We start from the raw sequence: 69,047 nt of genomic DNA on the forward strand, positions 1-69,047 counted from the left end.
TCAATTTTGTTTTTTGATAGTTCTTACTATGTAAATAAGCAATACGTAGCTAATAAGTTAAATGCAAGTTTTAAATGTGTTTGCCTTATAATGATAATACAAATTGTGTACAAAAATCATTTCAATAATTAAAAATACTTGTTATGAGTAAATTTAGCATTCGCTTAGTAGGACCATTTTTTTGTAAAAAATATGGATAATGTTAGATCCACAACATTTTATTAACTTAAGTCATGAGGAGGTGGGCTATGTGAAATTTTTTTAAGTAACTTTTTAAATCTTTAGCTAGCCTACAAATCAATTTTACTGATTTTCAAAATTCAAATTTAGATAAGGCCAGTCAAAGTAAGAATCTTATATTTGAGGGGGAAACTAAATAAAAAACTACAAAATTTATAAAGTTATCTCTTCTGTTAATATTTAAGCTAGTAACCTAAAAACTTTAGGAATTGTTCTTAGCTTGATTTAAAACAAATTTTTTTGACATAATTTGAAAATATTAATTTTAAAAATACGGCAAAAGTTATGAAAATATTTTTTTAACTAAAATATACTCTAAAACTAAAAAATGTATTTTTACAAAACTTTAGAAATCAAATAAATTTCAGAAAAAAGTTGTAAAAAATTACTAGAAAATCAAGGAAAAGATAGATTTTTTGTGAAATGGTCATTTTTTGCTGTTAAAAACCTAACATAAGTAACCTGCTGTTGCCTTAATTTTAATTCAAGTATTTTTTAAATTCTGATCAAAATACATACATTTATAAGAATTAGATACTGTTCATAGATGATTTGTTGGTTGACTTAAAATTTATACAGATATTAAAGCTTAACCTTACTTTGTAGACTTAAACTAAATTATAAGTTGTTTTAACTGCTCTTTGAAATTAAATTTTGACATACAGCTGGTTAAAGTTGGAGAGCTAAAAGTTTTCTTTATTAAAGAGAAATACTAAATTTTCCAAAAAAAATATTTTATTATTTACCTCCAATTTAATTTTTTAAGTAAATACATTCTATTTTAATTATGGTTTTAAAATTTCAATTATTTTTAAAATGATTGAAAAATAATTAAGGTGACAGAATGATAGATAAATCTTATACTTTAACTTATATCAACCTATATTTCAACTTATTAAAACTTAGTTTCATACACTTATTTTAAATGTAAAATTACTTAATATGAAGTTTATAGAAAGGTTGTTAAACTGTTATTGTTCTTGTTCTGTAGTATTACATCATAACTTTTTAGAAATTTGGTTTTACGTTTTAAAAAACAATCTACCATCTGCTTTTTAATGTTTTCATAACATTTGAGTTTTCACTCTAACAAGGTATCGTATATATTTATTTTTATAAAAATTTATTAAACTAAATATACCTTTGTCTCCTGAATGATTAGATATCAATTTTTATAGTTTATTTTACAATTTTTTTTTTGTTAGTTTGTTAATTTTGTATATTAGAAAAAAAGTTCATTTAACTTGATTTTTTATTTGAATAAAAAGTTAGTTGTTTTAGATTAATATTTTACGAGTGTAAACTTGGCTTGAATGACTTTTTTTGTTATTTTTTTTTAACCAAACTTTAAAACCAATTACTTTCAATTTCTTTAATGCTAACTTAGAATTTTTTTTTTATTCTAAAGAATGTTCTTTTGCTTTGCATTTCACAATAACTTCCATCGAATTGGGGTTTTTTACTTTTGTAGTGGGGCCCCTTTAAAAATTTAACGTTTTTTTGCATCGTTTTACTTAACACCTTTTTCACCACATTGACTTTGAATTCGCTAACAAAAATTTTCAACAAACATAATATGCGAATAAGTTATTTGTGTACGGTAAATTTAGAGAATATAATTAAGGCACACAACCAAAAAATTTTAAATCAAAACTCAGGAATTCAAAGTCAATGTGGCTGCGCTGGTAGCTGTAAATATGATTTGAAAGGGGGTAATTGCCGTTCAGAGAACATCGTCTATAAGGCCACAGTTAACTCTGGCGTTGAGACGAGGTTCTATGTCGGCTTGTGCTCGACTCAGTTTAGATTCAGGTATGCCAATCATAAAAAATATTTTAAAGGCGGCATACATGAAAATGACACTGAGCTTTCGAAGTATGTTTGTGGCTTAAAGTGCAGCGGTATTGACTTCGAAATATCCTGGGAAGTTATTAAAAGAGCACAGCCTATAGCCGACGGCAATAGCCCAATATGTAAGCTGTGTCTCAAAGAAGCATCAGCCGTTGTGTATGCACTGAAAGACAAGAGATGCCTAAACAAAAGAAGCGAATTTGTATTGTCTTGTAGACATATAAAAAAGTCGCTTTTAAAGTTTAACAAGTTTTAATTTCATCTTAAAATAACCTAAATTTCAATTTGCATCTTTATTTTATCTTTATCTCTTTCAATTATCTGTCCTAATATATAGTTACTCACTGAAGTTTTATGAACTTTTGCTAGTTTTTTGTCGATTGGTAAATTAATTTTTGCACAAACCGTTTTGCATGATTTTTGATAGTTTCAAAATAACGTCATAATCTATTTATGCAAAAAGTTTTTAACTTTCATTAGTGATTTTGTTTTGTGCTTTATTTTAAACTTGTTTTGAAGCTGATGAGTGTATAGTCACGAAACTCGAGTCCTTTGAGTTTTGCATCTTTAAATAAACCTTTTAAATAATAAAGCCCTCAAGGTGGGCTCAGTGTGAAAAATTTAATTTATTAAGTTAAATAACTTAATTCTATATATTTATATATATATATATACCACAGATGTTTTTGTTTCAAAACTTACTTCCGACTAACGGCGTTTCACTGCTCTCAAATAAGTTTAAGAACAGATCTACGGAGTCTCAAAAAAGCTCTAAGAATAGAAAGCTGTAATATATATATATATACTTATTCTTTTATATTTTACATAAGATTTACTTAAACAAATATGTTAAAATATTTTTACTTGAAAAATTATCTATTTCTTAATATTACCTAAACGATTTTGATCTAAATGTTTCAAACTAGGGGATTTTTTTGTTTGACAATGTCAATCTGCAGCACGCGACGCGGTTGGTAGTATTTTTTTTGGTCATCATCAACAAAGTTGAGATGTTTCGCGCTATCAATAATGAATAATGAACTTCATCCCACGATCAACAGCATCCAGGACAAACTACAAAACAACTATTGTGCAAACTTTGTTTTATTTTTTTAGAAGCTAGTTGATTAAAACACATTTTAATTACAAAAAGTAATTATTCAACAAAAAAAAGAAAAATAAAATAACAGTGAGCTATTTTTTTATTTTACATCTAATTAAAAGAGTGTAACTTTTAGTTAGAATACAAAATAGTTTGTAATGATTTGTTTTGCTTAAAATTAGAATTTTACAAGATTGTATGATAAGAATATACAAAACTTGTTACCTTGAAAAACTTAATAATTTTTATATAAAAATAATTTAAAGAAAAACACAGTTAATATTACATTAGTTAAGTACATAGCTGACGCAAATCATTTAAAAAAAAATTAGTATGTAGTTTTATAAAAAGTTTTTTTTTTCAATGTTGCTTTTAAGCACCTTATTTAAAATTAAAAACTAAAAATATTCTTTTTAAACAACATGTAAATAAAAACCACTGTATCATCAAGATCACATCAAGCAAAAACAAAAAAGTTTATAAATTTGAGACGATTTTATAATTGCTAACTTTTTTTCGTTTTAAAAGTTAATTAGTTCAAACAGCTTTTTTTATTAATTCTCAGTCAAGTTTCCGCGTGCATTTTGGTCAATTTCGATCGCTGTAAACAACGTTTTAAAGTTTCCTGCTCCGAAACCCTGTAAAAATGTAATTTTTATGTTTTAAATATGTTCTTGTTAAATTACGCCTAAAACTGCCATAGTTAAGGATAAAATTTAAGTTTTTAGTCTGCCCTTTTTAAGAGAAGAATGGTAAAGCTTATGAGAACTTAAACAATGAACTTTTAGCTAAAATACCATAAAAAAGCTGTCGCAATTCTAAAAACTAAACACACAGAATGAGATTTCGTTTATTAAAACCTTTTTAATTCTGCTGAAAACTACATACTTATATATATATATATATATATATATATATATATATATATAGTAATATATATCACTAAATTAGATAAATCTAACGAGGAGTAAAGTCAAAATTTAATTTCAGTTTAAATAGAAGAGTTATTTCAAAATGTTAATAAGTTTGAAAGCAGACTGTAATTCATAGCTTATTGAAAAACAAAAAAAAAATCGATGATTTCACCAAAAATATTATGTTAGGTATTATGGTTAATAGTTACTTTAATTGTTAACTGTCAATAACATAAAAGTTACCCTAACACAGAACTTAATAATATAAACTTGGTATGTCATTTTTAAGTTTTTTATTTGAATTATAATTTAATTTATTATATATTGTTTGAACACATGATATAAGTTTATTTTTTCTTTGGTTTTTATAATCCACTACTATCCTTAATAATCTTGTTAGAAATACTTATTTCTATATAATTCTTACTTGTCTTTCTAAAAGTTGTACTATTTTAGTTAGGTTATAAATTTCAGTTTTTAGAAAGACCAGTAAAAAACAGATTATACAGAACTTTAAAGAACAAAATAATTAAAACTATGTGTTCGAAAAATGTTCAACAAAATTAAACAATAGTTTAAAAAACAAATTGAAGAATGACATTTCAAACTTGTAAAATTAAGTTTTTTTTAAATGAATTTCTTAATTTGATTACAGTTATCATTTATAATTATTCTTAGATACATTACACTACAAAATACTGTTGGTGATCGTTTTTTAAGTTAAATTGTTAGTTTTTCATATACTAATAATACTACAATATTTTTAGAATTTAAGTTATTAAAATCTTAAAGTAACGTAAAAGGCTCACTTGCTTGCTGATAAAGGTTTTAAAAGAACTATGAGCAAAGACAATTAGTTTAAATATAATCTATGTATGTTTTTAAAGTAAAATTATAATGTAATCAACAGTATTTTTTATAAATAAATAAGTTTTTAGTTATTTATAGTCTGTTATCAAACTTGTTTACATATTGAAATATATACTTCTTAATCAAGATTATTTTTTAACTTTATTTCTTGTTAAACATATCTAAACAAATAATACAATACATATTCTCTAAAGTAGTTATTTTTGATCAGAATTACAAATGTTTTAATTAACAAAAGATCTCTTTTTAGTTTCATATTGCTTATTGAACGAAAAAAAAAGCGCTCAAAAAATTTGGTCCAAGGAATCCTGGTGTACGAAAAATCTTTTCAGTTATCGAGTCATGCACCAGGATACAGTTTAATGTCATGCCAAGGACATGTTAAGTGTTTTATCTTAAGAGCTGAGATAGCTTATTTTTAATAAATTGTTACTACTAAAAATTAACAATAACTTTAAAAGACAAAATCAAACAAAGTATAAACTTTTTAAATCAAATAAAAAACGGATTGCTAATCTGTTTTCATTTGTTAAGTACTAATGTTATCAGTATCAATTAGTATTTCTTGGAATACTATGAACTATATAACTTTTATTTGAAAATTAACTAAAATATTTCTTCAAAAGATAGAAAAACGTTTTACGCTCCTTTTTTTATATGTTTTAGTTTTTGTTTTAAAAATAGTTGTTTGAAACATTTGAAAACGAATATTCATATGTCTAGTTGTATGTACCAATATAAGTTTTGTTTAGTCAGATAAATTGTAACATTAAATACAACTTCATTTTAACAAACCTGTAGCTAAAAACGTAAAAGATGATATTTTGTACATATGAACTACTCTTTTGTTTATAAAGCTTTAGTTGTTAAATTAGCGCTTTTTTTAGTATATGGTATAACAATTACCTTTATATTTTTTTATTTCTATTCAATACTGTTTACCTGGTGGTTTTCACGCTGGATGCACTCAATAAAAAATGTTGGTCTATCTTGCATAGGTTTAGTAAATATTTGCAACAAGTAGCCCTTTTCATCAAAATCAACTAAAATCTTGTTTTTCTGAAACACAATTACGCTATGTTTAATGGTCAAAATAGACATAATGAGATTATATAATATAAAGTAAAAAAAAAATTAATAAACTACAAAGTCCCCGAAAATATTGCACAAATTTAGTAGAAAGTACAAAAACTTTTTCATGCAGTTAAAAAAAAGTATAAAACATGCAAAGCTTCTTTTTTGTTCTCTAAGAATGAAACTTTTAATTTATTAGAAATATTACATCCAAGCTGTTAAATTAAACTGAGTAACAAATTTATAATGTACTTTTATAATTTAAAATTATAAACTACTTTTCTAGCGCTTTACGTAATTCTGAATAGTCTAAATGCAGATGTAGTTGTAGTGTAAAGTGTAACAAAATTTCAAGTACTGTTTATAACAAATAATAGTGAAACATGAAATAAATTAAGAGTTATCAAAGTAGGGATAACGTAATTGCTGTAAAACATAAATATTTGTTGTTTAGAGATGTATTGAAAAATTATTGTTAGACGATTATTGTTATATTGAACTCATTTATTTAAATAAAACAAAAGTATAGCAACTTATTATAAAACTAATTAGTTCAAAATGCATTAATACAAGAACAACCGAATTGTACAGTGCTAAATAATTAGAACATTTTTTTATAAAATATAGTATTACATAATATATTTTTGATATTTTTAATAACTGTAATTTAATAACTGGATTTAAAGAAAGGAAAACCATTATATAAAATAGAAATAAATATTTCGACTAGTCATAAAACTTAACGGGAGAATAGCTTAGGCATACTAAAATAAGTACAACTTCGTGGCATGATGTTTTTATTTAATCATAAAAATACTATAATCAGTGTATTTTTACAAAGATTGAAACATAATTTGTTTTCAATCATAATTACTTAAAACCTGAAGTTGTATAAAATAACACTTTTGTAGTTTAGAAAATAATAAAAATATTTAAAGTTCAATTTCAAAATATATGCTGTAGTAACTTTAAGTTTATTGAAACATAGAAAACCTCTGAAGAATAGAATAGGAAATTTCTAAAAACGAAAGACAAATATGTTTGTTATATTTAATCGCTTGTTATAACTAATTAGCAAAGTCAAACTAGCACAATCTAAACGTCATGTTTTAATTGCGTAGTCATTAGTCTTAATGCATTTGTTTGGCAATAGTCATCAATGTTTTGAAATTTACAAATCGTGTGTTGCAACTTTAATAACTGTATAACTAATTTTATAACTAAATTTTGAAAGTTTTGAATAACCTTGAATTTTTTGACTTTTGAGAAGTAGTCAAATATCTCATCCATTATTGTAAAATCTTAAATGGACCGTACTTCTTGTTTACAAAAGGTAAAACAACTCAGTCACAGTATAAAACTAGATGATTTAATACTTTGAATCTAATTTCATCTTATTTATGTCATTTTTAAAGATTTCTCTATTAACTTTTTTAAAACAAACAAAGTTTTTACTTTTTTTTTCTTTAATACTGACTTCAGAGTTTAGACTATACGTATAAGTACAATGTTATACAAATCTCTTCTCTAGAGTTAAACAGTTCAAACGTACCTACTACTTAATTACTTTTTATAAATAGAAATTTAACACCTTTTATCGCCTTCTGAAAAAAAAGTGTCAATTTATTAGAAAATATAACTATCATAAATGAGTTATTCAAAACTATCTCCTTCTAGATTACTAAAATAATTAAAACCAGAGTTATTTACTAAAATACAATACAACACACAGTTTATGCCAAAAAGTAATGCATTATATTATAGACTTACATATAACCAATAATTTACTATTACCCCTTTCAACTCACAGATTTGTACGTCATGATATCTTAATTTTTGTATATAGACCAATTTTGCACCAAATTAAGCAGTAGTTTAGAGAAAATACTTATGCTTACGCATAAAGGCAAATCATGTGTAAACTAGTGTTTGTTTTGTACCATATAATATATATATGACTAACAATATATAATAAAAACTAAACAAATGTTTGAGTGCGCTTTAAAGTTAATTGTAAAGTAGATTATATATAACTTAAGACATGTTTAAACATTTATTTTTTAAACTATTTTAAAGCTTCTAGAACCTAACAACAGACATATTCAACTTGTATCAAAAACATTAAGTCTAAAAACACAAAAAAAATTATTGGATGTATTTTGATATATATTTGTTTGGTTTTTCAATTTAAGTGTTTATATTTAACAGATACATTTTATTTCAAGATTTATTAAACATTGAACACTTATTTTCTAACATGTTAAGACTATTACAACATTTTATTTTCAAAAAAGCTAACCTTTAAAAGTTCCATATCTTCTTTAACCACCGTTTTTGAGTTGGCTAGATTTTTTTTCAAGCAATCGTAGTATGTGTCTGGAATAGATAAAAATTCCATGCCACGCTCTCTGAGTTTAGTGACCTAGTAATTTTATTTTTCTGATATGAGTAATTTATTTGAACTGTTTGTACTTAAAAAGGACGTTTTACGACATATAACTTATAAAGAAAAACTTTTCGGATGCTTATTTTATGTTATTAAAAGTATAAACATATACAAGAAACCAGCTTTTTTTTTTGTAGCAAAAAGTTTTATTTACTAAAAATTTGATATTACACTGCATAAATTGTTTATTTAAAGGTTATAAACAGATGATATATTCAAATTAGTTTTCTAACTTATTCTCTTCATTAAAAAAAATATTAGATACTTTTAATTGGTAAAAGAAAGAAATATATAAGACAAAAAAAAACACTTCAAAAAAACTATTTTACGCTGTATAAAATCGTAAAAAATATTTTATGAATAAATCAAGTTTTTTAATACTGGTATAAAATTAAGCCTGTCAAAACAGACGTTTTCAAACATTAACTAAATTATATAAGTATGTACTTTTAGTAGCAAAGAATTACACTAATATTGTCAAGTAAACTAACAGTATCAATGACATTATTAGTTCGAAGTGCAATATGTTGTACTCCTGCGCCTCCGTTGTAGTCGCAATACTCCTGAATCTGGCTCTTCCTTTTTCCTGGAGCCGGCTCATTTATCGGCATTTTAATAGTTTCTTTGTGATTAGTAACGACAATTGAACGTAATGCACTGTAATCAGTGTGCATCAGTTTATCGTCAATGCTCCAGAAGCGATGGAAAAGTAAATTATTTTCGTACCTTTAAATAACATTTTTTTATTAAAAACTGTCCTAATGTAGTCAGTTTAAATTAGTTTTTTTCAAATATCTAGAGTAAACTAAAGTTATAATAACTAGTTGCATATTATGTTGTTTAAATTTTCCAAAACTATTTTTGCTATACTTGATAAGTTTTAAGAAAACAAGTTTTTAAAGTATTTTTTAGAGTTTCATAAATAATGTAAAAAAAAGTGTATAGTATTCTTCGTAAGACCTACTCCATTTTTAAAAGATTTCATTTATTTTGCAGGACTTTTAAACAGTATTTCTAAGTGAGTTGATTACTTGAATAATTTGTTTATTTACAGATTTTTTTCTTAAAACTCTAGCAGTATGTAACTAGATTACTATAAAAAGTTTTTTATAAATATTAAAACACGTTAAAACAATTTTGTGTGACCGAAACCAAGCAAAGAAACTTGTCTTTTACTTTTTGATCATAATGTTAAGGTACGACTACTAGTCAGTACAAAACTTATTCTCTATCTCTAACAAGAGTTAAAGTGTACATGTTGGTTTAAGAGTCTTAAAATATGTACAACTAAGTTGAAAACTTGTTTTGTAGCAAAATTATTCCGTATAAAACAATTACCAGTCAGATGCTTCATTCATCTTATTTTCTGGTTGATTTCCTACACAATGGTCGATAAAAAGGAGATTTGATTTGGGTCTGCAATTGTAAATACTTTTTATTTTGTTTTAATTCGAAACTTTTAAAACTTTTAAAAGCACGAAAGGTACTTCTATTATGCAATATAAATGCGTAAAGACAGGAAGGAACAGTTTTAAAACACAGAACAATCAAAGATGCAATAAACTCACAAGTCTTTATAAATTTTTGGCTCAAATAGTGGAGGTTTGTATCCAGGTAAGAATAATCCATTGTACGCACTACGTTCGACTAATGTGTGCGTGGTGTCACCATAAGTCTTCACGACAGCGTAAGTAACTTTGCCATATTCGTCCTCTTCCTCCCAACAATCTCTGACAATGTCCGCAACGTTTCGTTTTTTCATTTCCTAAATAACATTTTAGTCTTAAATTTACCCTACTCTAAAAACTAAACATTTTTGTTTAACTTTTATGTTCTTACACGTTATTGCAAGTAGACTACAGAAACAACTCAAAACAATTTGATTAAACTTATAATAAAGAAGAACTGTGTTAATAAACTAAAAGTAAACATACAATATTTAAAAAAATTAAATATATTTAAGCAGACTAAAAACTTGATTTACATCAATAAGTCCCCTGCAATCTTCTACAGAGAAAGCGATATCCTTAACAGCGTCTCCATGTTTTCCAAGGTGAGCTGTAAACTCTTCATTTCCAGGATTTAAAGCTGACTGGAACTCAAAAAGAATATCATTTTGTCTAAAATTTAAAAAAAATCATATTCTAACTTGTTTTAAAAACAAAAAATGATTACATTTACTTAAGATTCTAAAATTAATTTTAATTATTTAAAAAAAAACAGTTGTATCATTTATTTTACTTATTTAAATTAAAATTGTGTTAAGTTATATAAGTAATACACAGTATAAATTTTTTCTTTGTAATTCAAATGAGTTTTAATCAATTTTTTAGTGCTAAAAACTACAAAAATATATTACAAGAACTACAACTTAGCTTAAACAAGGGTGTTTTACTAGAATTAGCCAGTTTTAAAGTATTAAAACAACATTTAAAACTACAACTCTAGCTTAAAAGCAACATAACGAACAAGTATTTTCATATTAAAGTAATGTTTTTTGTGAGTTTTATATTTCTTGTCTTTAAAGTAGCCGTAAGCAACTACTATGATAGCAGTGTATTTCAAAGTCTAAAACTGTACACTGTAGTGTGCACATGAATAATTTTGCAAGGCACAAAAACTTAAATCGGTAGAAAATAGTTCTCGAATTTATTTTGTGATAAATCTTAATCTACTTGTCATAGCTATTGTAAATTGTCTAGTGTGTACAGACTGTATAATTCACTAATCTATGTTGCATATTTTTATAAACATCTTCAAAACAAATGTTTTCAGTGAATAATTAAAAATTTACAGTGTTGTTTAACTAATTTGTAATAACTTTTAATGTTTAAGTCAATATTTTAAAAATCCAACTAACTTTACAACGTGACAGACGACATTTCTTTCACCTGTCTCAAGACCTTTGTAAGCAAAAGGTTCAAATCCAAGGTGCGAACAATAAAATCCAGCTGACTATAACAGATAATTAATACAGTAATTATAGCAACGAAATTAGAAAAACTTACACAGTAATTCTGAAAAATAAAATAGAGAACTAATTTTAATTTTAAAATAATTATTTATTTAGGAATAAAAGATATAAATCCACCTGTTTAGCATTTCCTACCCAAAATGTTACATGATCAAAGCATTTGAATTCTCCTTTTTCATGCTAAAAGTTTAGTTATTTTAATTTTTGTTTATGTTTAAAAGTTATTTTAGAAATAAGCTTAAATTAGCTTTTTTATTACAAAAATTCTTATCAGTACTCTAAAATTTTAAATCAGTAAAAACAAACTTTAATGAATTGTATGTTTTTTAAGTTTTTATAAGTTAAAACTACACATTTATTTTTTTAACTTTATGGCATTTATATTAAAAAAAAAATATATACTTAATAGATCAATGAAAGGTAAGATGATTTATTTATTAAAAGTTGTTTTTACCTTTTGACCTTTGTCTTGATAGTATGTCTGAAAAACAATTTTAAGTTATAATATTAGTATATGAAAATATTCAAAACTAAAATAGGTTTTTGTTATTTTAATACTTAACACAGGTGTCTGAAAACTTTGTCACTCAAAGCAAACATTTTTGGCCCGCGACTTACTTTTTAAGTAAAAAAAAATAACGAAGAATAAACTAACTCAAGCTTTTTGCATTACAAACTTATTTATTTTCTTACTTATAATTAAACTGTGCTATCTTTTTTTTTATATAATTGCGCATATATAAATTTTTTACTTGAACGTAAAATTCTCAATAAATACTATGTCCCGCAAAGAACCTTTTTCTTTTAGTGTGGGGGTAAAAAAAACTTAGTTTAATAAGTCTGACCATTTTTAATAAGATTCTGCCGGTCTCTGACTTACAAACCTTATTCTAAAAAAAAAAACAGTTTTTTATATTTAGTTCAACCTAAACCCAGTTATTAAATTGAATATATTTTAATATCTATATAAATTAACTTTTTTGTTTTTAATTGTTTTGTATGCACTTTTCAACGTAATTCAATCTTGTAAACTTAGAAAAACATCATAAATTAATTTATCTAATTTGTTTTTTTATGTTTTAAACAGAAACCTTTCAACTAAATTACAGAAAAAAGCGGGTTGTTAAATAACTAACCATATTGAAGAAGTTTTTTAGATATTTCTGAAAATATTTGTTCTACTTTTGTAGGAATATTAATAACTTATATTGCTAAAACAAAGCTTTAAATTAAGCGTAGTTGCTTATAAATGTAGTTCTTAGTTAATGAAACTTAGTTGCTCATAAATCGATAGAAATGACGTAAAACAACGTGAAAGTTTAGAGCGTGTTTAGCACACTGCATTAGAGTTCAATAGAACGTTAGCTTGTTCTTATTGGTTGTTTTAAAATAGGCGTCAGTGCTTTAAGTAAGTCAGAGTTACAATGGAAAAGTTTATATACAATTTTGTTTTATAATATTATTACACTGGTTATATTTTGATTAAATATGGTCAGAATAATATTATTAAGCTACAACTATAAAAATTTATTTTGAAAACACTTTATTTGTTTATGACATACAACTACGCATTTTCTTAAAAAAACTCAGTTTTTAGTTGATTACTTTCATTATTTCATTAATGCTACTGTGTAATGACAAAAAGCTTTACAACGTTTTTATTTTTATGTATCAAGTTTAGATATTTATTATAAAATCATATTTTGTTTTTTATTATTTTAAAAACTAGAAACTTCATTTAAGTAGAACTTATATATATTAGAAAAAAAATATTTTATTAGTAAATACCATACACATAACTCTATTTAGAATGCTACTTAACATAATGAAGCAAAAATGTAACAAATGATAAATACTGATTAAAAACTAAAACTAAATTTAAATTGTTTTGATATCATTTTTTATACTTTATAGTTTACCTTAGAGTTTTATGGCTTACTATCATTTCTAACCCGATCATTTCTAACCCGATCATTTCTAACCTGATCATTTCTAACTTGATGGTATCTAACCTGGTCATTTCTAACCCGATCAGTAAAAATTTGTTGTTGTTTAGATATTTTTTAATCAGTGTTTAATTTAAAACTTAATTAATGTTAACAAAACTGTTCTTACATCAATATATAGTTTACTTTATCTTAACCAAAACTTTAAGTTTATATAGCTTTAATTAAAATAAATTGTAGTTTGACTTTGTAATTTCAATTTGTTTTCCTTATTATGAATCATTTCCTTTTATAAACCTGCTTAAATCGAACATTATTTTTTAATTTGATATGATTTACTAGATTTTTTTTTTAAGTTTTGCCTTATGAGTTCTTAAAGTAAGATGTTTTAGCTACATTTAAGTTTTATATTTTTGTCATTTATTACGTAACTAGAATATCATTTTAACACAATTATATTTTTTAAATTAAACTTTTACAAATATAATGATCAGAATTTTTTTTTATTATACAGTCCATAAGCTTTGTTGTAAGTCTAGCGCAAGCGGTGTATAATTGTTCATTTATATATACCATTTTATAGTCTGTAGTTTCCATTTAAGCTTAAAAACTTGCATAAGTGGTTCTACAACTTATAAAGAATTGTTTAGATAATTAAATTAAAACAAACAGCAAACAATTTAGAACACTTCTGTTTTATTTGGCGGAAAATTTTAATTTTTAAGTATAGTCACTTAAACAGATTTGTTTATTATTGTTAAAAGTTCGAGGGTTATCAAATCTCGTCTAATTAATCTTCTTAAAAACTTTCAATGAAGGTTATATAAAATCAAAAATACTTTAGTTATGACTTAAACTAGTACTTAAATTAACATATTTATTTTTTCACAATGAAAATTACTTTATAAATTACATTATATGATTATAAATTAAATTATAAATTACATTATATTGTTACATATTTTGCTCTTAATTGTAATTAGTTTAGCTGTAGATATTTTTAATTTTTATAAAGTACTTGGTTCCGTTGTTTTTTTATTTGTGCTTACGTTTTTTTAGCTCTTTTAAGTTGAGTAAATATAAAGTAATAAATATATTACCATAAGTTTTAATTTAGCTGTACTCAAAACAATTAAAGACGTTATCCAAATGGTGGACTCGATAACCGAAAGATTTTTTCGTACACCAGGTACTTGGACCAAGTTTTTTGAGCACTTTTGTGTTTTTGTCTTTATTTAAGGTCTTCTTGTCAAATAGAAAAAATAAGAAAACCTAAGTTCACTGATGAACAATGATATTTTTGCTAAAAACTAAAAAAACAGAAATGCTAAATAAAACATTTTTTAAGTTACTGAAACTAAAAAACAACATTTATAGACCCTTTTGTAGTTAATAGTTTGGGTAGCACATTAAAAATAATTTATTTAAAATTCAACATTTTAATGTTTAATAAAGATATTTTTTCCGTCAGTGAATTTAGATTAGTACAAAGAAGACCCTAATTTATCCTTTTTTAGAATGATCGTCGTGTAGTAAATCTTATACAAACAAAAAATAAAACTTTGATTTAAGCAGATTGATAAAATAGTCAAAATACACAAAATAAGTTGGAAGTGTAATAAATTGAATTGAAATAACTATCAAAAGTACATATTAGTAGAAAATTATTAACATTAAGTTTTGCTTAAGACAAAAAACTTAAATTGCAAAAAAATAACACTTTTTTAAAGTTTAGTTTGTTTCAAAAATAAATTCTTAATAAAGAAATCTAAAAATAAATAAAACATTTACTGATAGAGTTAGAAATGATTGAGTTAGAAATGATCTGGTTAAAAATGATTGTGTTTGAAGTGAGCGGGTAAGAAGTGATCATGTTAGAAATTATCGGGTAAGAAATGATTGAGTTAGAAGTGATCTGGTTAGAAATGATCGGGTTAAAAATGAACGTCGGTTAGAAATGATGGGCTCTCGAGTTTTATACAGTTTAAAAAAAATTGCTAAATTTTTTCAAATTGCAAGATTAATAAAATGTAAACGATTAAAAGTAAAATATTGGTTGAATACAGTAAAAAAAAAAGGATTATAGTTAGCATTTTGACTAAGTAGCTCAAAACTTTTAAGAAAATAGAGACTCAAATGAAACAGCTGTTAATAATGGTTATCACCAATATGCAGGATAATTTGCCTTATAAGACATCGTTTGTATAGTTTTCATATGATACTTTTATATGAAAACTATTTTGTAAAACCCGATCAAACTAAGTAAAATCTTAATTGAAGCACCATGCACCATTAAAGTAATTTTGAAACTTTCTCCGGAGATAACTCGCTTGTACATCATTATAGTACTTAATAAAAATTTAAGCTCTAATTTTACTAAAATTTTCTCTTAGTGTAGCAGCCGTATTATGACTGCTATGTAGGAATATTTTTAAAAACCACACAAGATGAAGTAAACATTGCTTTTTTTTATTAGGATGTTTTGTTAAAACGTTTATAATGAATATACAACATATATTATTTATTTAAATTCTCAAGTTGGCTCTGTAGCTTTAAATTTTTTTAATAATCTTAGACTATTTCATTGTTTGTAATATTTGTTTTGAAAAATAAACATATTCAGTTTTATTAACTTGTTTAAAAAATTGTTTACATCTCATAGAAAAGATTTAGCAGCATTAAACTAAAATTGATAAGCTGTTGAGATTTAAAGGTTTATTAAATTTAGTTTAACATTTAAATTTTCTGATTATCTGATCAAAACATTAGAAAATAAACTTAACTCTCTATAATACTTTAAAAATAAAAAAAAGTAATTTAATGTTTTACATATGAGCATTATTAGTTTATCGCAACTCTGCCGAGTAGTATAAGTAAGTCCAAAAGCTAAAGTTATAGTTGTTTCTCAAGCAAGTTTAATTTTTAGTGGTGATTAAAATATGTTTTATCACTGCTTATTTTATGTTTGTTTACGTATCAACAAGAGACATTAGTAAACTTTTTTTTTTGTAATAATATTTCTTAACTTTATTCTAAATGTATAGAACACTAATAACTTAAACTACTACATGGTAAAAGTTATTTTTTTGCGCTATGTAATAATGTTTATACTTTTTTGCGTAATAATTTTTTTTATAAATTTTGTTCTAAAACATGGCCATTTACAAAACTTAGGGGGGATAAGGCAGTAATTTGAAACTTACAAAAGATATTCTAGTGTTGATGATGAAAAGCAAAAAAAAAGTCTTAGACGTACTTTAGAGTAGTTTTTTTGAGAAATGTTATTTGAGGAGGCCAATGGTTCTTTTATTTCTTTATAGAACGCGTTATGTTATGAAAAAAAAATTAAGAAACAATTTTCTAAAACTAGCGTTTAAATGAGCTTTGTAACATTTGTTTTATTTACATTAAAATTATTACTATCCTAAAAACAAAAAAATTAATTTCAAGTTTTTTTAGTAAGAAAAAAGGTTTTTTTTTTTGAAAATTTGAAATTTTCATTTTAGTTATAAATATAATTTAAAAAATTCTAACAACTAAACAGTAATAATCATAGTATACATTAAAACTAAAAAGAAATCAACGCTTAAAGATTTTGTCAAACGAAGTGATTTACTGAAAGACCTTGTGCTTATACAAAAAAACTTAAGTTAACACATTTTTTAGTTTGCAGTACAAGGCATATTTTAAAACTTCTGTTTAGTTTTTGTTTTCAGAAGTTTAGCTATATAATGCAGCAGATACTTTATAGCTTCTTATATAGTTTTTCTCTCCTTACAGTCAAATTTTTATTAATAATGTTAATAAAAAATAATCTTATTCTAATTAACGGTAATGTTTAGAATTTTAGACTTATTATTAAAGAAAACTATGATTACACAATTTACAAATAAACTTAATAAATTTATTTTTCTGCATAAAAGTATTAAGCAATATTTTTAAAGTTAGAATAACTTTTTATCACTTTAACGTTATAGAAAAAGTCATTTAAGGTTCTGTTTAAAATACGAAGACTTGTGTGAGCTAGTGAATTTTTTACAACTGTTATTTTCAGATTTTTGTGTTTTTTATTCTTTTATGCTGTTTATTGTTCGCTTTATAATCTATACAACAGAAATTAGTCAAACTTTGGGTGTGCTAATACTGATAATCTTGTCTGAAACATTTATTAAACCATGCATATTTTAAGCAAAAAAGCATTAAAAAACGCTTACTTATTCTTTTGTAAGATTTTTTTAACACTTTAAAAGTATTAAGCTAATCATATGAAATTAGAAGTTTTAAAAGTGTATAATATATGTAAAGAATATATCAAATGTTTTTTAAGTCTTTTCATGGGTCTTTAAAGTTTTTTAAAACTAATTTAAATGTTTAGTATAAAAATATTGTTAATTTTAACAAGTTACGAAGAAAATCATAGCACAAAAAAAAATTAACTGACACTAAGTTGAAATTAGTATAACTATTTTTAAACTTTAGCAAGTATAATTTTTAAAAAAGACAAAGTTTTCATTTTTTATTTTAAATTACTGTACTAAAAAATTTTTTTGTATTCAATTTATTTATCTTTTAAGTTTGTTCTAGAGCGGCGATTCTTAAACCGGGGTATATTTAACCCTGGGAGTAAATTACCTTGTTTTAAGGGGTAAATTTTCTTAATTACAAGTTATGTAAACCAATACTTTTAATTAATATTTTAATTTATAAGTTAATATTTAACTGTTATTTTTTTAAAGTTAAATAAACTTTTTAAATTTTAGTATTTCTTAGATTTAATAAGCTTAAAGTTCAAAAACTCTATTATTTTTCCTCAAATTAAATACTATTTTGTATATTGGGGGTAAATTTGGTAATAATCTTCCAAAAATGAGTAAAAATTAAAAAAAAGATTGAGAACCGCTGTTCTAGAGTATCCAAGACACTAAAAAAAGTGTTAACAGCGTTTTTGAAACATATTTAAACAAACTCTATCACTTGTTTAGAATAACATATAAAAAAACATTTTTTTTCTAATCTAAAGGACGATTTTTTTCTTTTATATCCAGCATTATTAATAAAACTAGCTATATGTAATGTATATAAATTTTATTTTTCGTTTAAGTAAAAATTCGAAGCATCGTTTAAACAAATTTTGAATTTGTGTGAACTTACTTTGTTAGAAGTTTTATAGTCAACTTATCTTATCAATTTGAAAACAAATATACAATTAATTGATTAAACTTTAAGATATATTTCAAACTAAAATATAAATAGGTTGTTTAAATATGAAATCGTCTATAAATATATACTGGTAATGGGTAATAGAGATATTTTCTTTTTATTTTTCATTCCAAAACTAATGGCTTGGAAGTCAAAACTTTAGTGTATAGCTTCAAACCAAGTTTTGAAATTTTCGTTTACAACACAAGTTACGTCAGTTGTTGCAAAACCATTTGAAAGGTTTTTGCTGTAATCAAATTTTGGTAGATTTGAAAACTAAAATCATACATCAAATAGAAATTCCCTTGTTTTATGGGGTAATTTTTCCTTATTTTAAGTTATGTAATTTAACGTTTTTTAATTGTCTTTTCAATTTATATGTAAGTATTTTACTTATTTTTTTTAGATTAAATAAACTCTTTAAGTTTTACGGTTTTTCGTATTTAACAAGCTTAAAGTTCAAGAAATAAAATTTCTCAAAACTAAATACTATTTTTTATATTTGGGGTAGATTTCATAACTACCTTTCAAAAAGGGTTAATTTTGTTATAACCCTCCAAAAAGGGGCAAAACATGAATAAAAGGTTAAGAACCGCTGGTCTAGAGTATGTATTTTAGAATTTAGTTTTATAAGTTTAGTAATTAACTTTACTTTAAAAACTTGAGTTATTTTTTTACTTTCTTCTTCTAAATTTAGTCAGCATTTAACGACAAGTATATATGTATGCATTATTACAAGTTTTATGTGTATTATATTAAATATCTGGTAAAAATATTTAACACAGGAGTCAATGCAAACTCAAAATTTATATGATAAAAAAATAACTTATTACTAAATTTACAGTTACTCAGTTTCACCGCAAAACGGATTTTCAAACTGTGACTCTTTGTATATAGTGATAATAAAAATTATCTGCTTATAACATTTTGATAAATTTAAAAGCAATAGTCACATAATCTGGAATTATTATTTTGTTAACTATCCAGACCAGGATTTCCCAAACTTTTTTTCAACAGGCCCCCTTTAGAGGAATAGAAAAAGGTAGGCTCTCAACACAAAATTTCTCAAAAAACTACCATTGAAACCGCCTAAGACCTTTCTTTTTTCTTTCCATCATCAAGTCCAGAATATCTAGTGTAAGTTTTAAATTATGGCCTTGTGGCTACCCCTTTTACGGCTTGTGGTCTCTAAATTTCCAGAATTTACCATAATATCTAGTATAAGTTTCAAAACTACCATTAAAAACGCTTAAGACCTTTTTTTTTTTGCTGATAATTATCAACTCCAGAATATCTAGTGTAAGTTTAAAATATGACCTTATGGCCCCATTTTACCCCCTTTGCTGCTCATGGCCCCCTAAGTTTCTGTAACGATCCCCAAGAGGCTACTTGGCCCAATTTGGGAAACCCTGATTTAGACAGTTTTACTTTAAAAACATTCTATAAAAGATCATTTTTTATTTGTACTGAATAAATTCAGTACAATAAATTGTTTTTCAATCAAAAACTTTATATTTTATTTTTTATAAGCTTTTAAAAGCTCTAACAAAACAAAAAAAATATATAGTTTTACTTTCCTCAATTTATAGTTTATAATAAACCTAATTGTAAATATAAAAAAAAACATAAAGCAAAATGAAATTAGATAGCTAATACTTTAAGTCTGATTATTTTCGTTCTTAAGAGTTTTATCAATCTTTGACTATATTATAACCAAATTAATTAAAAGTAATTTAGTATCTTTGAAAAGTGATGATTTAAAAAGGATTTACAAGTATTAATTTTGTAAGTAATTTCACTACCGTGCATAAGTCATATTTTACTGAAATAAAACAATACGAAGCTTAAATACTTAACACAAATTTTTAAGATGTTTATATAAATCCATAATGAAGTTCGAAAGAACTATTAGTTTAAAAGATTATTTTTTAAGTTAAAGTTTTATTTGAGACTTTAATTACGTTTTACTTGTTTAGAATTTTTCTAAAAATTGACAATTAAAAAACTATAACTTTGCATTTTTTTGTTTACGTTATATTTTAAATAAGTAAAGAAAACAGCATAAAACAAAAAATTGAAAAAAGATTTTTTAAACATCCATTCAAAGTTCCTTTCAAAAGGAAAATTGTTAAACTATATACATTAAGATAGTTGTAGCAGTAATATAAATTCCTTTGACCCTTTTTGTTTAAATACTTGGTTTATACCAAAAATTTTAAATTTAAGATTCGCACTTTTATTTTTATTTTTTGAATCATTTTTAATTAGATAGTTTTATAATGTGCTTACTTAATAAAATAACATAATTTTTCGTTAATTGTTGTTTTTAAACATTGTCCATAATTCAACACTTAAAATTCTGAAATTTTTGAATTATTTTATTAGTTATGCAACTTATTGTTCGTTTAGTATGTACTAATTATTATTCGATGAAAAAAGGCGACAAAAGATATTCAAAATGATAATTATCTAAAACATCAAACTTAGTATTTACTACTAACTTTGTTTTGTACTCTATTACCTTTATTTTTAAACGTGTTTTCTGTTCCATTAAAGCTACTATCATTTAAAGTCAATCTCCCTTCATCATTGTTTATTTATTTTTTTTGCGTTTTAAAGTATTTCCAAATTATTTGTTAAAAAAAATTGTAATTGTTAAATATGTAGCATTCTTCGGTTTTTGTGTTATAGCTAAATATGATTTCAAAATATTTGCTTAAGCTTCTCAAATATTTGACAAAAGTTTCAATATCATTGTTTATAACGCTAAAATAAGCAACCATGTGAACTACTTTTTCATTCAAAGCAATTTTTGATCAACTATGTATATAAAATAGGAATTTTAAATAAGACTTGCAAAATTATCTTGATCAAACGTAATTTTAAACATAACAAAATTACTTTAAAATATATCTTCTAAACTTTTATATTCAAATTTTTATAAGTTCAAGCTGTTTTTGATAAAATATTTTTTTACTTTGGTTTTTAATTTAACAATATTAAAGGAAAGACTGAAAAACTCACATTTATACATGCTACATTTTTACGTGAAAATAATCATTTATAAAAATACTACAGCTTTAAAACTTTTATCTTAATCAACTAAATTAGTAAACCTTTTAATTTTGATTTTATTTCTATTTTAGTAGTTTAGATGTAACAAAAACTTTTGATAAACTTTTATCAATTTTTAAAATAAATTAAGAAAATAATTAAAAACTAAGGTTATGCTTTATAAGATCGACATAATATATTTTAAAATGATTTTTTTAAGTTCATCGTTTAGTATTTTTTAGACTTTTTAATAACCAATTATAGCAAATATCTTAAGTTCGATTTATGTATAATTTTAATTTAAACTAGTTAAGCTAAAAAGTTATTATCTTTTATACGTTTATACTACGTTAATTTCTAATTTATTTAAAATAAACTATATAAATATACACACAATTCAATGATTTCTTTCAAAAAACTAATAAAGAGTTATGTATTTAAAAAGTATTAGTGAAATACTATTAACTCTCTAGCGTTGGATGTTGTAAGTGACTTTATCTAATTAGTATTTTTATTCTAATTAGGCAAGACTGTAACTTTGATTACTGCTAAACTTAATTTGTATAGAAAAGCTTATCTTCGTTTTTTTTTTAATATAAAATTATATATATTTTTGTTCAAATAGACTGTTTTTAAGATACTACTAAAAGTTTATTTAGCTAAAACTTTATGTTTATAATGCTTAAGTCTGTTACTGCTTCCTGCGTGCATATTACTATACTTATTGTTACAACATTTCTTATGTCTCTAAAAGTGTGTATTATTTTTGTCAAAACCACTTACATACAAGTAGCCCTTGACATTTCATTTTTTAAAGTTAAACATAACTTTACGGAATATTTAACTATATATTTCTATTTTTATGCTTATAAAGAAGTAGCAATTTTTATATAAATAATCATGCTTTTATAAAACTGACTTGTTTATTTATTTAAAAAAAATCTAGTTAAGACGTTTTTTTAAATTAAATAAAAAATACTGGTATAAACTCGATACTAATTATTAAAACAACTATTAAACATTCTGAAAACTAGTTTATTTATTTTGTTTCCAAAAAGCATGTATGAAAATGATGTACTCAAGCTTAAACTAGTTTATTGCTATTCTTTTTCTATCTGAATAACTTTTAATAGTAAGCATAAGCACCAAATAACTTTTTAATATCACAATTTTTTGTGTATTTTACAAAACTAAATAAAGAAAAAAAAAAGTTTGTTTATATAACAATATTAATTAAGTTCTTGATATACATTTTTTGATAGTTAAACACAATTTTTAATTTTGCAAAAAAAAAATAATATTTTATTTTTTTTACTTAGTATGTCTAAAAACATCATGTAGAAAACAAAACTTCAATTTTTTTAACGTTTGTCTGTTGAATTAGTCAGTTTTTGTAAAACAAACATTAGCGTAATATATTTGTAATAAGCTCTAAAATTGACAGATATAGATACATTGTTGGCTACATGGTTTAGCAATAGATTGTACTTGATTTCTTATCAGTGACAGACTGTTTTAATTAGTTTTTAAACAGTTCTTACGAACACGAATTGAAACATGACAAAGAATTTAGTAAAGTTTCACTTTTTAGTTTATTTTTATTTGAAACTGTAAAAAGTACATTATTTACTTTCCTAAACCAAATTCTAATTGTTTCAGTTAAAGTGCTTTGTTACTGCAATTTTGTCTATAGTATTTTTTTATCGTGACAGTTAAATAGTAATTGACTAGATATTGTTTTTAAATAAAACTTATTGTTTAAAAGTTCTTTTAAGCGCTTTGTTTTAGCTTTACAACTACATTAGATCACTAGAATATTAAAGATATAGCTTAATGTTTTTCTTTTTTTGATAAAAACGAAGTCTAATGAAAATGTCTTTATTATTTGATTACTAAACAAAAAACTGCTTATATATATTTTAATTTTTTTTCAATACTTCACAGATAGATGCAACACCTAGCTAAAAAAAAAACATACGTTAGAAAAATTTCAGCTAGTGGTGTTTAGTTAAAGCGAAACTAAGAAAAAATTTCAAAGCAACTTCCTTTTCAACCTGCTTTCTTTTTTAGTATTTAAAATATGCAAACAGTATAATTTTTATTATCGGTTTAGAAAGTTTTGTTTTATCTAGTTTATGTCTAGAATTTTAAGTATACTATACTTAAAATCAATGCTCGAAGAAGATAATTAGAATAATAGTTTGAAGTTTAACAATTTAAATTACTAGCTTTTTATATGTCTTACATAAATTTAAACAGAAAAATAAACAGTCTTTTTTATTTTGTTGTTTATAAAAGTTTGAGTGTGAAAATAATGAAGAAAATATACATTAAGAAAAAGCACTCAACTTTATAATGTACTAACTTTTCTAAAAGCTTGTTGCGATGACAATGACTTTGAAACTTAAATATTGTATTGTGCTTAAATCCTTTTCTACGCATAATTTTTTTTAAGCAAAGTAAAAATAATTTGAATAGATAAATTTGTATAGGTGGTACAAATAATGCATTTGATAAAATATAACTAATCAGATAGTTATAATCTAAAAAACGAATTTTTATAATAGACTTTATAAAAAAAGTTGTAAAATAGTTTTTTTTTTGTGGTTTTTTCATTTTTTTATGATAAATATTAACTGAGATCTTGCTTAAAGTATTTTTTGTTATTAAAAGTCAACTTTTAATCTCACAAATAACTAAAGAAAATCTGATTTATTAATTTTATTTTCGATAACAAAATAGTTAATTAAAGCTAGTTAATTTGTGTAGAAAAATTTATTATTTGTAAAGTTGTAAAGAAAAATCTTAGTTATAAACAACAACTTTCGAAATAATACTGTCGTTCAACTGAACAGTCTAAGACTAAAAGAATTATCGTGAAAAATACTTGTTTTTATTAAAATTAAGACTTAAATATTCTTTTAAATAACATCATTAAATAATTATCATTGTTTTGCTTTGTATAAGGTACTGTACACTTATTTCAGTAGTGTATTCATTTTACGAGTTTTAATTACAAAAGTTATTTATGTTATGGAATTAGTATATTCGTTCACCATAATTTTGTTTTTTATTTTTTGTTTTTTAATAAACATTTAATTCAATATAAACTTTAAAAACTTGTATAGTGTGTATATACTTTTTGCTTAGTTGAAATGTTGTATATAAAAAAAGTACTAGAGTCTTTTAATTGTGTTCTAAAAGTTTTACTCTAAAACTTTTTGTGTAAAAAACGAAAACTTTATATTTTAATTGGTATTTATATGTACTGTTTTAAACATAAACTAATAAATTCTAACTTTTCTGTGGAAAGCTAAAATAAAAAATAAAAAAAATTTAAATTACGTGTGAAAACTTTTATAGTTTATTTTTTTAAACGCTTAATTAAACTTCATTTTTGTTTGTTTGGAAACAGATATTACTTTCTATTTAATTACAATTTTAAACAAATGTATATTTTTAAAAACTTTTTTTTTAATAGTTAAGAAACATAATAAAATATTATATAATACTATATTCTAAAAGAAAAAAAACTAGAATTATTTTTTTTTAGTTTGAATACTTTTGGTTTAAATTCAAATAACTAAAGTAAATATATTTCAGTTTTAAAACATTGTTTGCACTATCAAAGATTCATGACAACTTCTATAGACCTAGATTTTACAAAAGAGGAAGCAAGTTCGGAAGACTTGCAAAAAGTTAAAGAAATTTCACAAATGCTTAAGCTTTCAACGAGAAGACCATCAGTTATTCAATGGAAACAGGTGGTTATTATAGCTTTTTTTTACGTTAAAACAAACGTATTCAAGCTTTGACAGCTTGTAATTTTGCGTTCGTGATAAGTTTAGACTCCTCTTTTGTTTCATTTAAATAGAAATATGTAAATATAAACAATTAAACTTTGAATTTTTTAAGTTATCTTATTAACCATTAGAAAAATACTTTATTTTTAAAACTTTAAATTAGTTCAGCTTTTAACATTGATTTTATCATTGATATTTTAGAAATAACTTTTAGTTACATTTTAAAAATAAGAACATCTTTCTTGGACGTTTTTCAAAAGCTTTTACTATTCCATTAAAAAAATAACAAGCTTTTTTGCCCAACGTACAATTAAGTGCATCAAAAACATCAAACTTTAAAAAAGATAGCTGTATAATAAGTTTGAAATTTTCAAAAAGTTCAAAGAGTATTTCTAATACAGTTTTTGTACAGATAAATTTTAAAAAATAATTTGTAAATAAAACCAGCACTTTGATTACATTTTTAATCATTTTATAAATTTATGCATTACTAGATTCTTTAAATTAGTTTTTTATCTAAACCTTGTGAGGTTAATATAACTAAGCATTTAATTTAATTTTCAACTAATTTTTCCTTAATCTTAATATACTTCTCTTTTTAACTTAGTTTTGTTTTGAAACAAAACTTTAAATTCGATTACTTGCCAGAAACAAAAACTTAGTGAGAAATGTAGCTTTTAAAGTTTTTATAATTTTCTACTAATTTTGTTTGATAAAATGACTTCTTACAAGCAGTAAACTTTCAAAGCTAGAAAAAACAATAATAATTATTTCTGATCACATAATTAACGACTTATTTCAACATATTTTCAACGAACCTTTTTTTTGATATATATTTATAGGCTATTTCACAGTTTTTTTTAACTTTCGTTATTTTTATTTTGCCTTTACTACTTACCAATTTTATTCTAAAGTACAGTTTTTTAAATACTACGCTTTTTTTAGTTTTTAAGAAAATTGAGTTTTTCATTTGTTTTACCAACTTATTTATAAATTATAAATTTCTGTAACAAAACTATAATAAAATCTCTAAAATGGTTTGTTGTAGAATTGTAAAACTAGAAATTTTAAAGATCATGTATAAATTTAATTTATCAAGCTATTTTTTCTAATAACGTACGTATATCATTAATCGTTATCTTCTGAATATTAAAATAAAATTAAGGCAAATAGAAATAAAGTATGTTACTTAAATGGTGTCAAGTTGTAAATAAACTAGTTTGTTTTGTGATAATAAAAAATAAAAATAAGCACATAAACTTTTGTAAATATTGTATTCTATCTACTTTGAAAACACAAAAAAGGCCTGAAAAACTTTATATGATATACAAGTATTTTTTGTACCCATTAACTAAGTTTTGAAAAGTAAAATATCTTTAAAACAGAAAAAAATAGAAATATTTGTAACAAAAACTACTTAGTCGATAATTATTCTTTTAATTAACTAAAGTTTAAGTAAATAAAACCTAAGGATCAAAAGTTTTTTTTTGTTCTTGTTGTCATTTCAATTTTTTTTAATCTTTTAAATTATAAACAAATTAGTAGATAAGTTTAGATAACATGTAAAGAAACAGTAATTTGATTTAAAAGAAGTTTAACTTTTAACCATTTTTTGTTCAAGTGGTGAATTTGATTAAATAATCTAAACCACGGATTAACAAACTGCGGCCCGCGAGCACGTTTTTATTTTTAATTGGATGCGCCCCGTGAGCATGTAAATCTGACCAGCTAAATCAGTTGATCTATAACATACATTAAAGTATTGAAAACTGTTTTAAATTTTTAGTTTATTTAAAAAATAATAATTACAGAGCCTTAGAGATAAAAGTTCTATAAATGGAAATATGTTTGCAAGTGTTCTGAAAAGTAGAAAATTTCAATTAGAATCAGTAAATGAACAAGGCAGCACAACAAATAAAAAAAGTGATAATGAAAAAGGAAAAACCACATCAGAAGTTTGTTTAGTATTCTAGTTAACTTCTTTATGTGTAACTTTTCGTTTTATTTCTTATCAAATCTCCAATTATTATTCTTTTTGTAGTAGGTTATGCTTTTAAATTTGTTTTTAATCAGCTTATTTTTAGGAAAATATTAGGAAAAGTAAAAGCATACCAAACCAACAAAAAGGCTTGCTGAAACTTACTTCAAACCATAAAATTATGACAGCAGAAGATATTGAGGAAGAAAAATTCACCATGCAAGAAATAAGTTTTAACCTTCAAGATTTACAAAACAAACTAGTTAGTAAAAAATTTTTTACAAAAAACAAAGTTTATTTCAAACTGGAATAAACTCCGATTAATCAAATACTTATCAGATGCAGATGAGAGTTCAGGACAACTCACTAGCCCATCAGCTGCTAGAAGTTCGAAGGAAGATGAACTTGATGAAAATGGAAGAAGAACACGCGTGTATGATTGATGACGTCACTTGGGAGTTGGAAGAAGAGGAAGAGGAAACAAACGCGATGACGAGACTGTACAAAGGTTTGTTGCTTTAGTTGAACAAGTGTATATTTTCAGTTGTTAATAAATGTGCTTCTTGTTTACGAACAAGATTGTTTTTAAATCTTTTTAAAAGCATTTAGATGACATTGAAACTAAAAAACTATAAAATTCAGTATTATGTTGAACTAAAGTTATAAAAATAGTATTTTTGTTATTAAAGCAGTTATTACGGTAACTATGTAAAAAATGACGAACAAATGAATTATACTTTTTAGCTTGTGACCTTTCTGAAAAACCACCAGCGTTTTTATTAACACAATTCACACCGTTGAAGAACATGGGAGTAAGCAAAATGAACTTAAATGACCGGCGATTCTCAATACGATAAAAAGATTAATGAAGTCAATGAATTTTGTAAACTAAAACTTAGCAAGAATGTTTTTGATACAGTTACAACTGAAAGTTTTGATTCAAAACTTTTACGTTTTTTTAATAAAAAACGTTTTTAAGAACTGTTTTTAAAATGAATAAAAAGTTGTAGCTATTTGTTAAAAAACGTACTGTAATGTTATGCAAAACTGATTTACCATTGTAGTAATTTAGCCATTATATACTTTTACGTCGAGTTACATATTTTCACTTTATAACAAAAATTAAACTATTATTAATATTTGTGAACTATAAGTAATGCTTCAACTTTTTTTTATACTTTAGTTGCTTAAAGCTGTACCGAATTACTATAAACATCGTTTTTCGCCTTATATCCTGGAAGTATAATTCTAATATAACTAAAGATTCTAAATTTTATAAAGTTAGATTAAAATATAGTGTAAAAAAAGTTTTAAAAAAAAAAAAAAAAAAAATTGTGCAAAAAATTAATAATAACAATTGAAGTTAAAGTAACAATACATTAAAAAACAATTGATATTCACAAATGCAAACTAATAAACAAACACAATTTGGTTTTTACATCAACAACTTAATACTAGCTAAAAATAAAATAGTTTTAACATACACAAAACTAACTAAACATATAATAAAATCAACACATGACAAATACAAAATAAACACAATTAGTCGACATCCGCATGCAATACAAATCAAAGATTCAAAGCATTCACAGTTTTAATATTAAAGTTGCATATTTTTCGTAGTTGTTTTTAAACGCATCATTTTTACAACACTAGTCTCTAACTCAAGACCGAAATACCGGAAGGAGTTAAAGACAAGCCCAGTTGTACGTCTTTCAAATACAATATTAGTATTTTTCTTTGTCTGGTATTGTGTGTATGAGCCGGGAGCCGATCATTTCTAACCCGCTATCATTTCTAACCCGTTCACTTCTAACCCGATCATTTGTAACCCGATCACTTCTAACCCGATCACTTCTAACCCGATCATTTGAACCCGATCACTTCTAACCCGATCATTTCTAACCCGATCACTTCTAATCCGATCACTTTTAACCCGATCACTTCTAACCTGATCATTTCTAACCTGATCATTTCTAACCCGATCACTTCTAACCCGATCATATCTAATCCGATAATTTCTAACCCGATCACTTCTTATCCGATCATATCTAACCCGATTATTTCTAACCCGATTTAACCCAATCATTTCTAACCCGATCACTTCTAACCCGATCATTTCTAGCCCATTCTACTTGTTTGTTTTATTTTTTATTTTTTAATCTGGATTTCATGCAAAAACTAACTAGTCTTAATAAAGTTATTCCAATATTTATTTTATTTTTAGTATTTTTAAAACATTATGATTTTAATGTTTTACGTAAAAAACATTGTTAGTATAAATTTTAATTCTAGTATTAACTTATCAAAATTAAACTTATTTTTATTACCACAATTTTTGATATATCGTCCTACACATAATTTCAATTTTTTTCATTATTTCATATTTTTTTGTTCCTTAAATGTACTTTAAATTCTTGAACGTTTTTCGTTAATCTTATACAATTCACTAAATCGTTTACTTTATAGCAGCGGCGTCGCGTGGTATTTTTCCTAGGTGGTGCAGAAAAAAAAATCCGAGTTGAAGGTGATCGATTTGCTCCACTTGAGTTGTCCCTGCTCGAGTTGCCTCTGCTAGAGTTGCTTCTGCTCGAGTTGCTTCTGCTTGAGTTGCCTCTTCTCGAGTTGCTTCTGCTCGAGTTGCTTCTTCTCGAGTTGCCTCTTCTCAAGTTGCGTCTTCTCTAGTTGCTTCTTCTCAAGTTGCCTCTTCTCGAGTTGCTTCTTCTCGAGCTGCTTCTTCTCGAGTTGCTTCTTCTCGAGTTGCTTCTTCTCGAGTTGCCTCTTCTCGAGTTGTTTCTTCTCGAGTTGCTTCTGCTCAAGTTGCCTCTGATTGATATGCTTTTGCTCGAGTTGCTTCTGCTTGAAATGCTTTTGCTCGAGGTGCCTTTGCTTGAATCGCCCGTGCTCTGCTTAGCTTTGTTTTCATTTTTGTTTACAAAAACTTGTGGAATGGTACTTAAACCTGTACTGTTCCAGGGAATTTTCAACTTAGCTTACTTACCGCAAGATAGTGATTTTGCGATAATTCTTGATGAAATTTTGCTGTTTTGAGACGTTGCAGCATTTAGTGTAGTATTCGCCAAGTATTCGATGTAATTTTGTTTCGGAGAATTCTCCTATAAATAGTCAAAGTTGGTCTAAAAAAATGGTATGGGCGTCTTCCCTAAGGTCTGTAGTTTTGCAATTCAGTCTTTGATGTTTAATTTTTGACGTATTTTGTTCGAAAATGACGTCACAAAAAAAAGTCATTTTTCGTCAAAAAAATAGTTTCGGAGAATTCTCATATAAAGAGTCAAAGTTAGTCTAAAAAAATGGTATGGGCGTCTTTCCCAAGTTCTGTAGTTTTGCAATTCAGTCTTTGACTTTTAATTTTTGACGTATTTTTTTTTCAAAAATGACGTCACAAAAAAAGTTATTTTTTGTCATAAAAAAACTTTGTTTCGGAGAATTCTCATATAAAGAGTCAAAGTTGGTCTTTGAAAATGGTATAGGCGTCTTTCCCAAGTTCTTTAGTTTTGCAATTCAGTCTTTGATGTTTAATTTTTGGCGTATTTTGTTTCAAAAATGACGTCACAAAAAAAAGTCATTTTCCGTCATAAAAAATAGTTTCGGAGAATTCTCATATAAAGAGACAAAAGTGGTCTTTAAAAATTGTATGGGCGTCTTCCCTAAGGTCTGTAGTTTTGCAATTCAGTCTTTGATTTTTAATTTTTGACGTATTTTGTTCAAAAATGACGTCATAAAAAAAAGTCATTTTTCGTAAAAAAAAAAAAAGTTTCGGAGAATTCTCATATAAAGAGTCAAAGTTAGTCTTTAAAAGAGGTATTGGCGTCTTCCTTAAGGTCAGTAGTTTTGCAATTCAGTCTTTGATTTTTAATTTTTGACGTTTTTTTTTTTCAAAAATGACGTCACAAAAAAAGTCATTTTTCGCCCTAAAAAACTTGTTTCGGAGAATTCTCTTATAAAGAGTCAAAGCTGGTCTTTAAAAGAGGTATTGGCGTCTTCGTCTAAGCAAGTTGAAATAAATAAATGTTTCTGAAACCTATAAAGTTATCAATTTACTACACAATATTGTTGTTCATATAGTTTGTATAAATTCTTTTTGTTTTTAGTACTTTTTTTCGGAGATAAAAAAAAATCAAAATACATGTTACAAATAGTTTACTACCATCCGGCTTTATGATAAATCAAAAAACTAAGCTTTTAAAAGCATTTCATTAACTATAAGTTAGTTGGAAATTGGTTTGTTTTACTTAGTTATTAAAATCAATCAAAGTTTAGCATTTAAAAATCAATGAATTTTAAAATAAACAAAATTTAAGTAGCTATAGTTTAGTAAAAATAAAGAGAAAAATAAACATCAGTAATATTTTTGCGTAGATATAAAGTTGACTTAAAATGTAAAGAAACTTTTAAAGCAATTGATAAAAAACTGCTTTAAAAAGTAACTTTTATTTTAAGACACTTAATTTGTTTTCAAAAGTAACAAATAACGTCAAAAATTAAAAAAATTACACATGAAGGAATTTTTGATTGAGACTTTCACCCCTTCAACATAAAACTCTGTAAAAATTAACTACTACAGTAGAATTTTTTGATATGTTTGATCTTTTATAAACATGACCATAAAAAAAACACCAAAAATCTACTTCTTTGTTCAAAAATAAAATAAGTTTCAACGACCTAATAAAATAAAAAATTCAGTTCTTCTTAATACATTTAAAAAATACAAACAAAAAAAAAGTATAACTTTAATAGCAGCTAATTAAAAAAAATTAACACTCTACTATAATGCAACGAAAAGTAAAGAATTCCAAAACGAAAAAGCTGACTTTTTCTTCACATTTAAAAAATGTTTTAGTGTCAAAATTGATAATATTAATTATAACACAAAAACTCTATCTAAAGTTATCTATATATATATATATATATATATATATATATATATAATTTATTGAAATGGCGATTTTAAAAATTCTGGTACATATGTTTCATAAAGCTTTAATTTTTCATAAAGCCTTAATCATCAGCTAGTTAAATTCAAAATAAAAAGCACTGTACTAAACAAAGATACAAAAGTTATGCAAAAAAACAAAAAACAGTATGACGTAATATTGTACATTACAAATATTCAGTACAAAAATCGATCTACCATCTAACTAATCAAACAACTAAAATTAACGAAAACAACAGTTATAAAATACTTCAAAATTTGTTGTATTTTAAGAGAAAAATTAAACCTTTATGAAACATATGTACCAGAATTTTTAAAATCGCCATTTCAATAAATTATTTAAAAGCCCTTCAAGTGGGCCCAGTAGAAGGTGTTTAAGTTTGAACATTAACCTTATTATATATATATATATATATATTTATATATCAATGTAAATAAACTATCACACTAATTAAAAAACAAGGCACTCTAGTTTACATTTTAAATAATGAAAAACAATCTTCATTAAAAAAATAAGTACACTTATACACAAAAATCAACTGTAATTTATTTTTTTATAACTAAAACAAGGCAAACCTGTTCACATTAATAATAAAAAGCAATCTTCAGCAAAAAAATATCTACATTTATACACAAAAATCAACTGTAATTTATTGACTTTATAATTAAAACAAGGCAAACCTGTTCACATTTCTAAATTGTATTTAAAAACTAATAAAAAAAAGGCACTCTTGTTTACATAATTAATAAAAAACTGTATAAATAATCATTGATAAAAGCTGTATCTAAACTAATATACAAAAGCTAATTTGAATCTAACTAATACACTAGTTAAAATCAATGCAAGCCTGGTCACATTTTAATAAAACAAACTGTATGAATTAACAAAATTGATCAAACTTAATTTGTCTAAGTAGTACACTTAACATAATTTAAAATCAATTTTTTTTTGGTTTGTAAATAAAAAGTAAAATTATACAAACAAAACATAATCAAAAAATAACTATCACTGAATTTTAATAACGATTAAACTATAATTAACACAATTTTATCTTACTAATAGTTCTCATTAAAAAGAAAACCTAAGACAAGCTCTGCCACCATCTCTTTTCTGATAGCTGGAAGATCAGATGGACAGATTGAAAAATGTTCACTTCTTGAGATACTTTTTATATTTTGACAGACATAAACACCACAATTATGGCCATCTGGTTGTTGTGGTGTGTTAACAACATTTTCTAAATTCCATTGTGGAAAATGGTTTTTAGTGGAACTAAAGATGAAATTTGATTCTAAAAATTCTGTTTTATTCTTACATTGTTTGAGGCCATAGTCGTTTCCTTTAGATAAACTGTCGTAGTATTTGATATACTTTTCATTTACAAAAGTGGTGGTAAATGCCCAATGGTTACTTGTTATATGTAATGGAATGAATACAACATCATAATCAAAAAGATTAGGTTTGTTTCTTGAAAAAAAAGTTTTGTTCTTATCATTTAAACAAGAAGTAAAAACATACGTATCTACGTTAAAAACTTTTAAAGTGCTTTGTTTTTTCACTAAACTTAAATAAACATCTAACACATCACCACACAGCCAAGTGGTGCCTTTTAAAGTGGTTAAGTCTGATTTTGAAATGATTGTCGAATACGTGTCGGTGTTATACATGGCTGTATTATAAATTTCATTTATATTGTTAGATTTTTTGTTAAACAAATAATTTAGGAAGTAATTATGGTCATTAATTATAGGTTTATACAAGTTTAAATTTATTTTAGGTCTTTTTTTATTATCAATTTTTTTCAATGGTGCTATTAAACTCAACTAATTTTTTTTGTCTTTAGAAATTCTTTCTGTAATATGATCATACATTATTTCTATACATCCATTTTTGCAAATGTATTCAACCTGTTACGAATTTTATTTAAATTCTGAATAAAAAGCCTGTTATAGAAAAAATTACTAAACCAAAATATTTTACAAGCACTTTAAACAATTTTAAAAAAGCAGTTGGTTCAACACCTAAATGTAATATACCAACAATTTTAAAACTCTTCAAACTACAAGTAACTTACTGAAACATTTTTCCTTTTTGGCCTAGGTCGTTTCCTTTTATTCGTTGGGTTTTTTATTTGGTTGAAATTCTAAGTTTTAAAATCAAAGTTAATAAATACAACAAAAGTATCAATAATTTTTTTGAGAACTTATAGTAAATGTTTAGCTAAATTAGCATAATACAACCAGCAGCTAGTTAAAAAAAATGCTTGCACATCAGTTGTTTTATGCGAATTTGAAAGCATTTCTGCAACTGGAAGAGGTGGCTTACCTCTGCCATGACCACCAAGTACAACAGCATAATAAAAAATTTTACCTGTGTTGTTTAAGCTTGTTTTGTTTAACTTAATGCTCCAAATTCTAAAACTATAACTAATTTAGTAACTTAGTTGTTTTTAAAAACTTTTAAACTTAAATTTAACACTTCAATCGTTATCAAACAATTTTGATAGTTTGTTTAACAAATCAAGTTTAACCTGGAATTTCAGCTGGTTTTTTGATCACACTCAATTTGCGTCAAAAAAGAGTCAAAAATTATTCAATTTAAAAAACTTTATAAGTCATTTTATATTAGATTGGCTTAAAAATTATATTTATAATCAGTTTAGGTTGAACAAACTAATTTAAAACTTTAAAATTAGTTTGAAAAACTAAAGAGCTAAAAGAGGACGGAAATACTTTTTTTAGAAATAAATTTAAATTTTTTTAATCTAAAACGTCTTTAAAACAATCAAAAACTGATTTGCAAAATTACAAAACTTGATAAAGACTCTTAATCTTTTATTATCACTTAATATTTGTTATGAGGAAATACACTTGAGAAATAATTAAAAAAAATTATTCTTCTATGACTTAATTTTAATAGAATCGATAAACAAAAGTCAAATTTCAAAATAAAAATCTAGAAGAAGGAGCCTATTCTATTGTGAATAATTAATTTTAATGTTTTTAGGAGAAATCTTCGAAACAAGTTTTTTAAAGCAAAATATGACTTTTTTTTGTGACGTCATTTTTGAAACGTTTTAAAACAATCAGAAACTGATTTGCAAAACTACAAAACTTGAGAAAGATTCTTAAGTTTTTTTATTACTTTATCTTCATTATTAGGAAATACTTTTGAGAAATGTTTTAAAAACGATTACTTTTACTTGAACTAATTTTTTTTAAATAGAAAGTCAAAAAGATTTCAACAATAAAAATTTCGAATAGATGCAAATGCCCCATACTATTTTAAATTAACAATGTTGCCTATTTATAAGAGTATTCTCGGAAACAAGTTTTTTTAGGGCGAAAAATGACTTTTTTGTGACTTCATTTTTGAAAAAAAAAATACGTCAAAAATTAAAAATCAAAGACTAAATTGCAAAACTACAGACCTTAAGGAAGACGCCAATACCTCTTTTAAACACCAATTTTGACTTTTTATAGGGGAACTCTCCGAAACCAATATTTTAACGACGAAAAATAACTTTTTTTGTGACGTCATTTTTGAACAAAATACGTCAAAAATTAAAAATCAAAGACTGAATTGCAAAACTACATACCTTAGGAAAGACACCCATACCATTTTTAAAAACCACTTTTGTCTCTTTATATGAGAATTCTCCGAAACTTTTAGATTATAGCAATTGTTTTTTTTTTCTTTGTGACGTCATTTTTGATAAAAAATACGTCAAAAATTAAAAATCAAAGACTGAAATGCAAAACTACAGACCTTAAGAAAGACGCCAATACCTCTTTTAAAGACTAACTTTGACTCTTTATAGGAGAATTCTCCGAAACAAAGTTTTTTTAGGATATCAAATATAGAAAAAAAAATACTACTATTGTGACGTAATTTAAGGTAACTTAAAACTTGTATACTTTAAAACAAAAACTGTTTTCTGAAACTTCAGACCTTCTAGAACATCAAGGTACTTTTTTTTGGTATATACTTAACTTTTATATGATAAATTATCTTTTAAAAAAAACTTCGAATACTTTGCGAATACTACACTAAATGCTGCAACGTTGTTTTGAGTTCATTTGCGGCATTCAGCTAAGAGTTTGCGGCAGTGAAGTGAGCAAATTGGTCGTTTTCTAAATTGGAGTTTTATTAGAGGTTTTGTTCTAAAAAATAACAAAAACGTTATAGATACTTAATTTTTTCTTACAAGATTTTAAGGTGGTGCAATTGCGGCAAAGCAACACCCTACTCGACGCCCCTGCTTTATAGTATTTTGAACTCTTCTTTGCGGGATTTTAAAGTAAACAGTAATAACTATATTTAAGTTGGGTCTTTTAGTAATTCACGTGAATATAAAAATTTTAACTTAAGCAAATTTTAAAAAGTAAATCTTTACAATTATAATATTCAGATACAAAAAATTTATATTACGGTCTAAAAACTACATTGTAAGTTTGACGTAAATGTTGTATTATCGCTAACTATTGTGTTAATGTTTTATAGTAGGTTTGTTTTAAGTTTAATTTTAATAACTTTTACAAATTGTTATACAACTTTCATAGGCCTATTAGGATAATGGAATTCATACAAACATTGGGAAAAATTATATTCTTTTGTTATATTGAGTGGAAAAGCATGATTTTTAGGTATAACTTAGATATTAAAACAGTTATGTCATATAACGAACCGCAAAAGTATATTACGTCGATTGACCGTCTTGATTTCATATTGTAGGACACTTGTGCAAAATCTTATTTTGCCTTGTGTCCAATTTTTTATAATTTAAAGGAATTAATGTTTTTCACTTGATATTATATTTTTTCCTTAAAAAAGAAAACATTGAATAAATATAGTAAAACTGATTTCCGAAGAAAAAAACTATTTTTCACAAACAAAATAAGTGCTAGTTAAAATGATTGTTGTCTTTGATTTCTTGATTAAACTGGAAATTGCTGTTCATGGGTGTGGCTAAGGGAAAATGAGAGAATAAAATGAGAGATCAAGTGATCTACAGTCCAAAGTCCAGGAAAATGAGAGAATCAAATGAGAGATCGCGTGATTTATGGAAAATTCTAGAAAAAGAATTCAAAATCTATAAATACGCCCGATCAGAGCATGAAGCGGGCAATCCACCACGAAACAAGCACGAAGCGACACTCTGCTCCGCAAAAGAAATAACATCGTCAATCTTCAAGCAAGAAGATTTCAACAACCATCTAATCGAAGAAGCCCACGCATTCTGTGGCATCGAGAATTTCAGTACTGGAAGTACTCTTTCATCAAATACTCTAAGTTGGACTCCACGATTGAGTCACAGCGTTCAATCAAGTTAAAGTATACATTCATCTCAGCAAGTAAACCCACACAGACTGGGCGCCAACCTTAGCTACACTTCAACGAACAAGTTGTTTTCATACTGTTTGATTCTATCGTATTGTTTATATATTCATATTATCATATATACTCACTATTGTATTTGCATTGTAATATTTATATATATTTATATCACCGCATTTATTCACTATTGTATTTGTATTGTAATAATTATACATATTGATATCATCGTGCTTATTTAATATCGTATTTTATCGCCCGCTCTGCTTACGGAAAGGAAAGGAAAACAGACCACGCTACGTTTAGCAAGATTCTGCAAACGAGACGGACCAACGTCGAGTGCCAGAAGCTGAGCGAACGGAGACCAGTGACACGCCAAAGGGGGAATCCGGAGCGCGTTTCCTTCTATTTGTTAACATTAAGTGTCTAAACTTATTGTGAGCTGTCATTGCGTATTTGTACATAATAAACCAACATTATTTAGTTTCATTATATTTAGTTAAATAATTATATCATTATGTCCTTAAAACCCTTAAAAAAGGCATTAGTCCTGAAGGCACCCAGAACTCGGTCCAGAACCGAGATAAGTTGTTCCGAGACTACTGCTAACCTGGAATCCGATGAGATTGTTGAGACTGAAACCGAGGCAATTGCGAAGGAAACCAGTGAGGCTCCTAGTCTGGGTAACAATAATATCATTAAAAAATTTCTACTTATTCCTAGAGCAAAGTAGGTCACTAATATTTAGACAGACATGTTTATTTGTATAACAAGTCCGAGGCTAAGTAAATCTCGCCTCGGTAATCTTCTTTAAAACCTTCACTTAAATCTATATGATATACAAAGTGTTTCAATTACGACTTAAATTAGTACTTTAGTTGACAAAAATTTCTTTAAAATTTACTTTATTATGAACAGTTGAAATAACGTAAGTAAAAACGAAATAAGTACTGAAAAATCATTTTGAAATAGAGTAGTTAATTAAATATAGTAAAATAAAGTATAACTAGGAGCAGAAATTTGTAAAAACTCCGTCAAGTTCTTTGTTTTCTTTAAACAACTACTTTTTCAGACGATTATTACACGCAACATATTTACTTTTTATTCATTACAGTAAAGTCAGCTTGAAGTCTACTGACTTTATTCTCGGTATTTTTTTGCACCTCTAAATTTCAATAAATGTCATGAGTTTTTTCTTCATTAGAAAATCAAACCTATATGAGAGCTTCGCAACACAAACTAATTTTAATATTTTATCATAAGTTTTTAAGTTATAAAAATTAACCAAATAAATTATACTTATGTTTCATATTTAATTATCTTTAAATAATCTTAAGTTTTTGTGTTTTTGCAAACCTGTGTAACAATAAGTTTTAAAAGATGTCAAGAAATTTTTTAAAGAAGTTTCTACTATTAATCGTGAGAAACTGTTTTTGCAATTTTAAATTTTAAAAACTTTTAAATTTTTATGATAAATATAAATTTGTTTTGCTCTATATACATCATATTTTGAAAAAAAATATAATAATAAGTTTTCGACACTTAACTTTTATAGTTAAGTTTATTATATAATATATCTTATTAAATCTTTAAATATAATTTACCATTGGCTAAAAGAAAGAAAACTAAATTTAAGTTCTAGTAAATGAAAGATTCTAAATATTAAAAATTGTCTACCTCTACTTTAGACTTATAACTTTCGTTTTAAGAACTTAGAATCTAGTAATGATAATTTAAAATGAAACCACCATACTAATTACGATTTCTAAATTTTATTAACTGTATTATTTCAAGTTTCATATATACTGATAATAATATTCTTAAAAAGTTGTATTTCATATAAATTCGCCCTAAATTTGAATGCAACTTGCCAATCTGGTCTCCATACATGAAAAATATATATTAACCATATAAAATCCAGATTAGTCTTTAATGGCTGCAATACTCATTATATTTCTTACATTGACGACTATCAAAACTTAATATTTAATCTTTAGAATTCAAAAGACATATACTTTTTCTAATGCTTTTTAAAACTAATTAACAACAATTAATTTATAACCTACTTTTGAACTTTATTAGAATAATTAATTACCACGAAAATAAATCGAAAAATTAATGCAGTCATAATTATCTTTCAGTTTAAATGTGGAATTAGCTTTCAAACAAAACTATTTTTTGCAAAAAAGTTGAACAACTTTGATTTAAGTTTACTTGATTAAGATAAAATGCTTTATACTAGAAACTAACAGTAATTTAACAAGTTTAAACTTTTAAACCATTGATTTAATATGTAGAATTTGGTTCATTCTATAGTTTGATAATATTAGCAGCGCCTTTCCTCTGTAGATAATAAACCGTTTTTCCATATTTTCGATATATATTTATTTGACCTGTATTCTTAATGTGCTTTGGACTTAAAATTTTAAATTTAGTGGTAAGTCAATGCACTTAAATTTTTGATTCATTTTTACAATTGTCTGTACCTTAATTCCAAAATGTTTATTTTAATTGTTTCGATTATGCTTTGGCAAAGCAACAAAAATAATTGATAAAAAAACAATGAAATACCAAACGGTTGCACAAATGTACAGAACCTAACTATAAAAGTTAGAATGTGTATATCCGGTTGATGTTTCAACAAGAATAATTTTAATTCATGAACTTTTGTAGTTTGTTTAAATTCTGACATTATTGTATGTTTTAATGAAACTAATAAAAATAACCCTAAACTTTATTTAATTAAGAAGTGCGTAATTCAGACAATTTTGCTGATTGCTGCACTAAAATCATTTATAATTATATAACATATATAAATATAACTTGAAATAATTTACTAAATCGTCTCAATATGTGTTGCTGAATTTTGAAGAGATGGTTTTTTATTGAAGAGAAATCGGAAGTTAGTTCTAAATTGAAAGTTTGTGCAGCTTTGTTTGGTTTTATTAGAACTCACTGATCGATGAAAGAATTGATGCTAAACTTTCTTATTATAGAGTTAAACCAAATTTGTTAAAAACCCTCCCCTTTAAATACTAAATAAGTCATTTAGTATTATACTAAAGTATTGATTTATTTTGCTGTTATCTATAAATATTAGATAAAACTGTAGTTTTTGATTGGAAGGTATATAAATTTTCGTCTCTTTATTAAGTGACGTTCATTTAAGTGGCCCAAATTTCGATGCCTGGGTCTAGCGTAGGATAACAAACTTCCAATTGCAATAAAACTAAAAAATTAAATTTTAACAAAAGCTATCTGAACATTTAGTTTTATTTTAAACAAAACAAACTAAATTTCATTAAAAAAACAACTCTGCTGAGATTAGTTTGTTTTTTAAAACATACCCTTAGTTAAAAACTATACTAAACAAACATATTGATAGAGATCGGGTTAATAATTGTCGGGTTAGAAATGATCAGGTTAGAAATGATTGGGTAAAATCGAGTTAGAAGTTATTGGATTAGAAATGATCGGGTTAGATATGATCGGGTTAGAAATGATCGGGTTGGAAGTGATCAGGTTGGAAGTGATCGGGTTAGAAGTGATCGGGTTAGAAGTGATCGGGTTAGAAATGATCGGGTTAGAAGTGATCGGGCTAGAAGTGATCGGGTTAGAAATGATCGGGTTAGAAATGATCGGGTTAGAAATGATAGCAAGTTAGAAATTATAGTAAACCGTATGAGCCATATAATTGAAATAAAACAATTATGGTGAACCTAAAACTCTCATAAAACATTTAGCAGGCATTCAAGTCGAAACTAGCGTGAGAAAGTTTTAGTGTGTAACAATACTAACTGCAGTAGTACTCTGAAGTTCAAAGAAGTGTTTGACTTACTTGATAGGTTCATACTGTTAAAATAGCAAATTAATTTACTATTTTTCTTCTTTGTTTAATATTAAGTTAAACAATAGTTATTTTTATACGTTACTTTTTTGTAAGCTAAATTATTAGTTCTCATCTTAGTCTATAGTTCTCATCTTAGTTAAATACATTTCACTTTGAAAAGTTTAATTTAAAATTTTCTATTTTTTTTTACTGTGATTCCGAAGTATTTGTACGATTATCTAAGTTTATTGAACGACAAAAAATACGCTCAAAATATTTGGTCCTAGGACCTAGTGCACGAAAAATCTTTCGGTTATCGAGTCGCACACCACGGATACCTTTTAACGTCTTGTCCAGGACATATAGATTACCAAACTCGATTAAACTATAGGTTTTTATTATACTAGTGTGTATATCATCTTTAAAGTAAAAAGATTAAAAGTAATTTTTTTATATTTATAAGGTAGTATTTATTCGATTATTATACCATTATTATAGTAACCTAAACCCTTTAAGTAATCTAACATCAACAAATTGAAAAAAATAATTCTTTCAACAATACTAAAACAGCTAAACTTTTATTTCGTAATTATTTCAAAATGTTTTTATTTTATCGATGATTATCATTTTTATTTTTTATATTCGTTAAAAACTTCATTACAGGGTTGCCACGCAAAATTTTGCAAATTTAGCCTGACTTGTTAAGACTTTAACCGATTTAGCCTGACTTTTACCTTTCTCCCAGGTATGAGTTTTAAGTCCGCACTTCCTGTTAAATACGCACTCTGAGTATGTATATTGCAAAAAGTACGTATTTTGAGTACACATATTTTGACAATGACGCATTTTAGTACGCTCTTCTTATTCAGTAATTATTTTTGAACCAGATTAAAACAAAAAAAATTCAGGTTTTTTTTTTTACTAGTAACACTTAGCTACAAACTCTTTATTGAGTAGTTTCTGTGTTCAGAATGTGTACTTCAGCAAAAAATTACTGTAATAATAAATTATTTGAATGTTAAAATGATTAATATAAAATTAATCGTAAAAAGATTGCACTGAACTAGGTATACTTTTTTACCACTGCCTACCTCTTTGAAAATAGTCTGTATGTATCACAAATAAAAATTAAACTACTTGTAAGGAAAATTTTATTGAAATACTTCAATTAAATCATAAATAATTTTACAAAACGAAAATATTGGTATTAAGATTTATAAAATTTGTAATTAACTTCGTTAAAACTTAAAAAAAGACTGTATTATGATGTATAGTATATGTTTAGTATACATTGTATACTAAAAAGTTAGCCATGATTTTACATAAAATAAATAAATCTTACAAAAACAAACGAAAATAAAGAAAATAACACATGCAATAAAATAGTAACTACAATTAATAAACAAGGGTAAGACTCTTTAAAAAATATATATAAATATAAACTTTAAACAAGTTTATTATTTATGAAATTATGATGCATAAAAATAAAACTCTAACTAAGAAACAGTTTCAAATGTGTAAATGTCCTAAAAATAAATTTAAATAGTAAAAACTGTAAACTAATAAAAGTAAAAAACATAATGTTTATATCAAAGTTTCACTATGAAAGTGACTTGCAACAGATCATCAGTACTAAAAAGATTACATACGACAACTTGTCACATAGGGTAATAGTTCAACATGTTTCTAAGAAAATTTTGCAATTTTAGTCTGACTTTATAAGAATTTATATTTAATTTTACCGTTTGAAGGCTTTGGAACTTAATGATTTTGTTAGTAAATTTCTATATAAATTTGTAACTTTTGTCTTACTTTAAAGGATATTTTGCTTTGCTAATTTTTTACCATTTTAAAGTTTTCAAAATTAAGGAATTTTGTAAATTAGAACTGACAAATTTTGACATATTAAGTTAAAAAAAATACACTTTTAAAAAAAACTAATTTTTGGTCATTTTGACACAAAAAAAAACTGACTTATCCTAACCCGTAGCAACCCTTCCATTATGTAAATATTTTCGTTTTTTATTATTACAGGGTTGCATCTCGTTTTTTCAAAAATTTTTCCAGGTTTTAAAAAGTACACATTTTTAGGTCTATATATAGCTTAGAGTTAAGTTAAAGGTAAGAAACTGTGTTAAAAAGTATAAAAACGATGAAAAGATATTGTAAAGGTATTATAAATACGTTTTTCAATAAAAAAAATATTTGATGATGACAAAAGTTTTTTATTTATATGATAGATTTTTTGAGCCAAATGGAAATTTTACTACTAAACATGTGAAAATTGTTAAAATTAAAGGTTTTTTTCAAAATTTCTCAAATTCCAGGTTTTTTTGCCAAAATTTTCAAATTCCAGGTAAAGTGGCAACCCTGTTATTATTGAGTGTTCTTTTATACATTAAATTTTTCTGTTATATAAATGCAACGTATGTAGTACAAACTACTTTACTTTTTATAAGTTAAGTCGTTAATCTTCATTCGGACTTAATTAGATTTTATTTTAGTAAATATTCAACTATATTGACTATTAACGCATTTTTTGAGAAAACTTTTTCGATTAGTCATAGTTAATTATTCAAGTTGAAACTAGCCAATACTTTTATCAATTTAATTATAAGAAATGCTGTTCTGTATGCTAATACTTAAATTATTAGATTAACTTTGGTAATTTGTTTTACTCTTAAACAGTTTATTACATCTGTTTGAAAAACAATTTTGATTAAGTTGTTAATAATCAAAAACATTTCACTAGCACTAAACTAACTAAAAATCGGTAAGATACTCTGCTAAAGCTACTACTAAAGCAAGATCGTTTAAGTGTTATTTTTTATATAAAATTATTAAAAAAACTACAACTCCACGTATATAATCTTAATAGTTAGAACTAATGTATCATAAAGTTTTTTTAGCTTTTAAGTTAAAATTCATAACTCATTAAGATTTTTTGTAATGTGGTATTCTATTTTTTGTTTAAATTTATTCAAACTAAAGAGACGACTACTAATTTAGTTTTTACTGTTATAAGAAAGTTTTACCTTCAAATTTCAAAAAACCTATATATGTAATATGTATTTTAAAAACATTTAATAATCTTATATTGAACTATCAATTAAAAAAACATAAATATTTTATCTAACTATAAACTATATAAACTTTACAATGTGCGAGTATAAATAAATGTGATAGTAAATTTTTATTTACTTTAGGCAAAACTAATCAATTATTAATAAAAGTATACAAATTATAACTTTCTATTCAATAAGCACTAAAAAATATTGAACGTTTTTATTGATATCAAAAATTTATAAAAGGAAATACTTTTTCTCGAAAGTTTAAAAACGTTTAATATTCAAAGAAAATTTTTAATAAAATTCTTTAAATTTCTTAACGCATTTTTTATTTGTAAATAAATATAAGTACCTAAAATATTTACATAATATTTTTCAAGATAAGTGTTTGTTTGTATTATGATATAAACATAAAGCCTAAAAAATAGTGTAAGTGTAATAAATATATTTGCAAAACATTATTTTTTTGAGCAATCTTTATCAAGTTTTAACTAATTAATATAAGTATTTTTACAAAAACACGCCATTAATTTTCTACACATAAATTTCCTAATGCTTAATATAAAATATTCTAGTCAAAAAGTCTTCTACTTTACTTAAAAACGTTGGTGATAAAACTTATAGAAAATAATTAACTAAACTAAGAGAAGGTTTTAAAACATGTTAAAATTTTAAAAGTTAAGTAGTAAAATTTAAAGTAATGGTTAAAAACCGTAATAAAAACAAAAGAAACGAATTTATAGATAACATTTTCAGGGTTGCCAAACGTTTTTGGCAAATTTTCTCCAGGTTTTCAAAATTTCCTGTAGGTTTTTAAAAGTACACATTTTTCGATCTATTTTTAGTTCAAAGTTAAGTTTAAGGTAAGAAACTGTGTTAAACAGTATAAAATATTTGAAAAGATACTGTAAAGCTACTTTAAAAAGTTTTTCCAGGTTTCAAGGTTTTTTAGCAACCCTGCTATTAATTTTGCATTGTTATTCTTTTATTAACACTATATTTCATCTTCATTATTTTCATCACTAATAAACCTTCTACTCATTAGAGGAAGCATTGCAGTGCGCAGATTGTGATAAATGTTCGGGTGAAGAATTTCTTGGGAAGCTAAAAGTTGCTTTATTCTGTGCCTTTCCTATTTGTTTATTATTTATAAGTGGTTTGGTTGTTGTTAATAATTTTAATTACTTAAAAAAAATTCCAATTTTTAACAACTAATCTTACAAATAAATCATCTAACTTAAACCTCGTAGACTAGTTTTTTTATTAAGTACATTTTTTAAACTATGTATAAGTAACGTAAAAACTGATAAAATAGTACTATCATACAAAGTTAAATTTAAAATACTTAACCGTTAATAAAATGCAATTTTTCAAATAGATAAAATTAATCAATCTCCATAATCTACCATACTAAAGAATGTAAAATACAATTAATAAATTTGAAACGATTCGGTAATTTATACCAGTAAAATTTACAATTTATAGGTTACAATGTACAAAAGTACATTACAGATTTTTTAGGCTAACTTTCTAAGCTTTGTTAAATAAATTGTTTTAAACCTTTGGAGCTTCAAAACATGCAGGACAATTTTCAGGTATCACTGGTAATTTATTTTTTTCTGCAAAATTTCGAGTTTCTGTTTCTCTGATATACACAAACGGGCGTATAACTCGTAAATCTTTCTCCCTTAAAAATATAAACTTTTAGTACAGTTTTTTTAGATCAAATATCGTTATACGAAAAACAGTAATAAAAATAATATTGTAATATAAATTCACTTTTAAATTTGTTTTTAAATACTGCATTGTTAGACTTAGTTTTTTTGATGGCTCCTGTTTCATTAATTTAATGTTTTAATACGTTGAATGTGGTACAATCAATACAAATAGTTTGATATAACTTCATTTTATAATTAAACGAATTGAAAAGTGAACTTTTTAAACTATCTGCTGTAATCAAATTAAGTATTGCTCACTTTACGTGGTAGTTTGCCTTCATTGTATACAAATTTCCATTATGAAAGGCGGACATGAAAAAAGTTTCGGCAAGGTCATCTAAATGTTGTCCAAATGCCAGCACATTCCAACCCTCCCTTCTAGCGCAATGGTAAAGTCTGCCACGTTTCATTCGCGAACAGTACGAACAAATAGAAGCTGCTGAAACTTTCATCGCACTGTCGAATATATCTGTTAAAAATAAATAAATAAACGAAAAATTTAACTTAAACAATTTTTCACACTAAATACAAACAAAGTATTCAATTCAAGAAATTAATAAACTATTTTACTAACAGCTTTATTAAAAGTTGTTCTTGAACTACATCAATATTTTAAACATCTATAAAGATTTAACTTTTTTTCAATATTTTAACTAATTCTTAGTGCATCTGGTCATGTTCAAAAAAACAATAAATTAGTAGTAATAAAACATGAGTAGATTTCCAAAAATATTAATAAAAACAATCATCAGCTTTTACTTACGAAACAGAAGCTGCTTAAAAATTTTGAATTTATCAAAAATATTATATTGCAAAAGTTTATTTGAACTAAGACAAGAATAGTTTTAAAATATAATTCAAACTTGTTAAAAATAGACTTATTATTTTCAAAATATTAATTATTTAACTTGGAAATATTTGGTTTATATAAACGCAATTTATTATACCCTAAACTGCCAAGCTTAACGGATATTTTAAACATAACAAAAAATATGTTTAACATTACGATATCATCATGTACAAATACTAATTTAAAACTTATATAAAAATCACTATTTCAACTGAATATATGTAAAACTGTAAAGTGCAACTTTTTAAAGACTATTAAAGTTCAAAAAAAAACTAATATGAGTTTGATATAACTTTTTTAAGTATTAAAAAAGTATTTATTTTCCGAAAATTCTTATTTAAATAGAATAAAAACCTTAAACAAAACTTTAAGTTTTCAAAATGTTGATAACAAAGAATAATTTTACTGTTTTGTTTTTAGAAGTTTATTTTTTAAGTTTTAATGACTTTTTGGTTGTAGTTGAATTAAATATCCGTTAAAATTTAAGCTAATCAAATATAAATAGTTTTTCACAACAGCTTTTTTTAATTATGTAATGTAAAATGCACAACAAATACGTATAATACTATAAAAAAAATAATCGATAACCTTGTTGCTCATAAAAGTATGGCAAATCAAGTTCTTTTAAGTAGCTGATTAGAGGAGATGGATCATAAGATGACGTCATGGGGTCAACAGTGACAGCGCCCAAATGAAAGTTTATGTGATTACCTCGAGCAATGTGCTGGTACTGACGGAGCACGTGTAGAAGCGAAAGTGAATCCTGTAATTTTCACTTAGATATAGTATTTGACATTTATTTTTAAAGCGTTTTCAAATCAAATCTTAAACCAAATGACTTAATTGCGTACTAACTTTTATCAACTCAATTTTTTTAATTTTATTGTCCAAACAATGTTTCACTCGTTTGGAATAAATCAAACGAGACCCTCAGTTGAATAATAAAATCTTATTCAAATAGAAGTTTATTATTCAACTGAGGATCTCGTTTGATTTTATTTTAAAATTTTAAAATAAAATAAATTTTTAAAATTTGAGTTGATTAATCTACTTATTATTTAGTCAAAAACTTTTATTGTGATCTCTTAAGTAAAAAGTATACTAAATTTTATGAACAATTTGAAGACATTATTTAAAACTAAAGTAAACTTATAGTTAAAGACTTAATCACAATACAAAAACTAACTTTTCCTCCAGAGAGACAAACAAGAACCTTATCACCATCCTTAATCATTTCAAACTGGTCAATTGCAGTTATTGTGGGCTTCATCAAAGATTTAGGTGGGCAGACAAACTTTCTCTTTATTTTACTAATTGAACTTTTTTGAATTTCGCGTCGTTTTATAAAGCACGAACCCATTTCACACATTTGGTTTTCATCTGTTTTATCCTTAAGTTGTTCATGTTGTTTTAAACTAGAATTTTTGTTATTTATGTCCATTGCTTTTTTATTAGTTACATTTATAACAGCTGATTTTTTTGACTTTATATTTGCAGTCTGTTGAACGTTATCAGGGATTTTTATACTTTCTTCTATTTGACTATGAGTTAAAATGCATGGTTTTGAAATTGGATAGAACGGACTTTGTACTGATAATTCTGGAGGATTTCTCAAATTGTTTTGCGCTTCAGATGGCAGCAAAAACCATCGTAATTTTTCAGCTTCATCACTAAACATGTTTGAGTGATCAGGTAATCTCGTAGAAGAGTTCTAAAAATTTTATTTTCGAGAAAAAATATATTTAATCTAAAATAAAAACATAATCAAAGACCTTCCATAACTAAAAATTAACAGCAAAAACTTTATAACTTAATTTTTTTTTTTTTGATTATTAACAACTTATTTCCAATTTACCTTTTCAGCCAGCTTAAACAGACTGCTCGCTTCATGCAATAAATCATCATAAGACATAGAGCACTTTTCAGTTCCATACTTTGACACTGGTTCAGTGTTAATGATCCCTGAACTAGTAAATTTTGCATGTTCTAACCACCTTCTATCATTAAAAACCTTTAAAAAAATTCAATCTTTATATTAACTATCAATTATATGAATATTAATAGATTTTTTTCAATCTATATGAAATAAATCAAATATCGTAAGTAATGAAAACTGTCACAATTGTATAACTAACAACTGACGCTTAGTTTTAAGAAAGATACAATCTAATTAATTAATTTATGTAACTTTTAAACTTTACAAATCGTATTTGACTTATTTAAGAAAAATTTAAGATGTTTATAAAGTCAACTTTTATTTATCTAAATATTTTTACCGTAAAAGCACAAAAGTTAGATGAGTATCATACAAAGTGTTAACTATCATGTACAAAACCATCACTTAACTAATTAATATTTTTAAGTTAATTGTTAAGCAAAACAAAGAAAATAAGGAAAATCATAAATCTAAACGCTAAATAAATACAAAAGATACTATCAACTAAAAAAAATAAATAAACATAATACTTGTCAAAACTTGAAATTTCCTATCAAATATATTTAGCAATTTATTATGTTTAAAAACAACCTTATAAACGTCTATACTGCAGGTATAAAAAATTGTTGGTAGCATTTTTTTTACAATAGACTACTTTAAGTTAATTACTTAAACTAAATATATGTACATGTTTTTATTTATGCTAGTCATTTACTATATACAAATAGTTAAGTAAGCAATAACTATAAATAAGTAAAAAATATCTAAATATTTTATAGAATAACTTAGACAAAAACATTTTTGCTAAAAATAAAAATTTTCCTTAGATCTAAACTTACTTCTTAATTTTAAAAAACAACACAATAGATAAAATTTTAAGCTTTAACAAACTTTATGTTTTACATGATGCCACTCTCCACTCTCTGGGTTGAACATGTACTGAGGCAAAATTTTCCATCCCTCTCTCGCTACCATTGAGACGGCTTTCACTATAAAGTTTGCTTCGGTCTCGCCGCAAAAATATGAAAAATTGAGTCGGGTAAAGCCAGGTCTGATGACTTCATTGCTTGAATACTCGCCTTGTCTACGTAGATGGGTCCTATCCAGCCGGCTAAAAATTATTAAAAGCCTTAAAATCTAAAAATCAAAAACAGTACCTTAAAAAACTTTAATTCTTTTTAGCTTAATCAATACTAATAAGTAATAACAACAGCTTTTAGTTTTCTTTAACACAAAACCCGTGTTTAAAAAAATACCAACAAAAAGCTTGTTAATTTCTTCAAAATTTTGTTTAAACTTTAAACTATCTTAATTTAAAAGAACATTTTTAAATTAACTTAACAAAAAATTAGTTCAAATATATCTTATGTAAACTTAGCTTATAAGTCGAAATACCTGATATTTTAAAACACTAAATAAAATTTTCTGTTAACAAAAAAAATTAGTTAAAGAAATGAATTAGTTACTCAGCTCCCTCATTACGTTAAGGAAACTCTTAGCTAACTAGTTAATTTAAGTAGTTAATTACTTAAATGATTATTAACTATTATTAGTTTTTATTTGTTTATTTTAAACTGTTGACCTATATATTTTTATAAACAGCAACTTTTTTATACAAACCACTTTTAATTAACTTATCCTCTTTTAAAAACCAAATATCTTACTATTATAAGTTAAAATTTGATCAGAATCTTAAACTTTAAGTTTACACAAGTTTTATATTTCAAACTATCGAAATAAGGTTTTCTATGTGTATATAAATTTTTTGTTGTTTTTGTATTTTTATTTTAACTAGGTAAACTTTTTAGTGTTTTTTTTTCAAATATGTATCATCTTAAAATGAACTTTTTGTTTTTAAAGCTTTATTGTAGACTTAAAAGCTGTAATTCAGCGAAACATTTTTACCATAATAAATATAAGCAATAATTATAATTGTTAAAATACCTGTCTTCGAGAAGGATGTTTTCATATTCAAGTGCTAGTTCCTTGCTGATTCCCAGCAAGTGTTGAGCATATGGGCCAGCACAAGCACAACCTCCTCGTGACTGTTAAAAAAAAACAGATTGTTCATCAAGCTTATCTTATTAAATATGTTAAAATAGAAGTTTTCTAATTTTTATCATTTTATAGGCAAAACAGTATTTGAATGATAAACTTTCATACTGAATTATTTACTAAACACTTTTTAAAAAATTTTAGAAAACTTATAATGAGAATTATTCCTTAAATTTTAATTTTTAAATCTATCAATAGGCTAAACACTTAAACTTACTTGGATACCAAACAAGTCGTTAAGAAGAGCTGCCACAAAGTTGTGATGAAGAAATCTACCTGAAACTTCTTCTTTTATAAGAAACGAAAACACAGCAAGCTGATCACTACTTTCGTCTGTGTTTTCGTAATCACCTAAAATAATTAACTGGGGGTGTTTTCTCCAAACTTCTAATGCTTTTTTTCTTAGCTTAGTCTCTGTCTTACATATAAATTCGGCACCGATTGTCTGTAAAAAAAATGTAAAATAATACCAACTATGTATGTCATAACATTAACGACATAATTGGCACAGAAGTTTTCAAAAAACATAATAAGTGAAATATTCTTAGCAATAAAGATAAGCTGTGCTTAAAGTTAATTTAAGATACATCAAGTTTAAAAAAAATTATATAGTTTTTATATAGTTAATGCGCATCTTTAATAAAAAAGCAACGTTTTAAATAGTTTATTATCAAAATAAAAGTTTTAGTCATATAGTTTTATCTTTAACTGGTTAAAAATCAACAAGTGACAGCAACCTTTTTAAGGCTTAATAAATGTCTGCTTGAATTATATTTTATCAAAATGTACTTTAATAATACGTACTCGGCTTTACTATTTACTTGGTAATTTAAACTTTAAACAATTAATTACTATATGTAAATAAATATTCTTCACAGCACAACCTAACAAATGAAAACAAACATAAATTAGTTTATGTTCTACTTCTCTCAATATACATTTAAACAAATGTTTTATAATATTTTTCTAAAATGGAAATTAATATCTAGAACTAAATTCTGAAAAGTAACTTCGTAGTTTATATATAACTTTCAAAGTTTATGGTAAAAATAACCTTGTGACTTAATAGAATTTTTGATGCTATGTACAGGATTTCCACTAACATTTAAAAAAAAAATTATAGAGATATCAATAAATTATAGCAAAGTTATAGGGAAACTATCAAAAAAGTACAATGAATTTTAAACGATACGAACATATTTTTTAAGAAACATAAAGTAAAATATGTCATTAACCGTTTATAAGCACAGTCTTAATAAGATATTTACGAAAGTTCGAAGGTTTTTGAGCTCTAATTTTAGTTAAGTTAGCATTGTTAAGATAAATTGTATTCAATACCAATAAGGAAAAAAATTATCCGACAGGTGGCGCCATGGAGTCACAGTTTTATACTGAGGTTGCAAAGATTATATTTAAAAAATTAATCAAAACTTTTTTCACTTTTAACGACTTAAAATTTATAACTTGTTTTTCACCACATGGTGTCACTGTTTTGGCTTTTAAATTTCAACAACCAACCAAAAATTACGTGATTTATAGGGATTTTCACATATTTTACAATTTGTTCTAGAGATTTATAGGCATTTTTTCTGATTATTGCAAATTTCTAGGGATTTATAGCAGGGTTGCCAAATGTTTTTGGCAAATTTTCTCCAGGTTTTTAAAATTTCCGCGACGTTTTTAAAAATTCACATTTTTTAGTCTATTTTTAGTTTAAAATTAAGTATAAGGTAAGAAACTGTGTAAAATAGTATAAAAACATTAAAAAGATACTGTAAAGCTACTTTAAATGTGTTTTTTAATAAAAAAATTAATGATGACAAATTTTTTTAATCTATATGATAGATTTTTTGTGTCAAATTAAAATTTTACTACTGAACATGTTAAAATAGTTATAAAAATTCCTAGTTTTTCCAAGTTTTTTTTTCAAAATTTCTCAAATTCCAGGTTTTTTAGCCTAAATTGTCAAATTCCTGGTTTTTCCAAGCTATTCCAGATTTTTTCAGGTTTTTTGGAAACTCTGTTTATAGGGAAGTGGGAACCCTATATGCAGCTTCTCTTAGGTTAAACTTGTAAATTATTTTGTGAAAGTAGTTTCTGAATTTTATAAGTTGACAGCATTTTTAGCTTATTTTGGGTCAAATTATATAACAAAAGTTGATTGTTCTGTTAATATTAATTTTCTAAAGTTATATAATGTATTTTTTTTTATTTAAAGATCTAGTACAATTAGATAAGAAAGTAATTTAAACTTAGTATGAAATTTAAAATTTATTTGTTGTTAATTTACCACAGAGTATATGTAATGTAAATAAAACTGTACTAGTATTATTTGTTTTTATATTCATTTTTTATAGTTTAAAATGGTACACCTGTATAATATCACACCCTTAAATTAGTAAAATCAAAACAAACATTTTTAAGTTGCATAGCCATGGCACTCCTGACACTTCCAACAACTCGGCAAGTTCCTGCTTCCTCTCGCATCTCCACCTGCTGCAAGTACCTGTGTTGATCACGTGACACGAAAAATACACCACCTCCTCCCTGCTCGTGCGGAGTTGCGTGCTTGAACAATGACTTGCTTGCTATCAGTACTCCTGTGGTTAGTTGAAAAAATAGTTACTAATTGAAAAAAAACTACAAACGAAAGTTATACTGTAAAAGGGTTTAATTAAAAAATAAAGGTATGTTTGTTATATACTGTAACTTACTCTAACTACATGTGACGTTCTCGTTATCAATTTCTAAAATCTTATAATTGTTATTCAAACACACACCAATATAGTTACTGATTTACTTAACTTGTACATAGTGCTATCTCAAAGAACAAACCAGGACAGTCAACACCCCCAATGAATTTGTGAAGGGAAAGGAATACGGCATGCTTTGAAGCATCTTGGTTGTCGTGGTACGGATGCATGTCTATGGGTATGTAAGGGCCTGCTGTGGCATAATCCCATAGAGAAAAACAATTATATTTGTTCAGTATTAATGAAACATTGACTGTGTCTGCAACTAAACCTGCAAAAATATTATAAAATTTAATCAAAAATTTTTCGTTATTCAGTCTATAAGAAATACATTTTTTTTCTAAGTTAGTTAATATACAACTTAACAATCACAAGAAGAAGTAATAAATTAACTTTTAGAGTATATTTTTAAAGCTTTTTGAGTTTTTACTACAATAGGGTAATCAAAAAAAAACAAACAAGTGTCTAATAGCGAATTCAATTACCAAAAAAAATTACTAATAATTTTGTTAAATTTATAAATATAATAAATTAATGACCACTAATTAGTCTAACAAGCAAGGTGGAAAAGGCTTGCCTAAACCACATTAACGCATTTAACTTTATTACATACAAAAATTAAATTAAAAAAATCATTACAATTAACTTTGATTATTTACTTTTGTTAATCTTTACTCTTTTAATATTATTTTTTTTATTGAAATTTTAAACTATCTTCAAGGCTATATTAAATAGAAAAAAAAGTAAATAATTCATTCAGTAAAGTATAAAAAAAATAAAAAACAATTCAAATATATCAAATTTAACAAAAAAATATGTCCTAAATCATTCAAGTATAGTAAAAAAGTAAAGAACATAAGTAGGTCAAATACTTTTTAAGAAATTTAATACTAGCAGCTTAAAAACTAGAATAATTTATTAAATAGAATACTTATAATACATTATGCAAATATTAATTATTTTTTCAGATATAATTAGTTTTGTAACAAGTTTTTGACATAGACATGAAAAGTATGTTTTCATAGCTGATTTTTTCAGAAATTTAAAAATAAATATTAAAAACCCTTCTCCTATTACATTTTTTAAGCAACTTAGTAGCAAAATTTCAGGAAATTTTCCTAGCAGTATTTAGAACAGTTTATTGAAACTTTTTTTTTGAAATAAAAATTTCTATAACAAATAGCAGAATAAAAGTTTAACAGTTTACTTCAATTTAAAAAGTTTTTCACTTGTTATAACTTTTTTAAATCAATTCCAAAAAAAAAGTTTAAATTGTTTATAGATTAGACAGAAACTGTTTAAAAACGATTGCCAAAAATTCTTAGAGATGAAAGTGAAAGTAGTTTTTAGCCTTTTTATTTTGAGCTTTCCAAAAGAAACCTGTAAAATTCTTAAAAGTTAACTTGAATTGAAAAAGATAGTAAAAATCAGCAGTTGATTACTAGTATTATTTATCAACATAGTTAGTTGTTAATGCAAAATGTAGAACTAAAGTTTGTTAATGAGCTATTTTGTTTGAGCCCCTCCAAATCCATGATAGAAAGTATATAACTAACTTTTTAAATTTTTTACTTATATTTTTTAACAACTATTTATAAATTATAGAACGTAAAATAATACTAAACAAAAAAACATAGCATTCTTTAAAGTATAAATAATTCAAGCTGGTGTAAAACGAACCAGTGACATTAGAAGCAGCAGAAAAACATCCAACCAATGGAAAACCAGAAGACTGCCATTTTTCTAAAGCTAACTCTAAATGTTTTAAATTCACTTGACCATTAACATCTTCACTAATATACACAACCTAAAAATACATTTTAACTAGAATTACTTTATCAGAAATTAATAAACTTAGCTTCTTATAGACATTTTAGAAAAACTCTTCTTGCTAAAAGGTTTTGTAATATTTTTTTTATTTAAAAGTGTTTTTTTTTTTTGTAAATTGATAAATATTTGTTACATCTTAAAACATATAACTTACATGAGCTGCAACCTCCCTCCATGGTAGCAAATTTGAATGGTGCTCATGAGGTCCAACAAATACTACAGGGGGCTGAGAAAAATTCATAGAATGAATTAGTTTGTTCACAGCACCAGTTACTCCATTCCCAACAAACACAACTGCATCATGCTCATTTGCTCTCACTGCATTTCTTATTATCATCCTATAATTTCAAAACAATTAAATGTACTATTATCTAAACATATTAATGCATCTTATATTGTAGGTTTAAACAAACGGTAGTTGTGAATATTGTAAAAGAAACAAAAAAATATTTTTTTTCAACAAGTGTATACATTTATAAAAGTTATAAGTAGTACTGCATATTATTAATATGTACTTGTATAATTTTTGTGCGTAGATTTCTATGTGTAAGTAAATATTTTATGTTGTGAATACATTTATCTACCTATTACTTTATATGTGTACTAGAAAACAAAAAATATTTTTATTTTACCATTATTGATTGTAAACTAAAAAGGTTATGTGCTTCAATTATTTCACTTTATTAGTGAATGTGTGAAATAAAAAATATCAGTAAGTATTTTGGCTGATAACTTACTCCACAATTTCAACACTTATTAAAAGTTTATCATGACAAGAAAATTTACTTTTACATCATCAAAAAAATTTGTTAAAACTGGCTTTTGATTTTATTGCTAAATTAAAAAATTGCTGAGTAAAAAAATATTCTTACCAACTTTATTTTTTGAAATAAGCAAAAACACTTACTTTTTACAAACTACATTATTAACTTTGTTATTATTAAGACTTTAGGTTATTTAAACTTTAAAACTATTCAAAAATTGAAGATTTAAAAAAATATAAAAGTGCAAACAGCTTACTTTTATTTTAGTTGAAATGTTTTCTTTTGTTTTGTTAGAAAATTAAACAGTATATAACAGAGTTGCCACTCGTGTAGTCCAAAAACTGTCCTGAGTTACCTTAAACTATACTAAGTCATCTTGAGTTTTTTAAATACTTCAAAAAAAAAATTAAGTTTTCAAAATATATAAAAATCTAGTTCATAAAAAAATTCATTATAAAATAAAAAAAATTGAAATTAAATCAACAAAATCTCATTTAAAGTCTAGAAAAAATCTTTCCTGCAATTATTTAAAAAACTTAAGTCTATCCTGAACTTTTCATAAAAAGCAAAACTATTCTGAGTTATCCTGAGTGTGTGTCATTCCTGATACAATTAAGGGCAAAGGAGGGGGGAAGGGTAAAATACTTTTATTTAATTCTTAATTTTCACATAAATAACTATTCTACCAATACTTTTTACAGTTTGTTATAATTGAAAGTTACCTTTTAAATATAAGTGATTAAAGTTAGAAAGTACAACAAGTTTTTCATGGGAGGTGCAGATAAAATAGGTAAAAATACTTTATTTTACTACAAGGATATATACTCCTACGTTTTCAAGATAAATACTTCAATTTTTTAAAAAGATCTTTTGCAATATTTAGAAAATCTTGTTGTCAGGAATTTCTAAACTTTTAACTTTTTTTGTCATAACTTTTTTTAAGTTTGTTACAACAAATTTTTCTTACAAGTATTGCCAAAAATGACTTTATGTATGCTCAGTTTTAGCTTTCTAATCGAATAATAAACCTATTTACTCAACTGAAATAAGCCAACTATATCTCAAAAACTAGTTAAAATATTTAAAAACTTCAAAAAATAACTTACAGCTTTATTAAAAATTTAAAAATAAAGATCAAGCTTTAAAAAAAATATTTCCTCCATGTTCCATTAATAGATTGAATTAGTAAACATCATTTTTTAGCTTAAATTACTAAGTAAAAAAATACTAAAAATTTATATAATAACAAACCTAGCCTCTTGTAGAAACATTGATGACTGAAGTGAAGTAACTGTTGTCGTTGTGTGTGTATTTCCATAACTTGGTAAAATTTTATCATTTATATAACTTTCAATTGATTTAAGAGCTTTACCTGAGGCAATGTAATCACAATATGTTACTTTTCTTTTACCAAATGGAGAATCAAACTCATAATCATTTCCAATAACATCATTTGAAACAAATTTCAAAAATTCCTCAGTATTTTCAAATTTTTCTTGGGTAGATTTTGAACTAACATCTGAAACTTTTGGTAAGTCATGAAACTTTCTTTTAGCTGACATATCTTGAGCTTAGCTTAGATTTTAGGTCAAATTTTATCTAAAAAAAAATTTAGCTTACTGATATTACTGTATTTTTTTCCATACTACAGAGTTGTCACACTTTATTTGCAAATTTTCTCCAGTTTTTCTGAATTCCTTCTAGGTTTTTAAAGTGCAATTAGGTCTATTTATTTATTAAGAAATAAGTTTAAGGTAAAAAACTGTGTTAAAATAGTATTGAAACTGACGAGAGTGTGTGCTTCATTATGTATATACACTGGCTTGATATATAACTGACTATAACGCTTTAATAATAATGCAATGTAATAATGCACTGTCCTAAGTTGATCCTTAAACTAATTTTGTTATCTAATCTAATAGATTTATTTAGTGTTTACTTGACTTATACTAACTAATATTTAAACTGAAATTGAGTCTTTGAGTAAAAAGGTATATTTTTCAATGAATAAATGTGAACAGAAAGTAACCATAAACTAACACATAATAATAATAAATACAATAAAGTTAAAACTAACAAATAACCAAAAATGCTACCAGGCAGGGTTTAACATACTAACTCACAACATGTATAAGCTCGTCATTCAAAAGTCAAATGACAAGCTAAAATCACTACAAATTTGTTGCTGGGCTGAATAAGAGCAACAGTCAATAAAAGTGAGCCAAGCTCAAGCAAAGCTTGCGCTTTTAAACAAACTATGTTCACTCAAAAAGGAGAAAATTCAAAAAGCATTACAGTATTACAACATTGTAAATATACTGTAAATTCATTTCAAATTATTTTTAAATCAAAATAAAATTTGTTTTATAATAAATTTTTTTAATTGATTTTTTGTGTTTAACCAAAATTTTACTATATAACATGTAAAATTGTTTAAATATCAAGGTTTTTAAAAGATTTTATTCAAAATTCCAGGTTGTTTTTCAAAACTTCTCAAATTCAAAATTCTTTTGCTTAAATTATCAAATAATAATAGTTCAAAATAAGTTTTTCCAGGTTTTGTCGCAACCCTGATATTACCTAAACAAATTTTTTTTTTTGTAAAAAAATATTCAAACAATTTTTTAAACATAATTAATTTGCTTTTGTTGCACTGCACATTAGAGTGCATCTGTTGCCCCTGAAATTTGAAAATTTTGGAATCTTGCAAAGTTAATTTTTTTATAGGTGGTAAATCACATAAATACACAGCACAAAAAAAGTTAGCTTCCTAGCTATAAGCCTATTAGAGCTAAACATTTTTGAAAGTTTTGCTTTATATTGGTATATTTAAAAAGGCAAAAAAAGTCTATTTCACTAAAATCTGTCTTCTGCTGCGTTTTTTGAGATAACTACCTCAAACTTTAAGGAAATGTCTCTTGCCATATTTATAAAATTCTGTAGTAATAAAAATTTTAAAAAATATATAATAAAAATTTTATGCAAAAAAAAACAATTAATTCAGTTTAATTTTTTATGTTTTTAATTACTTTTTTTTTTTTTTTAGCATATCTTACCACAGAATTTTATAAATATAACAAGAAACATTCCCTAAAATTTTGAGGTAATTATCTCAAAAAACGTAGAAGAATATAGATTTTTAGTGAAATTTTTTTTTTTGTTATTTTTAATATATCAATATAAAGCAAAATTTTCAAAAGTGTTAAGCTCTAACAGGCTTATAGCTAGGAAGCTAATTTTTTTTGTGCTGTTTATTTATGTTATTTCCCACTTACAAAAAACTTAACTATGTGAAATTCTAAGGTCAGGCAACAGATGCACCCTACTGCACATGCTTAAACTTAATAAAATGTATTTTGCTTATGTAATTTATGGTGTGTACATTATATAAGTACATACACTAATAATAATAATAATATTTAGTGCCTTATATTGAAAATAAAAATAATTAAAAACTTTTATAAAACTTTTAATTTAGAAGCTAGGAAAAAAAAAATATACTGTGTTTTATTTTTCTGCATATAAATCAAATAAAAATTTTCACATTAAGTAGCTCAGTTATTATATACTTTTCACAATGGGCTGGCATAGTTAAAAGAATAAGAAAGTATTTTTAAGTTAAATTGGCATAATTCTTCTACAATATCTTTGTCATGTGTAAAAATTACAGAAGTATTAAAAAATAAAGTGCTTAAATTCATATAAATGCATTAGTAGTTTTTTTGTATGTTTAGATAAATATTTTGTATTGAGCTATATGATTTGCAGTCCTTGCTTATTTGTAATGTAAGGTATTTTTAAAATTGGATTTTGAATAAAAATATTCAAGTTTGAAAAAAAATTACTTAAAACAATAAGTTTTTTTTTGTTTGTGAAGAATTTTAAAAAGATTAAGTAATTATCTAAATAATTTTTAGTGAGTTAGCTATTCTTTGACAAAAAAATATGAAGAATTTTGATCTTTATCCCATAAAAACTAATACTTAGTTTTTCTTCTAGTCACCTAAAATTTAGTAGCCTCTTGCCTTTCTTTTTTGATGGGAGTAGAGTTCTAATAAAAAAGAATAAACCTATTATCTAAAAAAGTTAAAGCATTTACAACTTCAAAAATTCATTCATTTACTGTTAAAGATTTTTATTTCACAGGATTTAAATTTTAAGTAATTATTTAGTAACTATGAGATCATAACAAAAACTTATTTCTATGTAATACTTCACAATTTCCAAGTCTTTAGATAAAGCACTTATAGTCATGAAGATTTGTATACCTACTATTAATAACCTTTATTATACAGCATCCGAAATCCAAGTTAATCCCTTCAGTACTTTTGATCTGAAAACACTCTAATTATTAAAACTTAACTCTGATTATACTCCAACTACACTCCAGTAAAAATTTCTATGGCACTTGACCCCCAATTTCAGCCCATTGTGCCCTTATCCCTAGCCAACTAAAAACAATAATCAAACAATGGAACCATTTGTAAATTCTCCATAAAAAAAAGAACTTTTGGATTTTTTTGGAGTAATTTTTAATTAAACTCGAATATTACAATTATAATTTGTTCACAATATAAGTTTATATAGATTGAAAAACAAAAAAATTAACTGAAATTTATAACCCATAAAAGAGGAATCTATATCACTGTTGTTGATAGTTTAAATGACTTGGTCAGTTTTTAATTAAAGATTATGCCATGATGACTTACTTATACTATTCTTAATAAAAATTTTGTGTAAAAATAATTTTACAACACAAATAAAAGAGGACTGCAAATCATATAGGTCAGTACTAGATGTTAATTTTGGTGACCCTTTAAAAAATGGTATCATTTTTTACTTGCATAGATGTTAAAAAAACTTCAAATTTCTAACTATAATATTGATAGTAATTAATGTAGTTTTGCTTTCTTTTATTATAGAAAATTCAATTTCAACTTCGGTTTTAAGACAAAAACAACAAAAAAAACTCAAAATATTTGATCCTAGGACCTGGTGCACAAAGAACCTTATGGTTAAGATGTGACCAAAACATGTTTTCTTTGTTTTGTACAACACCATTGACTATTCTTCTGGCGCAATCTAATCAACTATTGAACAAAAAAAATACTATTTTATTTTGTTTTGAATTGTATTATACTTATAATCAAACACCTTTCTTTAGTTTTAGTTAGTTGTTAGATAAATCTTCTTGAAGTCTAGAAAGTTAGTTGATAAAAAATTTTGTAAGAACAAGAGGGGACTCCCCTTAAAATACTTTTTGTTTTTCATTGCAATGCAATATTTAAAAGTATAAACAAACACCTAAATAAAAATTTAATTGTATATATAACGCCAGTTAGAATACAACAAAGAAGAAGACAATGATACTTACTAATCAATTAGAAAAAATGTTTAAAATAATTCAAACAGAAGTAAGTAATCATAAAACTAATATCAAAATGATAAAAATATTTCTTAATTTGTTTAACTATGTTTTAGCTGCAATTTCCCAAAAGATTAAAAAACAATATCTTGCTCAATATATTCATCAATATGTTGAATAAATTTGAAAAATTATTAAACTTATTTAGAAGGTAGACATTAGCTTTTGGCAAAATAAGTTTAAACAAAACAAACTTTAACGTTAAAATAAGTACTAAATAAAAAATTCTATTTGACATTTATTTTTACATATACTAATAGTAAAAATGAACTGATAGGTAAAACTTTAGCACAAAAATTTGTAAATTAATGACAAAAATTAAAAACATAAATATATATCTCATATTTTTTAAAGTTAAGCTTTTAAATAATGTAAATAGATTATTTTTATTATTTAAAGTTTTAAAAGTAAACCAAGTTATAAGTTTAAAAAACAAAACAAAAGTCCTAGGCTAAGTTAAAGGAAGTAGAATATAGTTTATGAATAAACTTTAAAACGAAAATCTTTCAGTTTTATATAAATCATTTACAAAAAACTGAAAATTCACAATAAAAATTTTACTTATATGAGCATTAAAAGTAGTAAAACATCTTTAAATTATAAAACACTATAAAATAAAATACTTCAAGTTGATTACAATGTTAAAATAACATGGTCTAACTCAGTTTTAAGTAAATTATACGGAATGAAGTTTAAAGTTAAAAAAATTAACTTAGTATTCTAAAGTATATACCAGGTTAGAACACATATGTGAAACTGCTTTAACACAGCCCTTTTTTATTTCTGCTATTATATAATTTTAAGTTAGTAAACTTTAATAAGTTTTAGACTAAATTTGCAAAATATACTTAAAAAATAGTGCATAACCTTAATTTATTTTCTTATGCTAGCAATTTTTATCAAAAGTTTTATTTAAATTAGTAAAAAGTTTTTTCTTACTAAGAATGTCAAAAAAGTTATAATTTATTTTGACATCATAATAATTTTTTAGTTTAAAATAAGTGACAGCTGTTTTCGAGGAATAAACTGGATAAAGATAATGCTTAAATGTTTTTTAGCACTCGATTGTTAAAATTTAACATTTTAGTAAAAATGCATGGTATAATAAATTATAATTTAAAAAGATTTACACTGATCATTCTAAACTTTTTTTTTCTTATTTTATTTTCATGAGGTTAGCACAAGCTCAGGATATCAGCCTGAAACCTCACTTGACCAATTGGCAGCATAGTAGTATTGCAAATTAAAAAAAGCATGTCTTGGCCAAATCTTAAAACTAAGTTTAAATTATCTAACTAGAAAACAACAGAAACAAATAAAATAAAGTTACTTAAAAATTAAAAAGGAGTTTTTTTTTTCTAAATATGTGTGAAACCTATAAACCAGTTATATTTTCTATTTGTAAACAAAGAACCTTGACTACAAAAAAAAAAGGAATTAATGTTTTTTTGGATAAAAATGTAACACAAATGATACTAGTATAGCTAAAAACAAATAAGTGAAAAACTTAACGCTTGAATTGAGTTATTTTCTAATGCAAGCTTTTCTTGTACAGTAAAATTAATATCATTGTTTTAATACTATTTTTGCTTATTTTATTTTTTATGTTCATGCTTTGTTTACGACTACCTACAAATGTCAAAATTACTTTAAAAATACAAAAATCTACAAATTTTCAACTCAAGACAATTTAAAATTGCTATCTTAATTTTTATAAAAGTATAACAGGTTTTAGTTAATTTAAACAATACAAAAAAAAAGTTACTAATTACTAAAATTTATCAGTCATATGTTGTACAGTTTTCTCAATTTTTATTAACTAGTTGAGTAATTTATAAAAAAAAGATGAACCTAAATCTACCGTAAATTTGTGACTTTTATTTAAAATTTAAGTTGCCTTTCAGAACTTACTAAAAAATCTTTTTATTAAAAACTCATATATGAATCAGTATTCTGCATCTTAGTTAACTTAAGTGTTTTATTATTAGTCGATTTATCATTGCTTTAGTTTAACTTGCGGTATTAGTCCCGCAGAAGAGCTGCTGAAATTTTAGAAACAAGTATTTCTAATTATATAATAAAAATTTATATTCGAGTAGATGCAGGACGATATTTTAATAGAAATCTGGCGACTAGGTTCCCCGGAAAGGTTGCTAGAATTCTATGGTTGTTATGCTAAATGAGAACAAAATAAGAACTTGTTTGATATAACCTAAATGTAATTCTAGAGTAACTTTTGTAAATAATTGTTACAGAAAAACTACAGATTGAAAATTATTACTGAAATTTACGTTTAAAATAAATACAAGTAACTTTCATACAAAATCAAGTTATTGTATATCACAACATCATTGTTTACTACTTAAACGGATTTAGAAATAAGATTAGTGACAAAAGTTTGCTTGTTATAGAATCCCGCCAAGGCAAGCATACGTTTCCGACACGTAACATGTTTCTTTGCTTAAAAGCTAAGTATTATGAAATGTGCCCTACTTTATTTTTTAGTAAGCATTAATTAACGCTTAACAAAAGATCAAAAAAAAAATATTTTGCTCTTTATGCCAATTTAAAATTTAGCAGTATTGTTTTTTGCTGCATGTAAAAGCTTTATAAATAATTGTGACATGCGAATTAGTTTTCTAGTAAATCTGGCCCACTGACCAGAAAAATTCCCGAAATTACCCTAAACTATAAAACCTAAATTTTGATAGTCAGGCTTTTTTAAGTTAAAGAATAAATTTGACTTTTAAAGCAAAATTTAATTGTACTTTTTATAATGTTCTCACTCTTTAAGAATTTATTTAGTATTTACATTCTCAATTTTACCTACATGAATCATAGAGGGAATTTTATAATAGTTTTCAACATTTAAAATGTCAAACATTATCTAGAAACTTATTTCGAACAGTTATACAAATTAACATTGGTAACTGACTGTATAAAAGTTTTAAGAGCCTTTACAAACTTAGTTTAAGTAAAAGACTCAATATCCAAAGTTTATAAGTGTATTGGTATTTTATTTTTGATAGACTATTTTTGAATCAAAAAGTTAAAAACATCAGTATACCCTTTTATCATGCAACTTTTATTTTATTCAGGTTTTCCACACTTTCATGACACTCAGGGTAGTTTGAAGTTTTTGAAAGACTCAGGATAACTCTGAGTATTTTGAATTTTATTTTAAACTCAGAATGTTTTTGTTTTTTTATAAAAACTTAGGATAGTTTTAAGATTGAAAAATGTCTCAGGACAGATTTTTTTCTAGGTTCTGAATAAGAATTAGTTTTGAATTTTTTTATAACCAATTTTCTTAAAATACTTGATTTTTATTTATTATAAAGAGTTAAGTTTTTGGTAATTACCTAGGATGATGTTGCACCTATATCAAGCTGAAATTACATTATATTTGATGTCTTTTTAACCATAATTATATGCTAAATATCAATGTAATTTTTATTTTAAAATATCATAATCAATATAAATAATTGTAAAAACAAATTGTACAGTAATCTTTCTTTATTGTACCAACATATGTTTTTGTGTGTTAACAAATCAACACACTTCAACTGGGTTCTGTAAAAAATAATTACTGTAATGGAAGAATAGAAGCATAGAATAAAGTAGGTGTATACATGTTTTCATTAAAATAAAAAATCTTCTACAGATAATAGCTAATAATAAGTAAAATACTTAATATTAAATCTGACTGTTATAAAACTATATAATTTTTGTGATTATAAAGTCTAATAATAATCACAAATATTATATAGTTTTATAACAGTCAGATTTAATATCAAGTATTTCACCTATTACTAACTATTATCTGTAGAAAATAATTTATTTTAATGAAAACATGTATACAACTTCTTTATTCTATGCTTCTATTCTTTCATTACAGCAATTTTTTTTTACAGAACCCAGTTGAAGTGTGTTGATTCAATAACACACAGAAACATATGTTGGTACAATAAAGGAAGATTACTGTACAATTTGTAATTATTTATACTCCAGTGAAGTTACTTCACTAGGATCTTTTATTAGCAAACTATTAAACCTATATTTTTGATCAGTTCTAAATCATTGTATTGATATAATCGTTTTATATTGTCAAATAAAAGCAATTTGATATTTAAGTTTTATTAATTTATGATAAGTAAGTTTAATTTAATTTATGTATTTATAAAATACAAAATTTTAGCAGATGAATATGGTAAAAATTAACATTGAATATAATATATTTTCAGTTTGATATTGGTGTGACATCATCCTAGGTAATTAACAAATGTTTTACTGGGCAAAAGAAAGTGTATTACATTAAGTATAATTTACTACCCCCATTAACTTTTAACTAATTAACAAAAACTAAAAATATCTTTAAATTGAAAACATTGAGTGACACACTTGATATTTATCAATTACACATGAAGAAAGTTGCTCGCTAGACCTTACCCATAATTCATTGAAGAGGAAGAGTAAGTATTGATATTTTTAAACTTAAAGAAGTAAGTTGTTGGTTTTTAATCTACTTAATAAGACAAGGTTGGAAAAAACAAAGGTTGTTAAACAAAACTTTGAACTTAACACAACAAATTTTTTCTAAAAAGAAATTTGCTTTTGTTTTTTATTAATTATGTCTAATGAGCTGCTACTTTAGTATCATTTCAACCTATATAAAAAAAAACAATTATGTTACAAATAACTTTAATTTCTAAGCATTTTTAAACCAGTTTTACAAGAATAATATAATTTATTAACTTTCTTTAAAAAAAATTTTAAAACTTATATTAGAGATACTACTTTTCCAAATAAGTTTTAAAGGAATGGTATATTTATCTTTAATATTAGATTGAAATTTAAAACTTGAGATTATTCTTAGAGTAGTTTCCTAAAAATTTGAGGTACTTATCATATAAAATAAAGGAGGAGATTGATTTTTTATAATTTTTATTTAATAACTTTTTCAGTTTTTGCCTCCCATAAGGAACCTATTGTACTCTCCAACTTAAACCAAATATTTCTCAAAAAAAAAAAAAAATTGAATATAAAAATTTAGTTAAAAGCAACTTGTATGTAACTGAGGTATTCTGGCTTTTAATATATAACAAAACTATTTTCAAAAAGTGTAAAATCATAAATCTATAGTCCTGCTCTTAGTGGTTTAGAATCAAAATATAGGTATTTATAAGCCAAAAATATTTGTTTTCAGCTTCTTAAAAAACTGTGCAAAGTAATTTACTGAAAAATACAAATTAGGGTGATTATAAAAATGTGATCTTTTAGTTTTCAGCTAGAAATCTCATTTTATTTGGAAAACATCACAAAAAAACCTTGTGCACAGTGTTATCTGATTTTAAAGTTCTTTTAGAAGCTATTTTTGATTTCTCTGAAAACAACCTCTAAGTCAACTGTATGGGATCCAAATAATATGACTTTGTATTTAGCTGAAAGTTGTTTAACATGAGGCAATTATAACTTATATACATTGTGCAAAATTTTAAACGATTTAAAAGAAGTTTATCAACTGCAATTCTTGTTTTTTTGAAAAAAAACTACAATTCAAGAAAGTTCCAAAAAGTGATAAAATATTACAAAAATAAAAAAAGTTTCATTGAAACTTTTTTTAAATTGCTTTGAAATCTGCAAGATGTTTTTATGTGAAAAAAATACCACATATAAAACAATTTAAGCTAAAAACTCAAAGGTTGCATTTTTTTGGTCCCCAACACTTAACAGTTGGGTTATGTTAAAAAGTTGAAAGTAGTTTATAATAAAACTTTTTTAGTTTGTCTAAGGTTTTGCTTTTGGAGTTTTTGTGATATTATCCAAATAAAAATAAGTTTTCTAGCTGAAAACTCAAATTTCACAGTCTTTATAAGCACCCTAATGTGCATATTAAATTGCTGATTAAGTTTTTTTTCACAGTAAGTATTTAATAAAAGATAACTATTAAAAGTAAGTGAAAAATGAAGATGAATGGTAGCTGAAGTCTGTGGTTCTCTAACTGTTTAAAATATAAGGAAAAGTCATTTTAAAATTATTAAGTTACAATGTAAAAATATTATCTACAGTAATAAGTGTGCAAATCATTTATAAAGAGTTTTAAAATAATTAACAAAAATAATGATTAATTATCAAACTCTTTGCCATACACTCTGGGTACTCAAGGAATTTTTAAATTCTAGAAAATTTCAGTGAGATTAGGGTAACTCAGGATATTTTAACTTTTTTCAAAAACTCAGGATGATTGAGGGCAGTTTTTATGTTTATAAAAATCTCAGGATAGTTTTAAGATTATTTCTCAAAGTAGATTTTTTTTCTACATCTAGAATAGTGATGTACCGGACCCAGACTTTTTTTTTCAAATTGGAATCCGGCCGGAACCGGATCAGGACTTCTTTTTCAAATTAGAATCCGGCCGGATCCGGATATCAGACAAAAATGGCAATATCCGGCCGGACCCGGATAGTGAGTCCGGTACATCACTAGTATAAACTAGCCTAAGTCAGAATGAGGTTTTTAAAAACTGAAAAATAAAGAACTTTAATCTAATAATAAGTAGAACAGCTAGCCACAAGGTTTACAAATTAAGGTGAAATTTGCAATAAAAAGTCTGAAATCAAGTTCTTGAACAAAATACACTAGAAAATTACAAAATATTGAAAACTGGATCAGCTCAAACTCCTTCAAAATCTAAAAGAAAACTAGCCTGAGTTTTTATAAAAAACTAAACTAGCCTGGGGCAGTACAAGATTTTCTAAAATTCCCAAAAATTTTCTAACCAGCAGGGTTGCCACTGTTTAAGTCAATAAAACTAGCTAGAGTGAGTATAAACAAGCCGGAGTCAGAATGAGGTTTTTAAAAACTGAAAAAATTACTTTAATCTAATAATCAGACAGCTAGCAAAGGTTGACAATTTGGTGGTAAAGTTGTAGACTGATTGTGGTACACTTAACTTATTAGTACTACCCATCATAATTAAATCCTACCTTATTTAATTAATATCTAACAAATACAAAATTCTAACTGAGACTACTTTCTATAATCAGGCACGACAGTTTTGAGTGATGAATATTTTATAT

General features: G+C 24.9%; 3 protein-coding genes across 4 annotated transcripts; 1 reads left to right on the forward strand and 2 right to left on the reverse strand.

Annotated features, from left to right (window-relative positions):
• Positions 1 to 3,275: 3,275 nt before the first annotated feature.
• LOC145837042 (4-hydroxyphenylpyruvate dioxygenase-like) lies at positions 3,276 to 12,737 on the reverse strand. The gene is made up of 11 exons (XM_082944810.1): positions 12,608 to 12,737; positions 11,926 to 11,952; positions 11,589 to 11,651; positions 11,358 to 11,452; positions 10,482 to 10,617; positions 10,066 to 10,262; positions 9,836 to 9,913; positions 8,989 to 9,223; positions 8,351 to 8,473; positions 5,920 to 6,036; positions 3,276 to 3,831 (listed from the first exon to the last, which is right to left on the reverse strand). Exons 1-11 carry the CDS (start codon positions 12,608 to 12,610, stop codon positions 3,748 to 3,750), a joined length of 1,158 nt encoding a protein of 385 aa, XP_082800936.1. The 5' UTR covers positions 12,611 to 12,737; the 3' UTR covers positions 3,276 to 3,747.
• A 12,541-nt stretch (positions 12,738 to 25,278) lies between these two features.
• Positions 25,279 to 28,579, forward strand: LOC145836152 (uncharacterized). Its single transcript, XM_082943963.1, has 5 exons — positions 25,279 to 25,434; positions 27,285 to 27,428; positions 27,558 to 27,713; positions 27,791 to 27,959; positions 28,196 to 28,579. The coding sequence occupies exons 1-5, from the start codon at positions 25,306 to 25,308 to the stop codon at positions 28,306 to 28,308; spliced, it is 711 nt and encodes a 236-aa protein (XP_082800089.1). The 5' UTR covers positions 25,279 to 25,305; the 3' UTR covers positions 28,309 to 28,579.
• Positions 28,580 to 44,969: 16,390 nt separating this feature from the next.
• Positions 44,970 to 58,176, reverse strand: LOC145837284 (uncharacterized). Of its 2 annotated transcripts, none has more exons than XM_082945089.1 (14): positions 57,795 to 58,176; positions 55,934 to 56,117; positions 55,630 to 55,756; positions 54,032 to 54,220; positions 53,612 to 53,796; positions 51,414 to 51,641; positions 51,086 to 51,186; positions 50,033 to 50,252; positions 49,061 to 49,216; positions 48,392 to 48,916; positions 47,794 to 47,968; positions 46,614 to 46,824; positions 46,198 to 46,324; positions 44,970 to 45,769 (listed from the first exon to the last, which is right to left on the reverse strand). In XM_082945089.1, exons 1-14 carry the CDS (start codon positions 58,103 to 58,105, stop codon positions 45,632 to 45,634), a joined length of 2,877 nt encoding a protein of 958 aa, XP_082801215.1. In that variant the 5' UTR covers positions 58,106 to 58,176; the 3' UTR covers positions 44,970 to 45,631. The 2 variants fall into 2 exon arrangements, with proteins under 2 accessions (XP_082801215.1, XP_082801216.1); XM_082945090.1 differs by lacking the exon at positions 57,795 to 58,176 and adding an exon at positions 56,800 to 57,085.
• Between the last annotated feature and the right edge of the window lie 10,871 nt (positions 58,177 to 69,047).

The sequence above is a fragment of the Thalia democratica genome, chromosome 5 (assembly GCF_965202585.1).
Source record: "Thalia democratica chromosome 5, ktThaDemo2.hap1.1, whole genome shotgun sequence".
NCBI classification, from domain to species: domain Eukaryota; kingdom Metazoa; phylum Chordata; class Thaliacea; order Salpida; family Salpidae; genus Thalia; species Thalia democratica.

Coding starts and splice junctions, on each gene's coding strand:
- LOC145837042 (XM_082944810.1), bottom strand. Junction 8,474..8,988: donor CTAATAATGTCATTGATACT/GTTAGTTTACTT, acceptor TAAAATTACTAG/GTCACTAAACTCAGAGAGCG. Junction 6,037..8,350: donor AAGATATGGAACTTTTAAAG/GTTAGCTTTTTT, acceptor ATTGTGTTTCAG/AAAAACAAGATTTTAGTTGA.
- LOC145836152 (XM_082943963.1), top strand. CDS start 25,306: ATGACAACTTCTATAGACCTAGATTTTACAAAAGAGGAAGCAAGTTCG. Junction 25,435..27,284: donor CAGTTATTCAATGGAAACAG/GTGGTTATTATA, acceptor TAATAATTACAG/AGCCTTAGAGATAAAAGTTC. Junction 27,429..27,557: donor AAGGAAAAACCACATCAGAA/GTTTGTTTAGTA, acceptor GCTTATTTTTAG/GAAAATATTAGGAAAAGTAA.
- LOC145837284 (XM_082945089.1), bottom strand. CDS start 58,105: ATGTCAGCTAAAAGAAAGTTTCATGACTTACCAAAAGTTTCAGATGTT. Junction 49,217..50,032: donor GGCATCATGTAAAACATAAA/GTTTGTTAAAGC, acceptor ATTTTTTTAAAG/GTTTTTAATGATAGAAGGTG. Junction 48,917..49,060: donor TGTTTAAGCTGGCTGAAAAG/GTAAATTGGAAA, acceptor TAAAATTTTTAG/AACTCTTCTACGAGATTACC.